The sequence below is a fragment of the Juglans regia genome, chromosome 11 (assembly GCF_001411555.2).
Source record: "Juglans regia cultivar Chandler chromosome 11, Walnut 2.0, whole genome shotgun sequence".
Classification (NCBI taxonomy): domain Eukaryota; kingdom Viridiplantae; phylum Streptophyta; class Magnoliopsida; order Fagales; family Juglandaceae; genus Juglans; species Juglans regia.
In genome coordinates this window covers 7311901-7382941 of record NC_049911.1, presented here as the reverse complement: position 1 = coordinate 7382941, position 71041 = coordinate 7311901, and the positions used below count along the sequence as shown (strand labels likewise).

The window sequence follows — 71041 nt, the reverse complement described above, 5'->3', positions numbered from 1 at the left end:
CAGACCGGACTGGTTCAAAATTGGTAAAAACGGTCTGGTTCGGTCCGGACCAATTTTCCGATTTTTCGATTTGAGTTTACACTCCTACTAGTGATGGACTAGGGGTAAAGAGAATTATGTCTAAACTCGAAAATCTGATCCGAAAATTTCAGTCTGGATCAGACTGAATCCTCTCCCGGTTGGTTTCAGTCTCAGATCTTGTGGATTAAATAAATTTGGTCCAGTCTTGAAATCTATAAATTCTGAACCGGATCGGACTAAATCCATTTATATATATATATATATATAGATATATTACTAATGAATCTAATGATAATATAAAGCATTTTTTGTATGTCCCACCATTAACTAATTAGTAACTAACATCTACATACATGATCTAATTAAACTTATTAGATAAATTTTTTATAAAATACCTAAGTTGCATGTAAAGTATAAAGGATGTATGGTCAACGGCAAATTGACAATTATTTACTAATCATATACAAATTGAAAATTATTTATTAATAGTTTTCGTATAATCTATTATCACTGATCATATAAAATATTAAATAGTATACACTATAAATTTTTGTATCTTTTTCTAGTTTTTTTCTATTCTTTTTTATGTTAATAATAATGTAGGTTGATAATAATCTCAAAATCATGACTTGGATCAAAACTTGACTAGTAAAGTTAGTTGGGCCGAAACTTACACTACAAACAAAAAGAATATAACGGATTATTTGCGACGAGAATTACTATTTATGATGATAGCATTCATTTTTAACAGGAAATAGTTATTTTGGCAATAAATAACTAGCTATAAATAAGCATTTTTCGTATAATTATGAAAAAGTAACCATTGGGATAAGGGTCGGACTGACCGGACTGGACCAATCCACTAAGAGTGATCGGTCCGATCAAATCTGAAAAAATGATATATCAAAAGTTTCAGTCCATCACCTTCAAACCAGATCGGACCGATTTACACCTCTATATATATAAATTATATATATAATTTATTACTATATATAATATATATATATATATATATATATATATATATATATAGAGTAAGAAACTAATTTCTTTTAATGAAAGGTAGTTTTATCTTAATTTATGTATTTTTAAATAAATTTATGACATTTTAGGATCTTAATGGCTAATTTGCATAATGAGATAATATGAGATGATTTTATATGAGTTTAATAAAATATTATTATAATATATTTTTTATTTTAAAATTTAAAAAAATTGAATTATTTATTATATTTTATATAAAAATTTAAAAAAATTATAATGATGAATTCATATCTAAATCTAAACAGTACCTAAGACGACGATTATCTTTAGTAAAAGCTCAACCTCCTGCGGTGTCTCTGTTTCCTGTCTCAACCATCCTCTTCTATTTTGTCGTCTATCGGTCCTCTCTCCCTCCCTCCCTCCCTCCCCCCTTGCCTCCTAACAGCCCATGTATCTGACCTCTCTTTGTTTGAGTTGTATCTTGATTTGTTTTTTATTTTTCAATTGATTAGAAGTCGGGTGTTTTGAGAGGTGGACAGACGTCCATGGGGCCAATCTGCCACCCGGAATGGGACTAACTTTTATATCCAGATATATAATTGAAACTGGATTTGAACGTCTTTGGATCTGCTCATAGTACTCTCATTAGAATAGTTAAATTAAAATATATTTTTGATAAATATAAGATGAATTTAACTTTTAACTATTCTATTTATATAAATCTTCACATTGGAATAGTCATTTTTTCATTATATGACAATAAAATAATATAAGATGAATTTAATTTTGACTATTCACATCAAATCTCCAAATTGAATTATCCATTTATTCATTATATAGTAATGAGTAATTAATAATTTTGAAAATTTTTTAATTTTTTTAATTATGAATTTATTTTATTTTATCATATTTTACTATTTATAATATTATATATTAATTTGTAATTGTATTCTAATTATATTTTTTCAATTGTCATTTAAAATGGAGGGAGAAATAATTAATATTAAAAGAAGAGAGAAAGAAATAATATAAAAATGATTTGATGAATGAATAGTGTGTTTCAAATTTAGAAATTAGTTTGGATATTACTGTAGCTATATTCCAAATATTTGGAATATAGCTAATTCAATGTGAACAATTTATTGACCTAATAGCTAAATTCTCATTAGATTTAACTTTTAGCTAATCCAATGAGAATGCTCTTAGAGAGCCGGCTTTCACTCCACTTTCACTTTCATATCAATAGCGGAATATATATGATCTCCCCCATACATACGTAAAGCTTTATCTAGTACATGAAAGTGTATACCATGATTCTGCTGTCTATCAAGAACTGCAGGACGACGGATGTGAAGAACATGATATATCAAGAATTACAGTACCGTAGTGTTCATACGAACCTGATCATCAACCACTAAACTAAAAGGCTAGGTAAAATAAAAATGAAAAATAAGAACATGATACATTAATTATTTAATTAATTAACCAGAAACTTCAACAATATAACACTATCTAGCACCCAACAAAAAGCAAATAATAAAATACAAGATTGAACCGCGCGCATACGCTTATACATCCACCACCCCGGCCATGACCACTTATTAAACGCCTTATAGCAGGATCGAGTTCGTAACCAAAACCCTTATGAACCCCTACCTAAACCCTGTAACACCGTCATGCATTTAAGCTACAAACAAGCATTAATAATTTTACATATAGCTCTCGCACACAAGATCTAGTACTGGTGCTCAGAAGTATGGTGGCCACCTGGAAGCTTCTCTTTGATCTTTTCCATCACCCCCTTCCTCTCGTGAGGGTATTGAGCCTGCGTCTCTATATTACCCGCTGTTGTTGTTGCAGATGTCGCACTTCTGTCCTCCTTGTGCCCAAGGCCTGGTATCTTCTCCTTTATCTTCTCCTTCAGCCCCTTCTTCCTTCTCCCGCCTTGCCCGTCGTCCTCAGACTATATTATATACACATTTCGTCGACAAAGAAAAGATTACAACAACAAAGACGATTAACCATCAAATATTTTGAAAAAACAAAGTTAAAAGGAGGACTTACGGAGCTAGAGCTAGAGCTTCCAGAGCGATGAAGCTTGCCAGTACGGTCCCCGCCTTGGAGAGTGGTGGTATCCAACCCATGACCCGCTTCGTACGTGCCTGCAGTGGTGCCGCTGTGGCGTATCGGGTTGCCATATTCATCGGTTCGAATCACGGTGCCGTATTCATCTGTGCGTATCACGTTGCCATATTCGTCTGTGCGAATCACGTTGCCGTACGCATCTCTACGGATTACGTTTCCGTATTCATCGGTACTAAGAACGTTGCCGTACTCGTCAGTTTGGGATGCACCGTATGGGCTTTGGAAGTGTGCCATTATCAAGGAAATAAGCTACAAGAAGATCAAAAGGGAGTACGACTGAATGAAGTAGGTTATGGATATGGATGACAGGATTCAAAGATGGATTATAGTTTATATAGGCGGGCACAACCGTGTAACCGGGCGCCGTTGAAGACGTGGCACAAGCTGTCGTGCCCCTGCCACGTTACTACTCATGGCTACGTGGCGGTTTCAGAAAGCAGACAAATGTCTGACTGTGGTGACTTGAGGCAGGAATTGGTGGTGACACGTTGCCGCGCGCGCGCCCATGAATCAAACAGCCATAATCCAAGCTAGAGACGGTTGGAAATTCAGTTTAGCACACAGTTTGAATTAAGAAATTCTCTCAATTCATCTTATCTCATTTTATTTAATTATTATAATTTTTTTAAATTTTATATAAAATATAATACATAATTTAATTTTTTTAAATCTCAAAATAATAATAATGTTAAAAAATAATATTTTATTTAACTCATCTAAAATTATCTCATCTCATCTCACTATTCAAACGAGTCTTGAATCTAGCATTCAAACATCCAATTCTTAAATCACTAAACTTATCTCAACTGATCCAAACTTTTTATACATAGGACCCACAACTTTTTTCAACTTAACACCTCTTTATACGTCAGACCAACAACATTTTTCAACTTTCCATAAATATATATAAATTCATCTTAACATCCAAATATACTTAAAATCATCTTAGATGGGCTCCATAAAACTCACTATATCATCTCAATTCATTACTATTTATAAAGAATTCAACTCATCTCAACTCAACTCAACTTAACATCCAAACAGAACCTTAATATTGAATGGCGGAGTGGTGGTCCCGTGAATAGATCATAGATCTTATAGGATTCCACGTGTACAATTTTATTTGGAAAATGATAATATGATTATCAAATGAGTTCGACTTCATACAGATACTTTTACGTATTTTTTGTGTATTTTATTGATGCGATTAGTCAAAATAGTTATTTTATATTAAAAAAGTGAAGCAACCAATCACATTAGTAGAATGCACAAAAAGTACGTAAAAGTGATTATATATAGAATTTTTGTTCTCAAATATGCCTATCAAATATGTCTATTCATATATTTTTATTTATTTCTTTTTTTAATGATTAAAGAAGTGACTATTAGTGAATTTAATGTTTAAAAAATATTTAAAAAAAGAAAAAAATAATAAAAAAAACTCATTTTCACTAGTGTACATTTGATATTCACTCTAGTATTGTCCATTTTCTTTTGTATTTTTATAGCTTTTATCCTTGCCCTCATTAATTTATAAAAAAAGTTATTCTAACCTCTTTCATCATAAAATTAAATTCTGATTTATAAGTTTTAAATTTTAATTTTTTTTTAAATAAAATTAGGTGATACAAATATTTTATTAAATATGTTATCTACGCCAATTTATAAATAGAATCTTTTATTTATAAAAAAATAAATAAAAAAATAAATAATGGAGCTTAAACTTTAGTCTGCTATATATGTCGCCATAAAAATTGATTTTTTCTTATATAATTTTAAAAAGTATTAAAGTGTTATGGTTATAGAGAAATTTTATAAAGGAAAGTTAATTACCAACTTTCTAATGTGTTAGATTATAAAACTCTTTTTATTTTACAATAGATCATTTAACGTATCGCATTATTTAGACGTTACGTACGTACATTAATTTGTAAATTTTTTTTTATAAGATTTATTTCTCTTGAGAATATACCGCATGACTTGAAAGCCACCTTTTTTTTTTCTTTTAATAAGAAATGGAAACAAAGGCTAAGGTTCTAAGGGGGTCATAGCTAGCAGGCGTGGACGTATAGAAACATGAAAGGCATGGGATAGGAATTTTTCTTGTGAGATTTTAAGAAGCAGCTCTACTGACTATCTAGATTGTGCGCTAAAAAGTTGGTACTTGTATGAACTTTTTGAATAGATTATGAGGAAATCTTGTTTAGAGAGATAGGTCAGATATATATTCTTTGATAATTTAAGTTGTTGTTTTGAGCTTAAGTTTTTTTAACCGCGAGTAATTAAGGTACTTTAATCTTGCTTTCATCCACTATAAGAAAAATGAGTTTTTGTGACTAATTTATTACAATTAAAAAATTATTTGTAACTAATTTTAGTTACAAATAGTCATTTTTATTGGAATTAACTGGTCACAAATAAATAATTTTCTTGTAATGACCTACTGAAGGCTCATTTGGATCATATTTGGCTGTCCATGCATAGAAATATGATGATGTTACTTCTAATGGTTGCAACAAGTACTAAAGTTCTATTGAATTTGATTATCTTAAAGCATTTGAGGTAGCTTTTCATGCATTCATCCATCTTATATCCTCGAGAAAGGAAGCATGATCATGTGTCTTCTTCAGAGAAAATAGATGGCAAAGATCAACCATCTCTCAAAGAGAGAAAGACGCAAGGTGTACGTGTCGCGCTACATGTGATGGAGTAAGTGGCGAAACTAGCAATTGTGTCGAGGAGACCTAAATTTTCTACTGTATGACATATTTATGTAAATTGTAATGTTAGATATAATCGTAGTATATGCAAGTTCTACACACTTCCTTTAAAAAAAATTAGGTCCCCTATTAAAAAATATATAACTTTTTTCATTTGGATCATATTTCTTAAATTTACTTACTTTTTTCAAAGGGATTGGGCGAGACTTACACATTCTAAGACTGTCAACATCATTTCTCTTATGTAAATTAAAAAAAAAAAGATTGAAAAATCATAAAAGCATAACTGCTAATAAAATTATATTCCGGTAATTTGCTACATACACGTTGAAATAAAATTCTAAAAACACAACTTAATATATATTTTAGATTCTGACGATAATCTTTCATAGAATAATATTCATCTATTATTATTTTTGTAATGAAATATTTAAAATTTATTTTCTTCATATAAACTATCAAGGGATATTTTAGATTAATGCCCTCTTTTATTCTAGTATGTAAGCTACTTTATCAGATTTTATGCAAAATCTAGATATTTTCATATCACATTAAACATATAATACTATAATTGAGAGTTTAAATAAATTTTTTTCTTACTCAATGAAGTCTAGAGAATAAAATCTCTCAACTATTTTTCATATAAATCATCGACCTTAAATATTTTTTTTTGATATTTTCAGTTTGGATTGTATATAATTAAGAAGCTCAATATTGTATAACAAGAAACTTTGAGATCTATATTAATAAGCTTATTATTTCTCTTAAACGTAGTTTTAATTTTAATTTTGGAGAGACCACATCCTTGAAATTAAATAATATATAGAAAGTAAACAAAATTTTGGGACTATAAAAAAAAACTGGTGAGAGGCATTTATACATATATTAGAATTTTAAAAAATTTTAAGGAGCATATGGAGATTATAATTTTTTTTTTTTGGGTATTTTCTATATTTATATAATTATGTATAAAATCCAGGAGGTATTTAATGTTTTCAAAAAGTTTTGGGGGCTCCTCAAGTCCAACTTGGTTCCGCCGATGGAGTGACTTTTTGCAAGGTGAGATGCTGGATTTATGGTTTAAAAAGATTACTGGTATGAAATATTGATAAATACAATTATGAATTATAAATGACATGCATTTTTTTCTTTAGAAGAATAGAATTTATTATTAAAAAATTAATTTTTATGTGGATCTCATATTTACCTATTTTTTAAAAAATAATATATAATATTTATAATTTTTATAACTGTAAATATCATTTATTATTAGCACGATAAATCGCATTTGATGAGATAAGAACAACACATCGCAGTTGATAATGAACGGCCAACTCAAAGTTTGTACTCCTTACCAAAAGGGGGGAAAAAAAAATTGGAATGAGGTCAAGAAAGAAAAATATTTTTCTTAAAAAGATAAAAGTTTAGGGGCGCGACTACTATACCGTCCCATCTTGATGGTATGCTCAGCGTAAAAAAATTTTTTATTTTTATTTTTATTTTTTTCATATTTTTTTAATATATTTAAATATATTTTAAAAATAAAAAATATACATCAATATATTTAAAATTAATTTTTTAATTAATAAGTAAGAAAATTTTTTTTTTTGACTAACAGTCAAATGGAACTGTAAAAAAGAGTGATATATATAATAGTATTTTTCAAAAAGAATTGTTCGCATCAACTCGTAGCCGCAGCACACCTCACATGATTTTTTTTTTTTTTTAACTCAATACATTGAATGTGCTGCAGATACAGACTGATACAAATAATTTTTCTTTTTCAAAAGTTTATTCAACATTGACACTGCTATTTGTTCGTACTGAGATAACAATGGGAAAATATAGCACACGACATTGATTTTTTATTTAAAAAAAAAAAAAAGATTTATTGTCCATGAACGAAGGGAAACCTTGGCTCAATTGAAGTAGGAGTAGGATAATAACCTAACCGGTGCTCGAATACCCTTAGCCCGTGTCCCCGATTACAAGAAACGCACTACCAAACAAGTTACAGTGTTCCCCTAAAACCCCATTCACAAAAACCGTTTCCCACCGAATGTAAAGAGAAGCAGCGGAGGACAGCACCGCCTCTGGCTGCTATTAGCTATACCTCTTAACTTTCTCGTCGCATATAGAGATACCAATATAATCGTATATCGAATAGGACAGCAATGATATCTTCCATTGCTTGGTTACCCAGGGGCGCCGCGAATCCTGTGCCCAGCGTGGCCGATCCTCCTTCCAAAGAAGAAATCGAAGAGATGATTAAGTCCGGCGCTTTGGAACCAAGGTCAGTTATTTTAATGGCAACGAACTGGATTTTTCTCTATTTTAATCCTTGGTTTTACTTCCAAGCCTTGCGTGAAATGAAGTTCAACGGCTACATTTTCGCTTCGTGAAATTACACATTCGTTTGTTTTAGTTCGTTGTATAGGTAGATGGAATAGGGAGAAGGCACGAAGTAGCAAAACATTTTATGTAAATTGATCAAGTTTATCTTTTTAGACAATAGCTAAGGTAGAAAACACGGCTAGGTGGCGATAATTGTTTTGTAGTAATGTAGAAGTTGCATTGCAGTAGAGTTAACTTGTTTTTGAATTTGGGTTTTTAGTTTTTTTTTTATAAGTAATTTGGGTTTTTAATTGGAGCCCTGTGTTGTTTAATACAATCAAATCAGCAAGAAAGAAGGAAATGTGTGCATTTTTTGGAGCTAGCGTGGACCTGCTTACTGCCATGCACAAGTGGTAATTAAAAGAGAGCTTTTATTGATTGATTTCAAACTAGTGTTGCACAACAACTTATTCTCCCATTCGGCTAAATAGTTCATATAATAATGTAAAAAACCCAACCTCCCAAACACCCGTAATGGTTGGCTCAAGTGGTAAGGGCCTTGGTTTTGGTGGCATGCTCCTTCCATCTCTAAGCTTCGAACTCTTGGGTACAAACATATTCTAAGGGCCTTGGTCTCCATTGCATGTTTATGCTTTTTTCTGTTTATTGATTGGTCAATAACTATTAAGGTGATGTGTGGCAATAGTATCACCTTTAGACTGGAGCAATGTTGGTAAAATTGCTACGTGCATTTAAGTGCAAACGCTGTCTAGAGCCTAGTATAAAGCACAAGCGCTCGCCTAATTGAAGTAAAGCGCACACTTTAAAAAATGATGCATAGATGGACTTACTTTTGATGCTCAACTCACAAGAAGTAGGATGACTCGTTCTACCAAGCCATGAATACGCATAATGTAAGTCCATTCCCATGGAAGAGTATTTGGAAGACAAAGGCACCTCTAAAGGCAATCTTCTTTGTATGGATGGCTTTCTTGGAGAAGTCTTCACACTAGACAACTTAAGGAAACACTAAAACATTTTCATGGATCGGTGTTGTATGTGCAAAAAGAGTGGAGAGTTCATTGATAATCTACTACTTCATTGTGAGATTGTTATGACCTTGTGGAATGAATTCTTTGCTCGAGTGGGATTATCTTGATTGATGATGAGAAAGGTGATCGATCTCCTAGTTTCTTGGATAGGCCTTCAGGTCAATTCTCAAATTGCAGCAATATGGAAGATGGTCCCGATGGTCTATGGTGGTATATTTGGAGGGAGAGGAACGAAAGAAGCTTCAAAGATTGAGACCGGTTAATTGATTAACTTGGAAATATAATAGTCAATACTTTGATCTATTGGTTGTTGTAATTGATTTAATGGCATAAACTTTCATGAATTTCTTGTACCACTAAACTAGCTCGCATGGGTTATTCTCTTGTACATGTCCCGCATACTTGGGCTCTTGCTTATTCCTATGATCAATTAAATTTTGTTTATTGAAAAAGAATTATGCGTAATAAAAAGATGTTCATAAAATAAATTTAAAAAAAGTTTTTAACAACAAGATGGTAATATATTTAGCCTATTAGCTCAATTTATCAGATCTTCTGTATCAACTAAATACTTAGAATGATATTTTTATTTTTGTAAAAACAATTACAAAAGTGTGCTTTACTGCACTTTAAGCTCACACAAAACCATAAAAAAGTGCTGCTTTGTGGCTTTGGCGCTTTGTGCTTAAGCGCGCTTTTACAAACATTGGATTGGAGAAATAATATGGTTAGGAAATGGCATGCTTTTCTGATTTTTTTCCCCATATTTTAGAGACCTTCAATTTCAAATTTTCAGAAAATTTATTGTATGTTGTCATCGATTTTGTTTTTTTAAACGATGATGCTGATGCACTTTGGCATAATTTAATCCAGAAAGAAAAATTAATATAGATTATCAAACTTTTCTTGAAATTTGGATATATTTGGAGAAATATTTTTATTTCCTAGAGACAAAAGAAAAGGTTGATCTCGATCTTGTTCTATGTGTTAGTCAAGTTCTACCTATAAAAAAAATGTGTTAGCCAAATTCCGGGCTTTGTATACTGATGAGGCTCTTTGGTAATGTAGTGGAGATGGTGACAGCGAGGAAGATGATGAAGATATGAATGTTGATGCTGCCAAGGAAGCTGATGAAGCTGCCCATGCATTGGAGGTGGCGGATGCACTTGGAAGAACTTCCAATAACACAAATTCAGGGACCGGTTTTGATGATGTAACCAACAGTTTGAGGGAACTTGACATGGAACATTATGATGAGGAGGATGATGGTATCCTTCCTGCTTTAGTTCTCGGATTTCCTTTCTTTGGTGGGGGGGGGGGGGGGGGGGGGGGTTGGAGTTTGCTTTTATCAGCATTGGCCTTGAAGGATATTTACATGAATGAAATTGGGGCATTTGTACCTGATTTTACCAATGACATTATTTTTGTGCTTGTTCCTTGAAACAAATTTCATATTATATGTGATTGGTCCCAAAAACTAAAACAAAAGGCTATGTTGGATGTATAACAAGCATTTTCTCATGGCTTACCTCAGGCATTGAGTTATTTAGCACAGGTCTAGGGGACGTCTACTACCCAAGTAATGACATGGATCCATATATAAAAGATAAGGATGTAAGTTTGATTCCTTAAGGTCTCTCCTTTTGTTACTTTTTACCCTTCTGATTCTAGAACGTCACTTTTTTTCTGGTCTTTCCAGGATGAGGACTCTGAAGAGGTCGAGGACATGACTATTAATCCAATGGATGCTGTCATTGTATGTGCACGCAGTAACCAGGATGATGTCAGTCATCTCGAGGCATGTAATATCTTGAAAAAATTCTCTCTCTCTCTCTCTCTCTCACACACACACACACACACACACACACATGCCCCGTGCGCGTGCCAGCCACCCAAGGGAATCCCACCCCTCCAAAGCAAAGAAAAAAAAAGAATAACTTTCTTCAGGCACTCACAAGTGATCCCCTTGATGTGCTTCCAGGTTTGGATATATGAAGAATCTGATGATGGTGATGCAAACATGTATGTTCACCATGATATCATCATTTCAGCAGATCCACTTTGTACTGCATGGCTTGATTGTCCACTTAAAGGTGGAGAAAAAGGTGGGGCATACTGATTTTGGTTTAATTTTGGAGTTTATCCAATAGCAAATGCGCTTCTTTTTACATAATGTTTCTTCTTTCCCATTGAAATGAAGAGATGGATGTTAAAGGGTTGGCCAGGATTCAGATCTTATTTAATTTTGATCTTCCATCATATGAAATGGCTTGAATTTGAATCTGACGGATAGTCATGAATGATTATAATTGGTATTTGGACTTGGGTAGATCCACTCAGACTAAGATCTGAATCCCATAAAATAATATAAGTACAAGTATGTTCATGGTTTAATTGCTTGAAATCAAAGTGAATTTCAATGTTCGTCTCTTTTGTAATTATTAATTTTTTATCTGAACTTGGTTGTCTTCAAAGTGAAGATTTGAATCCAGAGTTTTATTTAATCAGTTTTTGACTGGAAGCCAATTAAAACTGTCTTGACAGCACTTTCTTAAAAATGTTTCCCAATACTTGTATTGAAATTATAACCATTTTAACTGTTTAAGTCCAATCAAGTTTTCCACTCCGAGGTAAAATCAGAGTGGCCATTAAATTTCAGCACCACATAAGAACAATCCTTCTAGAGTAGCTGTTGATATGAAAACTGAACCTGTGTTATAACCAATTTTGTTGAAGTGAATTTTTTACATCATAAAGGATTGTGGTTATTGCTAGTATTTTGCATTTAAAGTTGGTTTGTTTTGTTATTTATTCATTTATTTTATATTTAAAAGCTTTCTTGTGTTGCCAGGGAATTTTATAGCCATTGGCTCCATGGAACCTTCTATTGAGATATGGGACCTTGACATTGTATGTGGACTATTGATATTGATCTAATTAGACTAATGGTTTTGTGATGTTCTTCCAAACCCTAATGTTTTTTTCTCTCTCTCTCTTGTTTTTAGATTGATGAAGTACAACCATGTGTAGTATTAGGTGGCATTGCTGAGAAGAAGGGGAAAGGAAAGAAGGTTTGTCACTGAATTCCTTCCAAGATGATGCCAGTATAGTGTTCCCATGTAAATGATATTTCCTCTGATGTTGCTTAATACTTGTAGGCTTATTGCATTTATGGTATCATGCGGTTGTAAACTTCACCCAACTTCTACCCTTAATTTTGTCCATGTTGTAGAGATGGAAATGTTTCAAAGGCTAAAAAAATTGAAAAATTGCACCTGTGAACGTGCAAACCTAGTGGTCAAACTGAGGGCCTGAGATGATCTGTAGACTCAGACATCTTGAGTTTGGTTCTGTACTTGGTGTTCTTCTAGATTACTTGATACACTGTTATAACAGGTAGGGTGGTGTATCCGGGGTTTACTCCCTAGTGGTACGGTCCAAACGGTCTTACCTTAGTGAGGTTCCATGTCATAAAAAAGGAAAAATAATCTCCTCCCATATATTCTATCAAGAGCTAATTTAAACTGAAAATTTTATCATAACAATTCAAGAGATCTCAATCGCTGGGAGAATCCAGAAAGTATTTGTCAAAAATTTTGAAAGCATCTATCTTTGTACGAAATGGGATATCAACTGTCTGATGGTGTTTCTTTTAAGCCTTTTTTAAGTCATGTTGGTTGTAAAAATGGGCATGTCTACCTACTTATAAAAAAAAAGGGGGCATGTCTACCTATTGACTCCAACGTGCCTCACAAGCCTCTCTAATTTTGAATAAATATTCTTATGCACCAATAGATGTTAAAGTTTGATTTTATGAGACTGGTTCGGTTTTATCTAATAAAGAGACGAGTATTAGAGTAAAGAAAAGCTACATCAACTCATTATAGAAAGCATACCTAGAAAACAAACCTTCATTTTTTTTTTCTACCGATAGAGGAAAATGAAGGTTTGTTTTCTAGGTATGCTTTCCATCTCAATATAATATATTTTAATATACCTGCTAAATATACTTGCACCCCTGGTATTAGTCGAGACTTCGTTCTCGGACACCCGCTGCCAATAAAAATATATATATACCTGCTAAATATATACTTTATTTTTGAACTTCTGTTTACTAACTATATTACATGCTTTTTGTTAGACATCAATCAAGTACAAAAAAGACAGTCACAAAGGTCCAGTGCTTGGTCTTGCTTGGAACAAGGAGTACAGGTTACCCCTCTGCTACTGTTTGGTCTTTAGTTGCTTCATTGGGCGTATGTGTGAATATTGGATAAATTCTCTGTTTTTCTTAAAAATCAGGAATATACTAGCTAGTGCAAGTGGTGACAAACGAGTTAAGATTTGGGATGTGGCTGCTGGAAAATGTAATATTACTATGGAGCATCATACCGATAAGGTGAGAATTATAACTTAATTGTGTATATTTTCTACTCATGATGTAATTGGATGACATTTGGTGTTATCCACCATAGCAGTAGTATAGCTATTATCATAGAAGCTCCTCTTTGTAGTGGATTGAGGTGATGAGGTTAGACAATAATGTATGCCCAAGGTGTTGGATTCATCCACCATAAGTGAGTGTATATTGATGAAATTAGGGTACCGTCCTTTTTTTGTTTTCAAAAAAATGAAAAAAAAAGGCTAGACAATTATTGGATAAATTTAAGTGATAATCTTGGGTTCTTGAAGCCAAATCCTCCTTAATTGTAGCTAGGTTAAAGATCTAAATCAGTAGGGTTGCAGGTTAGTAAACTAGTTCAAACTAGACAACCTTCACTCCGTACAGATCTTGATTGAATATGCAATGTTAGAAAGTTTTTTTAATGCTACCCTTGTAGGACTAATTAATTCAAAAAATGAAATCAATCAGCAATTAGTAAGATACAAACTGGCGCCTGAAATACAAATAAAACATAATTGACAAAATAATTATAAAACCATTCTAATTTGGGACTTAAAGGGCTCGGGGATGACTGGAAGAGGTACTATCATCGAGATGCTAGAAGCCCTCATGCATTATGGTCACCCATTTTCATTCTCATTCCAAAGTGTGGCACATCAATACATGCAGAATTCAAGTTCTAATATGCGTGTTTGGTTGCAAGTGGTTATAGGATTTCCATATGGTTTAAAATATATAAAGCTCTGTCTGAACCCCTAGGGGTTGCTCTAGTGGTAAATGCCTTGGTCTTGGTGGTATGCTCCCTCCATGTCTAAGATTCAAATCCTTTTGGGTACAAACAATTTTTAGGAACCATCGGACCGGGGAACTTCCTCTTGAATTACCCGAGATGCACTTGCAGGAAACTCCTTGCCGAGGGCCTGTGTAACTCTGGGATTAGTCGGGACTTTGTTCTCGGACACCTAGTGCCAATAATATCTATATATATATATATAAAGCTCTGTCTGTCAAATTTTTGCACTCAAAATATGGTCAGGGAAAAGCTAAACGTAAACAAATTAGTATATTTATGAATCTGCTTGTATGAACAAACGCAAGCTACTTGCCCCTAATTGAGTGGTATTCTGCATTGTTGCAATGTTAAAGTGTTAGCATAAACTGGAATGCTAGGCTTTTTTGAACCACATCAGACACTATCAATACTACCAAACGAAATTCTTGATGATCTCCACACAGATGAGTCTACTGAGTTTATATGTTTACCTTCTTCCTCCTATCCTTTGCAGGTTCAAGCAGTTGCATGGAATAATCATGCAGCACAAGTTATTCTTACTGGATCTTTTGATCGTTCGGTGGTCATGGTAATGAAGCTTTTACTTGAAATTATTTTTTATATTATCTTTAACACTAGCCATAGCTATTTCCATTGAACATGTGTGCATCTACATAGCCTCTAATGGAGGACTTGCGTGCTTGAAACGAGTGACTCAAGCTTTGACTTGGACTATTTTTTTTTCCAGTTCTTGTTGCTTTGATGATAAAATGACCTGATGTGTATTTCATATTTTTGTATTGCAGAAGGATGGGAGAATACCAGCACATTCTGGTTATAAATGGTCGGTCACAGCTGATGTAGAAAGCTTGGCATGGGATCCACACACCGAGCACTCATTTGTGGTGAGTGCTTCAGCCTATCTGTAACCACCTTCCCATTGGCGATTTCATTTTTTTTTTTTTTTTTCCCTTTTGGAGAAGGGAAATTCATCTTTGTGTGTGGACACTGTTATTGTTTCTAGAGAATTTTAGGCATATCTTAGTTTTGGTTAGAGAGGTCGTATAACAAGATCAATTAAATAATCATTCAAAGATCCTCTCAGGTGAGTCTTGAAGATGGTACTGTCAAAGGTTTTGATATCAGGGCTGCCACGTCTGATGCTGCTTCTGAGTCAATTCCAAGTTTTACTCTCCATGCGCACGACAAAGCTGTTTGCACAGTCTCTTATAATCCTTCAGCACCTAATGTACCTACCTACTTTTTCTTTTTCTGCCTCACATAGTCATATCTTTTACTTTATTAACTTCCTCTGTGCAACTTTTCCTACAGCTTCTTGCAACTGGATCTGAGGATAAAATGGTAGTTTTATAATTGTTATTGTTGTGAGATAATTTATTATTTCACACGGGCACTTTCTAAACCCTGCAGATTGTTAATGTTTTCTGCTTTTCCATTGCATGCAGGTGAAGCTTTGGGATCTGTCAAACAATCAACCTTCTTGTGTTGCATCCCAGAATCCTAAAGCGGTAAGCGATGATCCTAATTTTCATAAATCTTATGTCTTGAGGTAAATAAGCCTCTGGTAGACTTTGTTTTACCGTTATTACTCTAGATAGATTCTCATGCTTTGTTCTGGGTAATGTCAGGGAGCTGTCTTTTCCATTTTCTTCTCAGAGGAAAGCCCCTTTTTGCTGGCAATAGGAGGTTCCAAGGGAAAACTGGAAGTGAGTGTAAAACAATTCTTGGCAATTCGTTGTAAAGTTGGTTTACCCACTCCAATATATTTTTGTGAAAGTTGTGTAACTGATAATCAATGGTCATTGGAAATCTTCAGGTATGGGACACGTTATCTGATGCTGGGGTCGCTAGAAGATTTGGGAATTATGGAAAGCAGAAGATATCTCAATCCAGGTCTTGATGTTATTATATTGGAAGATGAAAGTGGTTTTCAAATTTTTCCCAGTTAAGCAAAGAGGTTGTCACTGGTGTAATTTTTATTTGTTACTTTTATTTTTCTGAAGGAGGGCATCGCTACGCGTAATGTTCTCAATTTTGAGATCTGTATGGCGCAGATTATCTCTTGATCTCTTCTAACCTCCCAGTCTCCTTCCCTTTCTATCTCTTTCTTATTGGGAGATGTATTTAGTAAGTATAAGCATAGGGATTTTTCAATTTTGGTATTGTATCTATGTTTGAGAATTTAAAAAAAAAAAAAAATTAATGTTGGTATTATGACTTATAGATTATATATGAATCATCAAAAGGGACGGAGAATGGTTCTTGACTTTGTTTGTGAGGAGAGCTTGTTACAAGCCTAGCATGAGAAAGGGAATTTGACTCACTTCGAGGGTGAGGGCCTCCGGAAGAAAAAAATTGAGAAGAAAGAAAGAAGAAATTTATAGTTTGTATTCTTATTTCGCATGAGGAGGGGTTTCCTCTACAGTGGAAAGCTTTATGCTTCTCGTTGTAACCACATTTGAGTAAAAAACAGAGCTACAGTGATCCATACGATAAACAAATAACAAACACGATGACGGGCCTAATGGACCCACCTCAACTAGATATACTATTAGTGTGCAGAGCCCGTACGTAAGCTGCTAGTGGGCAGAGCCCAACTCACTTCTACTCTTTATTGTACTTTTAACTAGGGGTGTAAATTTAAACCGGGAAACCGGAAAACCGGACCGGACCGGACCGAACCGGACCGGTTGGTCCGGTTTTGAACCGGTCCGGTCCGGAACCGGTTCCTATTTTATGAAAACCAGCCGGTTCCGGTCCGGTTCCGGTTCCGTAGTTTTTGGGACCGGACCGGACCGAACCGGACCGGTTGGAAAAAAAAAATATAAAAATTAATTTATATATTATACAAAATATTTATATATATGATATATAATTATATATATATAATTATATATCATATATGAAAAAATTTTATATTATAATTTATAAATAATAACATAAAATGTTAATCTTAAATATGAACATTTGTAATTTATTTGATCATATGTTATTAATATAATTATATATAAGATAATGTTGTTATAATTTATAAAATAAAAGTTTAATCTTAAAGATAAAAATTTAATTGATCATATGCTTTAAGCATAATATATATATTAAATTTTTAATAATATTTTATAATAAGAATTAACACTTTATTATATGTTTTTTACATTTAAAAAAAACCGGAAAACTGGACCGGACCGGACCGGAAACCGGTAAAACCGGAAGTACCGGTTTAGGAGGGTAATCGGGGCGTAATCGGTTTTGAAAAATACAAAACCGGTACATACCGGTTCGGTCCTAGATTTTGTCCAAAACCGGACCGGACCGGACCGGTTACACCCCTACTTTTAACTCAACCCTTAGGCAACTACTTAATAAGTATTTAAGACCAGCTTTTGTTGGTGCCTTGGTCCCCTTCAGTAGTGGAGGTTTCACTATTTAACAGTGCCCCTCCCTAAAAATACCATGTGGGTAGGGTGTGGGAAGGTCCTCTTCAGCTTATAAAATTTTTTCCAAGTCGCTTCATTTCTTCATTGTCCCTGCCAACGTATCAACAGTTCCACCACAACTAATTGTTGATAGAGCTCACATGGCGTTCTAACACCTCTTCTGGCGGTTGACCCACGTCATGGTTGTTCACAAGAGGAAGCACCGTCGTAGCGACCACACAATCTCCCAAATGCTTCTTGAGTTCAGAGATAGGAAAGATTGAGTGAATCTGAGTCATGGTGGGAAGCTTTAATCGATATGCCACCTCCCCTACCTTGCTATCAATCTGGAAAGGCCAAAAGAATTGGGGAGCAAGCTTCTGATTCCGCTATTGTGCCACTAAAGATTAACAATATGGCTGGAGCCTCAAATAGATATAGTCACCCACAGTAAAGCTATGTTCTTTCCTTCGCATATTAGCATACTTCACCATTCTTTCTTGAGCCAGGCGTAAATTGTGTCAAAGTAGTTGTATCATTGAGTCTCGGGTTCATAGTTTGATTTCAACTTCCTTAGATCTAACTGTGCCTGGTATATATGAAGTTAGTTTAGGGGGGTGGCTACCCATAAAAAGCCTCAAAAGGGGTCAGTTTCGAGGAAGTATGATGGGTGGTGTTATACCACCACTCCGCCCGGGCTAATCACTTCACCCAATCCTTTGGTCGATCCCCCATAAAACACCTCAAATAGGTCTCTAGGCACTTGTTCACAGCTTCAAACTGACCATCAGTCAGTGGATGGTAAACCGAACTAAACTCCAGTTGAACTCCTTGGGCTTTGAACAATTCTCTCCAAAATACATTGGTGAAGATACTGTCATGGTTTGAAACAATGGACTATTGCATGCCATGTAACTTAAACGCGTGTTTCACAAATAGTTGAGCCACTGCCTTGGCTGTATAAGGATGTCCCAGTGGCACAAAGTGATTGTACTTGGTCAAACAATCAACAACTACCCAAAATGTGCTAAAACCATTGGAACTAGGTAACCCCTCTATAAAATCCATAGTGATGTGAGTCCATGGTTGAGTGGGAATTGGAAGGGGCTGAAGTAATCCTTGAGGAAATGTATGATTTGTTTTTTTTGCTGTTGACAAACCTCACACATCTTTATAAATGCTCTAACTTCAGACTTCAAACTCTTAGGGGTAGGGTCAAGTGGTAAAGGCCTTGGACTTGGGGGTATGCTCCCTCCAGGTCTAAGGTTCAAATCCCTTTGGGTACAAACAATCTCTAGGAGCCATCGGGCTGTGAGATTTTTTCATTGAATTACCCTAGGTGCAGTTGCGGAAAACTCCTTGCTGAGGGCCTATGCACCCCCGGGATTAGACAGGATGCTATTCCTGGACACCGGGTGCCAATAAAAAAAAAAACTTTAGACTTCATCCCTGGCTAGTAAAACTCCTTCCTAACTCTTTGAATGCTTTTATCCATTCTAGAGTATCCACCCCAAGTGAGTACTCCCAAGCACAAACTGTAGGAGCTTGCTTTTAAGCCTAGGGCTGGTTGCAATGTACATCATGTTCTTATAAAACAACAAACCTCTCTCTTAAATAATAATGACTTGACAGTTTGCCTTCTTGACACTTAGATACCAGCTCCTGCAACTCAGTGTCTTCCTCATACCTGTGTTTGATCTCATCCAACCACTCTAATGATGGAACTTATAAGAGTACAAGTTCTGCCTCTCCCTCTTCTATCCCCCTCGACAAGGCATCTGCCACTTTATTTTCAGATCCTCTTTTGTACTCCTCAACAAAGTCATATTCCAATATCTTGCTAAGCCATTTTTGTTGCGTAGGGGTACCGATCTTTTGATCTAGGAGGTATTTTAGATTAGTAGTCCATCTTCACAACAAAGGACCTACCTAAGAGGTAAGGTCTCAATTTTTGAATTGCTGCTACTAAGGCATACAACTCCTTCTCGTATGTGGACAACAAGAGGGTCTTGCCCTTAAGGGCCTAACTGTAAATGGAAATGGGCCTTCCTTGCTGCATCAACACGGCCCCAACTCCCTTTCCTGAAGCATCGCATTCAATCACAAAGGCCTTAAAAAGAAATCGGGAGAGCTAGTACTAGTGGGCTTGTCAAAGCCTCTTTGAGCTTCTTAAAAGATTTATCTGCCACTTCATACCAATGAAAATTGTTCTTTCTCAACTGTGCTATAAGACTAGTAGCCATAGATCTATAATTTCTTATGAACCTCCTGTAATATCCTGTGAGGCCTAGGAAGCCCCACAAGGATTTAAGTGTTCTAGGCTTGGGCCACTCAGTCATGGCTCATAGCTTTTCTGGATCAGCTCTGACCCCCTCTCTTGAAATTAGGTGGCCCAAGTAGCCCACCTCACGACACACAAACCTGCACTTAGACTGCTTGGCTAATAGTTGATGCCTTCTCAACATCTCCAAGGTCAGTTTCAGATGTTGTAGGTGCTCCTCTTCATCTACTATAGATTAGAATATCGTAAAAAAAAATTAAAAAAAATAAAAAATAAATAAAATAAATAAATAAAACAAACTTCCTTAAGGAAGGCGGAAAACCTCATTCATTAAGTTCTGAAACGTGGAAGGTGCATTAGTTAGCCTAAAAAGCATGACTAAAAACTCGTAGTGGCCTTCATTAGTGTGGAAGGTTGTTTTGTTCAGTCCTCGGGTCTGACCATTATTTGGTGGTATCCCGATCTAAGGTCCAGCTTTGAGAAAAACTTTGACCCACTCAGTTCATCCAACAGCTCTTCACCATTGGAATTGGGAATTTGTCCTTTACCGTCACTTGATTTAGGGCCCGGCACATATTCTCTATGTTCCGTCGATCTTCCTCACCAAAAATATGGGAGAGGAATATGGGCTTTGACTGGGTTGAATCACCCTGGAACTCGACAACTCTTTAATAAACTTCTCAATTTCATCATTTTGAAGGAAATGATACCTGTAGGGCCTTACTAAGACTGGTTTGGACCAGGGCAATAGGTTAATGGAGTGATCTTGGGCTCTAAAGGGGGGAAGCCCCTTGGGTTCTTGGAAAACATCTTTGTACGGGTCCACCATTCCTCTTATAGACTCAGGATAAGATTGTTTGCTGCTCAATCCATCTTCATTAATTAACTGCAACACCACTTTTTTTTTTCAAAATTGCCAATGTGGTTGCAGGGACTCTCCTCCAGCCATTGAGTTGTCACCATACCCTGCAATTTAATACATCGTTCCTGCACTGAGAACTGCAAGGTAAGATCTTTAAAATTCCAAGCAATTGTGCCCAATGTTTGTAACCACTACACTCCTAAAACCATTCCACATCCCACTAACTCCAGTATGAAAAGATTTAAGGTGAAACAATTGCATTGGATATTCACCTTAACCCCTTACTCTTGCCTTCACTGCACAATTGTTCTCCATTGGCCACTCTAATCTTCACTTTTTCATTCTCCAAGATAAGGACCCAAGACTTTCTAGCTACTATAGCATCCAAAAAATCATGAGTGTTGCCTGAGTCAATTAATATGACCACCCATTACCCAGCCACCTTCCTCATCACCCGTATGGTTTTAGGATTAGAAGGCCCTATTAAGGCGTGGGGGAATATTTCTGGACCTGAATCCACCTCAGGGAACTCTACAATCCCCTTTCCAACTGGTGTTACTTGGTTGTCCCCCTCAACTTCATTCCCTTCTTCATTATCTATCTCTTCAATTAAAATTAGCTTAGGATTTTTACATTTGTGCCCCAGATTTCATTTGGAATCACAGTAATAATATAGCCCTTTGTCTCTTCATTCTTTCATTTGAGTAGCATTAACTTTTTGCACTGGTACTACAACCTTGTTCAAGTTTTGTCCCCCCAAACTACCATTCCTCTTCCCATGTCCAGACTCAATGTGACCAAAGGGAAAATGTTTAAACTGTTTTCTACCAACCCTTACGTTTTCCTCCTGAATTGTAGCCAAGCTAAAGCTGTTAATAGGTCTGGTGGGTTAAACATTCAGACAGGAAGTCTAATCTCATCTTTTAACCCAATCAAAAAACAACTTAGTTTGTGGTTATCAGACAGTTTATGTAATCTGTTGGACAATGTTTCAAACTCCACCTTATACGCCTCAATAGTCCTCGTTTGCCTTAGGGCTCGTTTGTTTTCGGAGATGAGATGAGCTGAGTTGAGATTAAAGTTAAAAAGTTGAATAAACTATTGTTAAAATATATTTTTTAATATTATTTTTGTTTTGAGATTTGAAAAAGTTGAATTTTTTATTTTATTTTGTATTGAAAGTTGGAAAAGTTGTAATAATTAGATGAGATGAGATGAGAGGTTTTATGAAAACAAACGAGGCCTTAACCTTGTAAGGGCCTCCATGGGATCATCGTAGAAACATGGCCAAAATCTAATCAAGAAAATCTTAACAAAACCTTCCCAGTCTGTGATGGTTCCAGATTCCTCCAAATCCTGGAACCAAACCATGGTCCTACCTTTTATATGGAAGGAGGCCAACCTTAGGTTTTGATGAGGCAATGTGTTATAAAACAAAAATAATTGATTGGCCTTATATAACCAACCCAGTAGATCATCTCCTTGAAATGAGGGAAAGTCAAGCCTCACTTACCTGGGGATAACCTCTCCATGGACCCCTCCATACCCTTCTACTCTATGATGTCCTCTTGAGGAAGATTCACCATTCAGATGACTTGAGGTTTTTTCAAGTTTTTTTTTTTTTTTTGGTTTTTTTTGGTAGTTCTAACATCAACATAGCCAGCTACCAAACCACTCCATCAAACTGCCTCTTAAGGACCGAAATTTCAATCTCCAGAGTCTTCAGTTGAGATTTCGAAGCCTTTTTCAATCTGTTCAATCCATCTTGAAGCTGGTTAATCCTAGTGCCTTCAACCATGGTGGAAATAAGTTGCCAAGGAAAGCCGGCTTTGATGCCAATATGTTACAAGCCCAACACAAGAAAGGGAAATTTGACTCACTTCGAGGGTGGGGCACCCAAAAGAAGAAAATTGAGAAGAAAGATAGAGAGAAGAAATTAATAGTTTGTATTATGTGTTCACAAAAGGAGAGATTCCCTCTACACTGGAAAGCTTTATGCTTCTCATTGTAACCACCTCTGAGTAAAAGAAAGAGCTACAGTGCTCCATACAAAGAAAAATAACAGACACGACATATGGGCCTAATGGACCGAACTCAACTAGATACTATTAGTGGGCAGAGCCCATACATTAGCTACTAGTGGGTAAAGCCCAACTCACCTCTACTCTTTATTGGACTCTTAACTCAACCCTTACGCAACTACTTAATAAAGTATTTAAGACCAACCACACCTGGGTCCAAGGCCCACAACCCATTACCACAGATGTCCTAATTCAATCAACCCATACATCCTTCTCATCAGATCGCATTCCCCTTCCCCAAGCCTTTCTTCACTTCAACTGCTGTTGTTTCTTGGTCCCCTTGAACAGTGGAGGTTCCATCATATAATAGAGCTTTTTTGAATCCTTAAAAAAACCAGCAAAGGGTTTTTTCTTTCTTTAATATTGCAGCAACCGTCATTCATAACCATGAGGAAGAACTCCCAAAGGCATGGACATAGAAAATTTCTTGTGTCGAACCAAGATCTAATAAGCTTAGCTAGCAAAAGTTACTTTTTTGTCCCTTAGTTATGTTAAGTTAGTTAGCTTATAACTATTTTGGACATGTATATAAGTCAGCTTCTCATTGTAATTATGTACTATTCATTCTCCTTGTGAAATAGGAGTTTACAAACAAGAGAAACATTTTCCCAAACACTCTTCCTATTCTAGGGTTTCTACATGGTATTAGGAGAAAACATCTCTTTTGCTTGCCTTCGCACTCTGATTTCTTCTTGATCTTATAGTATGTCGAGTTCATCTTCTTTGTCAAGTACAGTTGATAGTCAATTTGTGAATTACTCAAGCAGATGTTTCCAATACTGCAATCGTCTCTCCAAGCTTAACTGCAAGAATTATTATTCTTGGAGTCGTGCTATGCTTATGGCGATTGGCTCTCGGAACAAGATCGGATTCATTGACGGCAATCTTCTACCTCCAAAAACAAATAACCTAACTGCAATACTTGGTTTCGTTGCAATCTCATGGTTACTTCTTGGATCTGTGCCTCAATGACTCCAAAAATTGCACAGGTAATTTTATAAATCGAAACTGCTGAGAAAATATGGAATTTGTTGAAACATCGATTTCAACAGAGTAACAAAGCTCGAATTTTCAAAATACAACAAGCTCTTAACAACATCACTTAGGATCAATCATCTGTGAGTGATTATTTCACTCGTCTTAAATCTTTGTGGAATGAATGACATCAATTTTCGCCTATTCCTATATGTACATGTGGAAAGTGTGTTGCCTGCACTTGTAAAGTTCTTGATTTCATCACAGCTCATGAAGAGAAAAACCTTACAATGCTTTTTCTCATGGGACTGAATGAGAATTATCTCACTACCAGAGGTAACATTCTCCTTATGAAGCCATTCCCTTCGTTGGATGAAATTTACTCCTTAATCATTCAAGAAGAGCGACAATGTGGATTCTCTTGCACTTTTTCTCTGAATCAAGACAATATTGCAATGTTAACCTCTCAAATTCACAAGTCTTCTGAGTCGATTGTTGCTGCTGTACCAAGGAAGAATTTTAATTCTACTAGTCAGAAGGAACCTCCTCATTGCACACATTGTAACCGCAAAGGTCACATTCGAGTCAGGTGTTTTGAACTTCATGGTTATCCCCCATGCTGGCTGGCAAAGAAGAAGAATCCTAGTGATTCTAAATCTGGTTTTTACCAATACTCTGCTAATCAAGTGTCTAATTCCCTAGAGGCAAATACAATTTTGAATTCTAATCAAGTTTTTTCTCAAGAGCAACTTCAACAGCTTCTCAATATTCTCCAACTTCAAATTAAATCAGATTCACCTCTAGGCATTTCTCCACAACCTGATCCCTCACAACCTACCAGTTATGTCAACATGGCAGGTATTTCCTCTCATTTTTGTTCTGTTAGTTCGGCTACAATGCATTGTCTTAGTTCCCTTTCCTCACAAAATTGGATTGTTGACAGTGGAGCTACAGACCATAAGGTCTGTTCTCTGTCTCTTTTTACTTCTCCTCCTACACTTATTAATGCCACTGTGAGCCTACCAAATGGTCACTCTGTCTTTGTGTCTCATATAGGCTTAATTATGCTTTCGGCAAGATTAACCTTACATCATGTTCTATATGTTCCTTCATTCACTTTCAATTTGATTTCAGTGTACAAACTTACCTCAACTTCAAATCTTGCCATGATATTTTTTACTGACAAATGCTTAATTCAGGACTTGGTTGCCTGGAAAACGATTGGAGTGGCTGATCAAAAGAATGGATTATATTTGCTGAACTCCAGTTCTTTTTCAGGTTCTGTTTCTCAATCTTTACCTTCTTTGTCTTTCAATTCCATTCCATCTTCAATTTCTGCAAATAAACTTGTCTTGTGGCATGGTAGATTAGGACATATGTCTTTGTCCCAAATCCATTTGTTACATGATGTAATTCCTGATGTAAATTCTCATCATAATAATGATCAATGCCAAATCTGTCCATTAGCTAAACAACATAGACATTTTTTTCTTATTAGCTCAATTAAATCCACTATTCCTTTTAAGCTTATCCATTGTAATCTTTGGAGAGACCATTTGTTGTTCCTACTAATAATGGTCATCACTATTTTTTAACAATAGTTGATGATTTCCCTCGTTGTACTTGGATTTATTTGTTAAAATTCAAGTCTCAAACTGGCAGCACAATTGAGTCTTTCTTGACTATGGTTGAAACACAATTTGCATCCAAAGTCAAGACTCTTCGTTCTGATAGTGGAATAGAATTCAATTTGGCCACTCTTTTGTCTTCCAAAGGCATTATACATCAACATAGTTTTCCATAAACTCCACAACAAAATAGGGTCTCCGAAAGGAAACAGCAGCACTTATTAAATGTTGCTAGGGCCCTTAAATTTCAATCCAACATTCCTCTATCCTATTGGGGTGATTGTATCATGACAGCTACATACTTAATCAATAGATCTCCTACTCCTTTGTTAAACAATAAGTCTCCTTATGAGCTTTTGTTTTCAAATAAACCTTCTTATTCTCATTTGAAGGTATTCGGTTGCTTATATTTTGCTACTAATGTTTCTCCTTATAAAGCCAAATTTGATACTCGAGCTAAGAAATGTGTATTTCTTGGTTATCCATATGGTACAAGGGGTTATAAACTCTTAGATCTTGATACTAAATCCATTTTTGTTTCTTGTAATGTTATTTTTCATGAGAATTCATTTCCTTTCAAAAATCAAAATCATACTTGTGATCCGTAATCTAATATTGTCCTTTTTGTCTATGTTAATGACATTAATTCCTCTCTATTAGTTGATATTCCTCCTTCCAATGACATTAGTCCAGACCATCATGATCTAGTTGATGTTATTCCTAGGAGACATTCTCGGATCAAACAATCACCATCTTATTTGCAGGAGTATCGTTGCAAAATGGTTCAAACTTTTGATCAATCTTCACTCCCTTCGAGTTCCACACAACAGGCTTCAAATAAAGCTTTTGACATTTCAAGGTATCTTTCCTATTCTCGTTTTTCTCCTGCTCATAAAGCTTGTAGCCTTTCTATTTCAATTCATCCTGAACCCAAAACTTACAAACAAGATGCCAAAGATCCTAATTGGCAGGAAACTATGAATGCCGAAATCTTAACTCTTGAAAATAAAAAAATCTGGATAGTTACTGACTTGCCTCTTGGTGAGAAAGCAATTGGTTGCAAGTGGGTATATAGGGTGAAATATAAGGCTGATGGTAGTGTTGAAAGATATAAAGCACACCTTGTGGCGAAAGGTTTCATACAAAAGGAGGGAATTGACTATGTTGAAACATTATCTCCTGTTGCCAAAATGACAACAATTTGTTGTTTTTTGGCCTTGGCTGCAAGTCAAAACTAGTTTCTAGAACAACTTGACGTGAATAATGCTTTTTTGCATGGGGATTTAGACGAGGAAGTCTATATGATGGTACCGCCAAGTTTTGCACAAGAAGGGGAGCACAAAGTATGTCGATTAATGAAATCTTTATATGGATTGAAGCAGGACGACCGCCAATGGTTTCAGAAATTGACTACTGCTCTATTATCTTTGGGTTATGAACAATCTAAAGTTGATTATAGCTTGTTCACAAAGGTACAAGGTTCTTCTTTTATAGCACTTCTGATTTACGTTGACGATGTCATAATTGCTTCCAATCATGTCATGTGTTACTCAAGTGTAGTCTTATCTTCATGATAAATTCAAGATCAAGGACTTGGGTCAACTTAAGTATTTCTTGGGTTTAGAAATAGCTCGCAATACTACTAGAATTTCTGTTTCTCAACGTAAATATGCTCTTGAAGTTTTGGAAGACAGTGGTTATCTTGGTTGTAAACCTGCTCTATTTCCTATGGATTCCAAACTTAAATTGACAAAATCAGATGTCAATCTTTTAGAAGATCCATCTCAGTATCGAAGGCTCATTGGTCGATTATTGTATCTCACCATAACCCGGCCAAACTTGTCATATTCAGTTCATTTCCTAGCACAATTCATGGACAAGCCTTGCAAATCACATTTAGATTCTACCTCCGAGTCTTTAGATATGGCAAAGGGACTCCTACTCAAGGGTTATATTTTCTTGCTTCATCTTTTACACAAATTAGAGGTTTTTCTGACTCTGATTCGGCTGCATGTGTTGATAGCAGGAGATCTATTACTGGGTTTTGTCTTTTTCTTGGTGACTCATTGGTTTCTTGGGGATCTAAGAAACAAACTACAATGTCCAGAAGTTTAGCTAAGGTAGATTATCGTGCCTTAGCATCAACTAGTTGTGAAGTAATTTGGATATTACAAATTCTTCATGACTTTCACATTCCTCATCTCTCACCTGTAGCTTTATATTGTGACAGTAAATATGTTTTATCCCTAGTAGCCAATCCAATTCATCATGCTCACACAAAGCATGTTGAAATCGATTGCCACGTCATACGGGAACAAGCAGCTTAGCTGGCAAAAGTTACTTTTTTGTCCCTTAGTTATGTTAAGTTAGTTAGCTTATAACTATTTTGGACATGTATATAAGTCAGCTTCTCATTATAATTATGTACTATTCATTCTCCTTGTGAAAAAATAAGAGTTTACGAACAAGAGGAACATTTTCCCAAATACTCTTCCTATTCTAGGGTTTCTACAACCGTTAATGATGGGAGGTGGAAGCTGCTATCCTGGGTTGAACTGCTGAAGACAATTCTCTCTTTAAGGATAATCCAAGCGAAAGGTGCAAACTGCTTTCAAACTTTTCCCAAATGTGAATTTGTACAAATTCTCCTACCGCAAATGTGTGCCCGCACAACCCAGTCTTAAGTGGGCTGCAAAAACTTTCAAATGTGGACAGCATTTTGAAACAGAACTTTTGGGTTCTTTCTTAGAACCACGTGAAAGCCTGTCTGTTCTGGATTGGAGTATTTATTATGCTTTCTTTCTTAAATCATATAAGGAAAGACCAAAAACAAACCGAAGAAAGTTTTGTTCACCTGTGGAAATTTGGATTCAAATCCCTTATAAAAAGTCTCTTTAAGAATCCCAATTCACCCCTTCTGCCTCGAGTCTTTCTGCTCTGCCTGTTGATAAAGAGAGAGACAAAAGATGGCACCTTTGTTGAAGAACAATATCTAATAATATTGACTTGCAAATATAAAGTCCAACGGAATTCCGTGAGATGTTCTGGCCAGAACCAGCAACCACGCTCCTTTCTTTTTATTGAAGACAGATTGATATAGAAAGGTGTCACAAACTCGCATAATCCAGTCAAGAACCTAGCCTGACTGAACTAAATTACTAATGCTTTCTTTCACTCCATTTTTTTTAGCGGTTTTTAACTTAACTATATTCTGCGAAAAGATCTTACAAGTTGTGAAATAACTCCATTCACAAGTACGTTTTTAACGGACTGAACTCAAACGAATTATGTACCTGCAATCCTGGTGGATAAACACACCACTTATCCTCCATCGAGCTTGCTCAATTCATTGACGGCATTTGGTTGAGCCGAGAGAAGAGAAAATCATTATATTCACAACAAATTTCAAGGAAAATTTGAAAATAGCTTTAGAAGGCGATACCAAAAAGAACAAAGAAGAGGCCAGAGAAGAAATCCTCGAGATGATAAAGCAATGTGATAATTTTATGGATTTTCATTGCAGTTCTTTTTCATTTTTGTTTTCTTTTTTATTCCTAAGAGAGCGCTCCACCAAATAGATCCGGAAAAATGATTTTGCTACTCTTTCATTGATAACATGAATGTCTGATCTTTCAAGAAAATCGTGATAAAAGGGGTAGACATAACTTTTTCTCGGTCTTCATATACAGTTACAACAGAAATGGGTACTGTTACCTCTGCATATATGACAAAGATAACCTTTAAGGCAAGAAAATGAGGTAAGTTTCTCCTTTCTCGAAACCAGGGATTTGATTAATTCTTTCATTTAACGTGTCAACACGAAAACTTCATCAGCTAAATTCTGTTTCCCAGTCTTCTATCTTCATATACGGTTAGAACAGAAATGGGTACTTTACCTCAGCATAGATGACAAAGATAAACCTTGAAGGCAAGAAAATGAGGGTGGAAGTATATCCTTTCTTGAAACCAGGGATTTAATCAATTCTTTTATTTGACGTGTCAACATGAAAACTTCATCAGCTAAATTCTTTGTTTCCCAGTCTTCTATCATCCTGCATAAACTTGGTTACATAAATAAGTAGAGAAGACTTAGTTGGGGGGGAGGGGCAGGGAATAGAATTTAGATAAACCATAATACACCAAGCTGAAGCAAAACGTGGCACATAATGACTACTTGACAGGATAAAGCGGAATGCACGTTTTGTTGAATATCTAAATAATGCAGATTAAACTCGAGTGCTTCATAAGGACAAACAGACATCTCCACATAAAAGTGCTTGCTGCTTTGTCTGTGCCAACAATGTCAGAGTGAGCATAAAATGTAGCAACACTTTCTGTTCTATTATTAACTCAAGAATGGAAGATATAGGCTTTCAATTGAACCCCCTGCCTTTCCCGTGTTATTCAGTAATGGTTAAGGAGTGAAGAAAGCAGATACCAAAAAAGTAAAATGAATTATCCAACCTCAATTTGGATTCTGAACTGTTGTTGCAGTCAGAAAATAGCACTTTGATAACAGGCTGCAGATTTATATTCAAAACTGATCCGGTGTTCTCGTCTGCGCCCAAACAGTAACCAGTAAAGCACCAAGAATTTGGATTCAGAAGAACGATTTGCAGCAAGGGGGATTTTGTTTTCACATCCCTGACCACAGTCCGATATGATGATTCATCCTTCGCACTTTCCAGTAGTTGATTTGTAAACATTCTTTCCAAGGTATACTTCCTGTCAAAAGAACAAAAAAATTTATGTGCTGAAATTTTGTTACTGTAGCAATAGTCAAGACGATTATAAATCCAATTCTTCCTTCTCTGGTAATTTTTTCCTAAAAAAGAAAAGTAATCCTACTCATGGTATAGCTACTGATTAGTTCAAGCATAATTGAAAATAATAGCCCAAAATTGCAGTGTGTGTGTGCGTGAGAGAGAGAGAGAGAGAGAGAGAGAGGGGGAATCATGAGCATGTTGCATAAAAGGAATTTGTCTAAAGATGCATCCAGCACCATGAGAACTTATCCTTCTTCTCACAATGATATCTTGCGATCAATGCTTTGTAGGAAATTTGTCTTATTTGAAGGTTAGAGTGTCAGAAACGTACATAATAAATGATGTTACTCTCAGATTCAAATGTATCCATGCAGTTACAAAAAGAGCTCAAGTCTTTATGGATTCTAAAATTAGTTTTCCTTGAGGTACAATCTTATTGCTACTTGGCATCATTTGCACTCTAGCCTACCGCCTATGGCTCCATATCATGCTCATCTTCCTAGGTTTCAGTCCTAACTTTAGAACTTTAATAATCACTTGACACCTCAAAGAATACTTCCCAATTGAAGAGTACAAAGTTTTGCAGAACCTTTTCTGATCAAGGAGTAAAGATGAATAGCTAACTAATTAGATGATCTTTATAATTAAACCACCACCACTTTACCTATATAAAAAAATATAAATCTCCACTGAATCATATAGATATACATAGCTGTCTAATAACTTAATCATACTAAAACATACTAGCACATTACTTATTAAAAAACATATTAGAACTTGAATTGTAGATCAATACATGGATACCTGAATGAATCTCCCGATCCCCCAACTGGCAAACAAGTGGAAATGTAACATTTAAATAACCGAACTCCAAGATCTATAGGCCCAAAGCCATTTCCACAAGGGTAAGCTCCAAGAAGAGATGAACAATGAGGGCAAACATATTCAATCCACTCAATATCAGCCGACTGATTGAAGGATCTAACCATGAATATATTCCCAAGAAAGCCATTGAGCAAACATTTCTGATTTTCACTGATCTCCTTAGTCTCAAACACATGAGGTGTGCAACCTTCATCTATATGATTCAGAGCTTGGCTTTTAATATGACCACAACAACCAGGTGCTGATGCCACATCTTTAGAGAGATTTGGTTCTGGCAACAATAAAAAGGAAGCATCATCATTAGTTTCTTCCTCATTAACTCCACATTTGAATTTTGAAGCAACATTTTCATTCTCATAATGCATGAACCTTGGTTTTCCTTTAGAAGCACACATTTCCTCACTGGAATCATCACAGGTTTTGATTCCTGCACACTTACTTCCAGAATCTAGAATAGCTTCACTGAATCCATCGTCATGTTTGAAATCTGGTCCAGAAGAATTACGCTGGCATCCAACCCAATCAGGGAATTTCCATTCCACAAGATCATTCTTGGAAATGGTAATGGTTGTTGAATTCAATTGGCAAGTACCCTCAACACATGTGTAGGCATTTGCATACCTAGTCACCAACTTCTCACTTACACCTCCAAAGGAACAACAGCAAGTCCCAAACCAGTTATCAGCCACCTCTCTCCAATCGACTGACGGCATTTCAACAAAATTTCTACACAAGGATTAACATCTTTTTTAAATAAAAAATAAAAGTCAGGAGGAATTGAATTGTTTGAATGAAGGTTATTAACTCCAGGTAGCACATATAAGAACTTTTTACTTCTAGGACAAACAATAAGTAAGGTGTAATGAAAGCCAATAAAGTTAGGTGTTCTCTTGTATACTTCTAGTGTACACGGGCTTTGCTTATTTCATTCATATCAATAAAATTTACCTCTTACTTATAAAAAAAAAAATGAAAGCCAATAAACTGGCATGGCCAATTGCAATGAATTTATTTTCTTATCAACTTGAGATTTTATGTAACTAGAAAAAAATTATCAACTGCCACCAGCCAAGACTGAACATATTATTCTTCAATCTCCCTTTTATACTAAATATCTGCAGCTTCTCACCAAAAAAGAGAAAAACAAAGGAACCATCGGATGCTTATCTGTTTGTTCTCTTTAAGGAAGTTCAGAGGCATGGAACATGCAGCGCAATGCAGGTTCAAAACACAAATTGGTGCCAAATAGAAATAATTAAGTTGGTAGTGTGTAGTGGGATGGTGTAGATAGGGTGGTACGAACAGATTATTGGGATGGTGTAGATAGGGTGGTATGGTGTCTCTCTCATAAATAAATAGTAGTGACAAGTGAAAATAGTGATAAAAATATGCAATCAAATGTAGTAAACAAAAGTCACCTGAAATGATTTTTTGTCAGCTTAAACGAGCAACTTCTACAGTAAAAATGAACTCCTCCACCAGAACACAGAATCTTCAGATCTGAACCACAAAACCATAACACCAAGAATAGGCATTTCAGTAGGACGATGAAGTATACGACGGTCAAGTTAAGAAGAAGAACTACAAATATGGGCAAAGCAAAAGGTCCATTCTTTTTACATTCCTCGAAACCCAAAAATGAAAAAGCCACGCTGAATAAATATACAACAATTTCCAAATGGCGATTCATATATCATGATTTTTCTTTCCCAAATTACTAAAGTTTCCAGCGACCAAACGCATCCTAATTTCACAAACATTGGATGTATTAAGTAGATGCAGAATATAAAGCTCACCAGAGTCCATTTCTAGCTGCGTCGATGCATCATAGAACGAGATTTCGTTGCCTTGGGACAAATTGAACACAGAGTCGAAGCTCGTAACGATTGGATGATCCACTGGAAGAAGTAGGACAAGCTTGACCTCAATGTGATCATCTAAGGCTCGGAAACTCACCGGAGATTCGGAGTCGATCAAAACCCTAGGAGTCGGAACCCTAAGCGAGACTTCAAGGTCTTCGAAGAAGCTGACGAGTACCAGAGATTTAGAGAGATTTAGATGGACCTTGAGATTATGGCACTGAGTTGAAGGATTAGTGTACGAATCGAAGATGAATAACCGAAGGATTGGGACGTGAGATTGAGCTTCCCATGTGAACCGCCATTTCGTAGGGTTCTGGGCCGACATAGTTCTTCCACTCTGCTCCTCGCTGTTCCAGTACGAGTTCTTCTACTGTTACCGTTGGCTGTTCCTAGGGTGTAGAAAAGGATACGGATCCGGATAACCCGTATCCGAATTTTAAAAATTAGGCGATTATCAATTTAGATAAATCCTGAAAAAATCTAGACAGCAACCGGATGTAAATCTGAATATCCGAATTATATCAAGTTTTTAAAGACATTTTAACGTTTTTAAAAATACTTTTATAATATTTTTAAAAAAAAAAATTCGTATATCATGTTTAATATTTAATTTAAAAAAAATATTTAAACACTTTTTAAAAGGTTTCATTTAGATAATCTTTTTAACAATTCAAAAGGTTTTTTTTATAGGCCTTTATGTTTATTATTTTTTATGTCTATTATTTTTTTATGTAAAATAAATAATAATACATTAACACACATTACATACATACTACATATTCCATTGTTATTTACATCATAATGCAAAACATCAATTTGTTTTCACTCATTGCACAACTCTTCTGACTTCACAAACTCCACTCATGAAAGAAATTCATACTTCAGCAAAAGTGCTAAAGTTCATTCTTGTCAAAACAGACAGAATAATTAAGGTTTGGAAGTAAGCCCAGTTTTAACAGCCAAGTTCTAAGCATCTCAAACTATCTGACTCATAACAAACCCACCATTACATAACTATAGCAGGAGTTTTCTTAAACATGATTTGAGGACATTAAATTCTAAGGCCATTGGGAGATTCAGGAAGTGATAACATGAGGAAAAATTGAACCAAAGGTGGGATCCCAGCTACCCCAAGCATCCAGCGCCAAGTTCTAGGTAACTGATGATCAAAAATCAAAGGTTTCATGAAATACAATCATTTTAAGAAAACTGAAGTATGGGTGGGCAGCGGGGCGGGAGCAGGATGGGGTGCACCCCCGCCCCACAAATACCCTACTCCGCCCCGCCTTTTATTATATATACCTAGTTTCCCAAATCTGCGATTTCCTTCTTCTCTCTCGATCTCTCTCCCCCCTTCGGCTTTCTTCTCTCTCGATCTCTCTCCTAGTCCCTTTGCTCCTAAGCTTGAGCCTTGGTCCGTGGAGTCTCGACTCTCCATCACCTATCATGGTTCTCGCCGAAGGTAAGTTTTTCGATTGGGCTTTCTCATTTTCTTTTGCTGAAAGTTTATTTTTTTATTATTATTTTTTTATGCAATGGAGGATGGGATTAAAATTTAAATAGAGGATGAGATTGTGAATTGTGTGCTGTGGAGGATGAATGTGCATATGAATTGTTTGAACTTTGATTGAAGTTTTCCTATTTACTCTGCTATATATTCAAGTCCAGGCCATTGCTGCTAACAATACAAATCAGTTCGTATTCTAAAAAAAAATCTTATTTTTCCAAAACAAAAACTCCATTTAATTGGGAAATCAAAATTTTCTATTGAGAGGTAAGCTTTTTTCTAATATTCTTTATTTTCATCCTGTTTTCATGTTCGTCTTCTACTTTATACATGGTATAATGTATTGATCGTAATCTATTTCTGGATGAAGATGTTCCCTTCCTCAATGATCTTGATTTGTTTTGTTCTTATTGATCATGATCGATGGGTCGGATATGATACTTTGCCAATCACATTTTTCAAAAGCATTTGCCTAATTTTTAAACTCTGATAAACAAATTATAACTATAGTGTTTATTGCATAACTCAATCTTAATCACTATCTCTGCTATAAATTAAGGACACGCCAGTAATAATATATGTTAATGGGTTGGGAAAGATCTAGATCATGATCATGATCATGTGTGAAATGACATTTTGAAATAATTCCCATAGACCACAATTTTTTTAACCTTGGATTCGTTCTTCTTTTGGATTATATATTTTAATTAAGCAGAAAACTTTACACCAAACTGATGGGAATTTGTAGAAAACTTACCAATATTGCTAGTGTCATTTTTGCTAATACTTGGATGTTAATTGTAGAAAATTATAAAATTTTGTCAAATCACTGATCACAAGGGTGAGACGATTGAGAGGGTCTTGAAGACAACAATAAATGAGTGAGGGTTGACAGGAGTTGTTATAGTCACAGTTAATAATATCTCGTCTAACGATGTCGCATTGAGACATCTTAAAACCTATCTTAGAGAGTCAAATAAGATAATCATGGGTGATGAGTGTTTGCATATGAGATGTGCGACACATATTCTAAATCTTATTGTCACTGATGGTTTGAGAAATCTCCATGACTCGATTGCTTGGGTTATGACTGCTATGAGATGGGTGAGATCTTTTCTTTCTAGATTGGAGAAATTTAAGGTTGCTGTGAGGCATGAGGGCCTAACATCCAAGAAGGACCTTTGTACTGATATGCCTACATGATGGAACTCAACATTTTTTATATTGGAGGTGGCCCAAGAATATAAGTTGACATTTGCATTATTGGGTGATGAAAACATCCAATATGTAAAGTATTTTAATGACCACGGGGGATTGGGGAAACCTATGGATGATGATTGGGAAATTGTATCTATTTTCCTAGATTTTTTTAGGCTTTTCTACGAGGTCACTACAACACTATCTGGAACTTTGTACCCTACATCTCATCATTTATGTCAGCAAATATGTAGAGTAAAAGAAGAATTAGATTATATGATCGCGGGTAATCACATTAGGCTGCGGGAGATGATATTGATTATGAGGACGAAGTACGACAAATATTGGAGAGATTTCACTAGGATTAATATTTTGTTATATGTAGTTATTGTTGTTGATCCTCGATCTAAGGTGGATGTCATGGTATATGGATTGAGAATTGCGTACGGGCAAGCGGCAGAGCATGGGCAGAGCATATTGCATCAAGGGTTAGGGAATTCATTGGTAGATTATTTGATGAGTTTACCGTCTTGTGAGATGATAATATTATGGCACCTACACCTATCTCCCACCAGTTCTAGAAGCCGGGGTTGGGAAAAGACGTAGATTGGACTGGGGTGAGAGGTTGAAGTAGAACTCCTTAGTCCAAAATTCTACAGAGGCTCAGTCAGAGATAGATAGATACTCGGCAGCGGAGCTTCAACCATTTGCATGAGATTTTGATATATTAAGTTAGTGGAAGGTGAATGTCGTGAAGTATCATGTCTTTGCAGAGACAACCCGCAGTATTTTGGTCATCTCTATTAGCACCGTAGCCTCAGAGTCGGCCTTTAGCACCAGAGGGTGCGTATTGGATTCATTCCGGTATTCATGAGCTCCTATCACTGTGGAGACTTTGATTTGCATGCAGAATTGGATCACAGGGATTCCAATTCATATTCCGAATGTTCTTAACTATGAGGAGGCCGACATTGAGGAGAAAAGTGGTGATCAGCCTGGATCTGGTAATCGTGGGGCTTGAATTTCATTTTCTTAATGTAATTTATTTATTTTCATTTAATCGGTATTAATTTCAAATTTAATTGTTATAGTGATACATGAGACAGCGTCTACGGCTACCTCTATTGCAGTATGACTTTGTGTGTATTGGGCCCACCATTGCCAATTTGCCATGGTTTGCACAACATGCATGTATTTTGAATTTTTGTTTCATGTTTATAACTTTATAATTCTAATTTCTTTTATTTTTAACTTATTAATATTGTGACACTCCGTATTTTAGTGTATTTTAACTGAATGATTATTTTAATTAATTTAAATATTAGTTCTCTTGTTTTAAAATTTATTAGATTTCTTGTTGGTTTATTTTATGATTTTTTTTTAAGTTGTGAAAATTATTTTATTATGCTTTATTAATATTAATTATTGTTTTGCATTTAAATTTCTCTTAATTTAAATTAGTTGTTTGAGGGTTTTAAAATTTTTGTGTTGTTGGATTTAATTGTTTTTATTTTACTTAGTCACTGTGTTTAAATTAATTTTATTTAAACTGTTATTTTGAAATAATTTTTTTTGGATCAATTTTGTGACCCAAGTTATGACGATTGAACCTCATTTTTTTCCCTCCATTTTTTCTTTTTCCTCTTTCTTTTTCTCCTTCCTCTTTTTCTTCTTTCTTTTTCTTTCTTTTTCTTCTGGACCCCTTCCTCCCGCACGCACGAGCCTCTCTCTCCCTCATCCCGTGCGTTTTTCTTCTCCTCCCCAGCCCGCCGCCGTGCACCTCCGTCCGGCGACACCGCCTAGCCCACAACCTTCCCCACCCTCCGGCGACCTCCCCCTCCAGTTTTCAGCTCCTCACTCGCCGGCGTTCTCCTCCACGCACGGCTTGAAGCCGCAGCGTTCTCTTCGCTCCAACGCCGCCGTCGCGCCACCTCCGGCCACCATTTCTTCACCACTTCATCCTCGACCTCTTATCAACCTAATGCACCCATCCTCAGCCCCGACTGCCACCAGTGAAGCATATTCATCAACATTTCTGTTTTGGACATTTTAGTCTTCAACCACCCTTTACGCCACCACCCACGGCCAACCACCACCATCATTGGCTTCACCGACATCCCTAAGCTCTTCCTTATCAATCTTGGGTCTTGGTTTGTCCCCGTTCAAAAGTGAGTTTTTGAGACCCACGGCCACAGTGCATTTTGCATTATTCAGTGGCTGTGCCGCCACTTCTAGCACCTCCGTGATCTTTCAAAAATTATATTACATCATTATAAGTATTTTTCCCAAAGAACTTTTGAGATATAAATGTATTTTTGTGCTAACTCATATTTACTGTGAATTGGTTGGTTGTGCTGGACTGAGTCCAAGGAGTAAGGGGGTCGGTTGGATTGGATTATGGAGTTGTATGTGTGATTGGTTTATGATGTGAGATTTGTTGGTTGTTTCGGGTTTAAATATTGGTGTTTTGAGTTTGACGTTGGTTATGGTAGATATTGATGATTTTAGAAAGTGATGATATATTTTGGAATTATGAGGGTTTTAAGTTTTGAGGAATTAAAATAGGTTATTTTAGAAACTTAGGTTTAAATATCGAAATACGTGATTGATTAGAAACTTACAAAAATTACGTGATTATTTTTATAGGTGACGATTTATAGTCGACTCGACATTTTTTTGAGGAAAATTCTGAAAAGCTAAGTCGTCCAAGTAAGTGGGATTCCTATACTAGATTTGCATAAAAATGAATTGGGCTGAGGTTTTTTTTGAAAATATGCATGTTTTGTTATGAAAAGAGATTTAAACTATCTCAGTTCTTTGTTCTGCATTACTTATGAGATTCTGTTTAAGAATAAAGTATTTTCTAGTATGACTGGTGTAGACATGAGCTATTTTGCATATTGCTTCTAAACTGTGTAAAAGATAGCGAATATGAAAGTTTGTGCATAAAATTATGTTTTGTGATTTCTGAAAACTCTGTTCTGTTCTGAAGATGTTCTGTACTCTGATATGATGTGATTTCTAAAAACTTTGTTCTATTCTGAAGATGTTCTGTACTTTGATATGATGTAATTTCTGAAAACTTTTGGCATGACATTCTGAATCGGGATGTGGTTTGCGGATTGTGACCTATTTGACCTACCACGGGTGCTAATAGTGACTTCTGTTTGGGTTGATACCAACTGTTCTATTTCTGGTGCACCCACTTTGGAAACAAAATGATTTTTTTCGTGGTCTTTCCTGTATGCACACTCGGGGCTCCGAGAATAAATAAGGGGAAGATTCACATTTGTTTCTACTCGGTTAGCTATCGGGATTTGCACAACTCTACCACGGGAGTTAAACATGGCCTCTGATGTGATATGATGCTCTTGTATGATGGTGGTCAATTATGCTATGCCAAAAGAATTTGAATAAGAATATTTTTGAACTTTCGCTCTGATATTTTTGATAATATGTTCTTATTCTGCATTCCGAAAATAAAATGTTTTGTTCTGCATTCTGAAATCTGTAAATGCTCATGTTTGCATACTAGTATATATTCTCTGCTTACTGAGTTGTTGATAATTCACTCCCCTCTTATCTCCAATATTTTCAGATGATTTTTGGATATTTCAGTTGAGGATCATGACTATGAAGAATTGGGTGAGATGCCTTAAGAATAATGGATTAAGAATAGAAAGTTTTCGATGAGTATTGGTGATTTTTGATAATTATATTGTTGAAATGTGAGTTTAAGTGACATGTAGAGAAGTTGGTAATTTTTAGGGTTACTGTATTGAGGATTTTATATACGAATATGTGTGGTTAATTAAATTTGAAATGTTTACGTTTGATTTGAAACTCTTGGAAGAGTATTAGCAATGTTGGAGTTGATTATCAGGTAATATGAATTAACTCTCCGGACCCTCGGGGACGGGGCGTTACAAATATTATAGGTTTTTATGATCTCGATTCACACAGTCTCATAGCAGTCGATACAACTCAATGAACTCATTGCCACCCCAAATTGATCAAATTTGAAATGTTATGATTTTGTTAATTTACAATTAATTGTAATGTTGCTACAATAGTTAGTAATACAATTTGTAACATTTACTATTTTTAGATGAGTTTGTAATATTGTAATAGTTTATTAGTTCTCTTAATTTGTATAATTGTAATAGCTTAATACCTTAGTGATGATTATTAGTTAATACTTAATAGTATTAGTTGAAACTTAGTATATACTTATTAGTTAATAGTTTCTATCCATATAATTTATTTTTAGTTTTTAGTTTTGCAACCTATTTATTTTTGTAGTTAAATTCTGGGCCCAAAATGGCCCAAAAACAGGTTTGAATGTGTTTCTGGGCCATTTTAGGCCTAATGGTGGGGCGGGGGGAGATGGATGGAGGTCCACCCCCGCACCCCATGCAGTGGACGGGATACCCCGCCCTGCATGGATGGGGACGGAGTGCGGGGAAAAAATTTCCACCCCAGCCCATGCGGGGGCGGGGGTCAGGAAAGGGGTGGCCCCTCCCCGTAGGGGGCAGGTAGCACCCCTAAACTTAAGGGATTAATATTTGACACCTTCACAAAAATGAAATTAATACATGAATTAAATCAAGCAAATTATTCAGAAGATGAGATAATATATTATATGTACGTACGTACTTGAGTAAAGCCAAGAAATATATTATATATCATTTCTTGGAGCCATGTTTTCTTGCTCACAGAGTCAAAGTCTTCAAGAATATACAGCAATGCACCCGATATCACACCTTCATATATCCCAAAAATCATTACAGAAATAAAAATCAGATAATCTGAAAAGGAGAAACCAAGAGAAACAAACATGTTATTTGCATCAATATAGTCATTCTGATAGAGGTCATCACGGAGCAGATATCGATAAATTCTTCTCTCTATCTTTTCTCTCGGGGAGGGGTGTGAGGTGAAGTGGGGTCCACGAATATTCTAACAGAATTAGGAGGTGGCAGAGGGGTACGGAGTGTGTGTGAAGCGGCATTGAGGGGTGGCAGTAAGGTGGTGGAAGGACTGGTTTTAGTCTGCTATACGGAGCTGAGTGGTGGCAGAGAGGTGGTAGAAAGGTGGTAGAAGATCTTCCTTACGCTACAGAGTGGTATCAGGAAGGGGGTGGTTTAGAAACGATGAATGATCTTGCAAAAAGATGGGAATGTTTGAAGCTGACGGAGAAAGAATCTCAGCTAGTAGACCTGGATGATGAGATATCGGAGGAGTTGAAAAATAAGGGGGAATGCAGTCTGGTGGGAAAGATATGGATGGAAAGAAACATTAGTAAGGGAGTTATTGAAACTACGATGGCTAAAGTGTGGAGGATAAGCAGGAAGGCTCTGTTTCAAGAGGTGGGTACAAACAAGTTTGTAATCACCTTTGCAAACCAAGCTGATAAACAGAGGATCCTGGATGGGAGACCATGGTTATTTGACAACCAGTTGTTCGTAATATTGCCCTTAGATGGATTCATACCACCACAGCAGATGGACTTCAGTAGGGAGAGGTTCTGGGTTCAGTTTCATGACTTACCAATAGCATGTATGAATAAGGCAGGAGGAGAAAAACTAGGTGAGACTGTGGGTAGAGTACTGGAAGTAGAGTTACAGGAGGACGGGAGTGGGTGGGGTTCTTTTCTGAGGATTTTAATAGAAATAGAGATTGAGAAACCATTGGCTAGGGGAAGGACTATCGCTATTAAGGGGAGAACTTACTGGATTCCTCTGAAATTTGAAAAATTACCACATTTCTGCTTTAGATGTGGTAGTATTATTCATGGAGAAGGAGGAGGAAGAGATTCAGTTTGGCACATGGATGAGGGCAGGGATGAGAGCAAAATTTAAGCAGAAAGAGGAGGGTAGAAATGAGAGATGGGAACAAAAAATGTAATTGGAGTAGAGGATGAGGAAGAGAATAATAGTGGGAAGGATAAAGAAGGACAACAGAAACAAGATGTAACTCAGAGTGATGCAGAACTTAATACAGGAAGCGAGAAAGTGATGAGTAAAAGTCAAAGTTTCCAAGAAGATGAAAGGGGAAATGCAAAAATGGTTAGCACTGAAATATGGCAGGAATCTACAACAGAAAATCAAGAGAAAAAGAGTGTGGAATCAAGGGAGGAGAGGAGTGAAGTGGGAGAAAGAACTGATACAAGTGATTGTGTAATGAAGGCAAAAGGAAGAACTATGGGGGCTTGGAAGAGGAAAGCAAGGGAAAAAAACAATTCTATGGTGTCTAATAGGGCTTCTTGTTTATCAAAAAGGCTATTTAGACAAGATGGGGAAGGAGAGGTGGTGGAAAGAGAGAGGAAAAAAGCAAAAGGTGGTAATAGTGAGGAGAAAGAGACACAAATTGTTTTGGTGGAGGCTGGAGGACAGCCCCACCAATCATTATGAAAACACTAAGTTGGAACTGCCGAGGGCTTGGCAACCCTCGAACAGTTCAAGACCTTTGCCATTTGATAAAGGAGAAGAGGCCAAATGTGATCTTTTTGATGGAAACAAAATTGAGGAGTGAAAAGTGTGATAGTATAAAAAGAAAGGTTAGAAGTGAAGGGTGTTTTGTAGTAGATCCAGAAGGAAGAAGAGGGGGTCTTATGCTTCTATGGGACCAATATGTGGAGGTAGAGATACTGAATTATTCAAATAGACACATTAATGCTTGGGTCATGAATGAGGATGGGAAAGAGAGATGGTTGTTAACTGGTTTTTATGGGCAACCAGAAACCAGTCTAAGGGAAGAAGCATGGAATTTGTTGGCTTCTCTAAAGCCCAATGATGGGGTGGGTTGGTGTGTGGTGGAGGATTTTATCGAAATTTTAACACATGATGAGAAAGTGGGAGGAAAACAAAGGCATGAGAAGCAAATGAATAATTTCAAAAATGTGCTAGAAAGGGGAGGTCTTTTTGACCTGGGTTGGAGAGGAGATAAATTTACGTGGAGTAACAAGCATGACAAGGAGACATTCACTAAGGAAAGGCTTGATAGGGCAGTAGCAAATTCAAGATGGAAGGAGACTTATAAAGAAGGGTGGGTAGAGGTGTTAACAGCAAGATGTTCAGACCATAGACCCCTCTTACTGAGTATGAACCAGGCTCTTTCAATAGTAGGGAGGAGGAGGAGGATGTTTAGATACGAGGCTAGATGGTCTCTTGAGGAAGGTTGCGAGGATGTCATAAAAAATGCTTGGACCATGAGGCAAGTAGGGGGAGATATAGCTAAGACTCTTTAGAATTTGCTGGAAGACAGCAAAGGAGCACTTGTCAAATGGAACAAGCACTTAGAGAATGACAAGTGCAAAATATTGAAAGAAAAAACAGTATTGTTGGAGAACTTACAGAATAATGAAGGGAGTCATAATATGGTGGAGATCAAGATAGAGGTGATCACCAGACAGTATCAATATATGCTTTATACTCTTTTTCTTTGCATCCTGCACAATCAAACAAAAGCCAAAAGAGTATTATTATGGGGGTTTAATGTTGAGCATTAAACAAAAGTGATCTTTGTGTCAAATCACTCATGATAGTAGCTTACAAGTATATTTCTCCCACCCGATCATAAAAAAAAAAAAAAAAAAAAAAAAAGGCACCTTATCAAACTCCCAAATGAAACCTTTGAGCGGTTCTTCAATATCTTCAAGTGGAATATGCTTAAGTTGCTAAAGTTGAAGGAGGAGGGTTACTTTAAGAAGGAAAAAAAATATAGAGGTTAAGTTAAATAGATAAATTAGTAATAAAAAATCAAAATTAATGAATAAAGTATTTACCTTCGATGTCAACACCTTCTACATGCTCATCTACCTCCCAAGAATTAATTAGTTTACAACCGAACCAATTTTGCTTAAATATTAATGCTTGGACAATCTTTGACGCTAATGAGCATCAATATGGGTCCAATACACGTCCACTAGTGCTAAATGCGGACTAGGATGAGATGGTGGAAATAGGGATGGCCAATACATCACGTGCGATTTTCGCAAGGATGAGATATCTAAATGAGCTCCTATTCCACCAAGTTAAAATCTCAAACTCGGATGTTTTTAGTTCAATCACATCCGACAAATACCTATTCACGTCCGAGCTATATACCAAACTGTTTTGCTCCTCAAGATATTGTTCTAGGGATGATTTCACCACAAAGACAATGGAAGTGCTACTAATAAAGGTAAATGCTTTTGTCTGGCATGTTTTGCTTTTTTAGTGCATGACAAGAGTCTCAACAATCGTTATTACAGGTATTATTAGTGAGAAGAAAGAACATGAAGATGCAGAAGACGATGTAAATGATGAAAATATGCTCAAGGCAGTGAGATTCTCAATGAATCCTAATTCTGATTCTAGCTGAAATGGAAGAATTGCACTTATTCTACATGGATTATCACTTATAATTCACTAATAATTAATTTGGTGGAGGGGAGGGTTCTTTTTTTTTTTTTTTTGAATTAAAACATGTATGTTGTATTCATGTATCAATTGATTTACACAATTTATCAAAGTTTACAAAATTTTGAATCTCTTGAGGATAGCATTTACAAGTAAAACAAGTTTTGCAAGATTGTGCAACACAATTACAAATTCTGTCTACATGCAAAACTTTCCAATGCCTTCTATTCCTCAAGACATCCTTCAAATCCTCAATCAATTGACCATGCCACTCCTAACACACTTATGCACTATTAACAGCTTTAATCACAGATAAGGCATCACCCTCCAGTTACACCTTACTGAAATTCAATTCATCACACAGGTTCATGGCCCTCCATAGAGCATAAACTTCAGCTAATACAGGATTAGAAACATTTGGTCTAGGACAGCACAATGAGACTAAGACTTCACCACAACTGTCTCTGATCACCACCCCAATCCCACCTTTGTTATCATTAATCTTCAAAGTTGCATCACAATTGACTTTAACAATCTCCCCAATAGGTGGTCTCCAATGGATTACCCTATTGCATTGGACAATATTCATCTGACCACTTCCTTGCTTAGTCTGTGCCTGTTGAAACTCTGTCAAGCAGTCAGCAGCTTGGTTAAAAAATGCAATAGGTCCCTCGAACCTATTATAAGAAACCAAAACATTTCTCCTCAACCACACTCTTCTCAGCACCATAGCCATTATCTCCACCTGATCTTGAGAGCTTTGAAGACCACTCTGACCAAAGTTAAAAAATATCCCTTTCACTGCTTGACCACTTCTGCACTAGACTTCTTTCACAAGCCCACACATCACTTGCCCCATTGCAACTCCACAAAGCATGAAAAACTGATTCATCAACTCTCTTACTGACTAGACATGAAGCTTCTTTTAAAACTTTCCTCTCATCAATTTTTTTTTTTTGTTGGGAGACAATTAGTGATAGCCTTCCAAACAAAAACCTTCACAACCCTTGGAATATTCAATTTCCACAGTTTCCTCCATGCCTCATCTGATCTACCTGATGCCTCCCCACTCTCCCTTTTTATCCTGTTTACTTCGACATGATAAGCACTTCTCACACTATACATACCATTTTTTTAGAAAGCCCAAATTTGTTTATCAGGAAGTCCAAAAAGACTGACAAGTAACTTGCACACTACAACATCTTCATCTTTATTAAACACTTGCTTGACTAGATCCACATTTCATCCTCTACACTCATCTGCAAGCAATTCATCGACCTTTGCCTCAGCATGTAAAATGTTCACAAGAGATTGAATTTTAAATGTTATAGCCATTGGAACCCACCTATCCTCTCAAATCTTTATGTTCTTACCATTCCTTACTCTCCACACCAACCCTTCCTTCAACAGATCCAAGGAGTCCCACAAACTTCTCCAAATAGCCGAGGGTTTAAACTCTAAAGAAGCATGCAAGATATCAAAGTGTCTGAAATATTTCTCCTTTAGTATCACTGTAGCCATAGAATGAGGGTTCATCATCACCCTCCAACACTGTTTTGCAAGGAGAGCTTGATTAAATGCTTCTAACTCTCTGAATCCCAGACCCCCATCAGCTTTTGAAAGTCCCATTTTAGATCAACTCCTCCACTAAATTTTGTTGTCCCTCTACTTGAAACCCCACTAAAACTTTGTTATTTGAGATGCTAAATCATGACACAACTTTTTAGGTAGCTTAAAAACACTCATAATAAGTGGGAATGACTTGGATAACTGCCTTTAAAAGCACCTCTTTTCCTGAGGATGATAAAAACTAATTTTTCCAGTTACTCAGCTTTTTCCAAACTCGATCTTTGACATTGCTAAATGATTGATATCTGGACCTGCCAACCATAATTGGCAGACCTAGATACTTCTCATAGTTGTTCTGCACTCTAGCCCCACAATCCTTCACAATACCATCCCTCACTTCTGCACCAACTATAAGGCTAAACAGAACTGTTTTCTTAAGCTTATTCAAACTCTGGCCAGATGCCTTCTCATAAACCTCCAATATCCCACTAATTTTCTTCCATTCTTTCCAATTAGCTTTCCCAAAAATTAAGCAGCCATCTGCAAATAAAAGGTGGGTCAGTTTCATCCCCCCGGCAGAGCCACTGAAACACCTTTAACTCACCTTTTTCTTTAGCCTGCTCAAGCAAATAACTTAATCCCCTGCACATAAGAGGAAAAGATAAGGAGACAGTGGGTCTCCTTGTACTGTCTCCTTGTCTTAAACCTCTTGTGGGAACAATAAAATCACCTGGCATACCATTAGCAAGAATAATATAAGACACTGATGAGATGCATTTCATGATCATACCTGTCCATCTAACCCCAAAACCCACTTCCTCATGACTGCCTCCAGGTATCCCCATTCCACCTTGTCATAGGCCTTAGAAATGTCCAGCTTCACTGCCATACTTCTCACTCTATTCCTATGCCTGCACTTCATCGAATGCAACATCTCATAGGCTTCTATAACATTGTCTGAGATCAGTCTCCCAGGAATAAATGCACTATGGCATCTTGAAATAAAATCATCCATCACCCTTTTAAGCCTATTAGCAAGAGTCTTTGCAATGATTTTATTAAAAACATTGCAAAGACTTATAGGCCTAAATTCAGTCACACTTCTTGGATCACTTCCTTAGGAATCAGTGCTATAAAAGTCTAATTGATACAGTCTTGCAAACTGCCACCATTTCAAAAATCCCAACACAACTTTACTCACGTTATCACCCACCACATGCCAAAAAGACTGGAAAAAGCATGCCCCAAAACCATCAGGTCCTAGGGCCTTCAAAGCTCCCATCATTCTCAAAGCCTCTTCAACTTCCTCCCTTGTAAACTCATTTTCAAGAAAATCATTCATAGAGGCTAACACCTAGGCTCCAAAGCCTTAACACACTCATGAATATCTTCTACAGATGTCTTCGCACTGGTGTAGATCTAGAGAAATGATCCCTAAAAGCTGCAGCAATACCTTCCTTATTCTCCCTTAAAACTGACTGACCATCCAGTATAGACACAATATTGTTCCTTCTTTTTCTCTGATTAGCACACTCATGGAAGAATCTAGTATTCTTGTCTCCCATGTTATACCAATTCATTTTTACATGCTGCTTTCACTTCACATCTTCATGTTCTAGTAACAAACTCACCCTATCTTGCAAAGTCTTCAACTCCTCCATAATATTCTGACATAAATCCCCTTGTATTTCCTTAATCTTCTTTGAAAGCTGCTCAATCACCATCCCTCTCCCCTTATCTCTCCCTTTGAAACATGATAACAAAGAGCCATTGCAAAACTGTAACCTAGTCTGGACTCTCTGAAGAGGTTCTACAATTGAATGTCCCTTCTCCCATCCCCTCCAAATCACTTGCTCACACTCCTCCTACTTTATCCAGCAGGCCTCAAATCTGAAGGGGAAATGTTGTCTCCTCCTACTTTGCCCACCCTTAACAATGGAAAGTAAAATAGGAAGGTGATTGAACACCTCCTTGTCAAAGCCTCTAGCCTCATCTCCTTGTAAAGAGACCTCCATTTATCATTCATTATAAACCTGTCCAGCCTCTCTTTTGTGAAAGACTGATCAGAGTGCTTATTGGATCAGGTAAAACCACTCCCTCGACAACCAATATCACCTAAACCACAGTCCTCCAATACTTCTTTGAACATTTTAATTTGACTTCCAGCTCTCCTCTTACCTCCCGCCTTCTCTTCTTGCCACATGATCCCATTGAAATCTCCCCTTACACACCAAGCTGCTGCATTAGTAGGCATCAACTTCCTTAACAGATCCTAAGAGAACCTATTTTTCCTATCTCAGGTTGGCCATAGAAGCCTATAAAGTTCCAATCCCTGCCATCCCTCTCCCCTTTAGCAAGTACATTAACATGCAAATTTGAGTAGTTAATCACTTAACACCTTTCTCATTTTTCCAAAACAACACAAGACCACCTTTCCTCCTAACATAATCCACAACAAGGCATCCTTCCATGCCTCTCTGCAATCCAGCTATTTTGCATGATCTGGCTTTGGTTTCACATACAAAAACTAGAGTGCGCCTCTTTTCCTCAACAATAAGGCTGAGGTCCTGAACTGTCCGAGGGTTCCCAAGCCCTCGGTAGTTCCAACATAGGATATTCATAATGTCAGGTGGTGCTGCTCAGTAGCCACCACACCTAGTCTATCATCAACACAGACAAAATCATCATTGCCTTTCATCCTCTTTCCTTCCACCATTAGTTCACAGTCATCCTCAACAGATTCAAAGTTTCTTTTCAACAAAGAGTGTGAACTAGAAAGCTTACCTGACTCAGGCCTAGCTCTAGCTCTTCTCTTCCATCTTGATGATCTCTTGCTATCTTGAATCTGTTCCACAGCATTGGAACTCATCCTCTCTATTAGCATCTTGCTTTCATACACAATATTCTGAACATCAGGCAAACTCACACAGGTACCTGGCCTTTCCTCATTCACCTCTTGCAACTGCACTGGAAACTGCAAAACCAACTCCTAAGACTCCAACAGATTAGAGTTCTCAACATTCATCTCCACCCCCTCCTTAACTATCTCCTTCTCCAACCCTCACCCTTGAAACTCCCCTCTCTTTTCCACTTCATCAAAATTTTGCCCTGAATGTTCCCCCCTCTCCTCATTTTGTTCTTTCATTTTCTGTTCCCCACCCTTAACAACACCTTTTTTGGTTTAAGGCAAAGCTCTAAGCCAGATACCATAGTAACCAGAATTTCACACCATACTGATCAGAATTCTGAGAGGGGAGGGTTCTAAACGCGTTCTTGTGTTGTTAAATTCACTTATAATTAATTTGGATTTATCACAATGGCTTTGTTTTTGGATTTTGATTACTAAATACTAACTTGGGGAATTTTTATCTGAGGGCGGAGTGTTTATAGGACACCAAGGATTCATGGAAGTAATCGATGGTTACAAAAAGGTTTAGGTCTCACTTGGTTATACAGATTAGATGAGATAAAAGTTGAAAGTTAAATAAAATATTGTTAGAATATAATTTTTTAATATTATTTTCATTTTAGAATTTGAAATAATTATATTATTGTATATAGTATGAGAGTTTGAAAAAATTAAAATAATTATATGAGATTAGATGGTTTGTGTAATCAAACAATGCCTAATCTTAAACGTAGGAAGTTAGGCTTGGCCATGTAGATATGTAATACTGGCTCAAGAGATAATAACTCATTTCTAGCATGACATCGATGAAGTAATAACTCCACTTGTCCGACTTTTGGGAAGAAGTAAAAAATTTGGTAAGTGAGATTAATGCTCGATTTTGTCATATTTATAGAGAAGCTAACATGGTTGCAAACTACTTGGCAAAAAAGGGGACTCAAGGGATAATTTCAGATTTTTATGATACCTCTTCCATTCAAGGCCATATTCAGGGATTGATTCATTTAGGAAAAATTGCTATGCCTTCTATTAGACGGTGATGATTGGTGGGTAGAGTGGTTTTTATTTGGATTATTTGTTTGGCTTTTGCCACCTGAGTTTGGTCGTTTGTATAATGTTTTGATATCTTTTCAAGGTTCCTAGAATTGTTACTACGGTATTCCTCCACCATAAATGAGAGTTTTTTTAATAAACTTAGGATCGGGTGACTCATGGACATGTGACTTGGATCTATTTAAAAAAAAACTCCACATGGCCTGAATGATCTTATTACTGGCCTTGTTTTTACTTAATTATCTCTCTTCATTTTTGTCCATGTATTAGCCTTGTTGCCTATCCGGAATTCTCGACCTTCTAATACTCAAATAGTTACGAGACACGTATCTGCAATGCATTTACCTGTTGGCCTTCTGTTTACGTTTGCCTACCATCTCATTAGCAATGCGTGAGATTGTCTAAAGTTCAAAAATTCTGATATAAAAGATAAAAAGAACTATTACAGACACAAATAGATTACACAAAAGTAAACTCACAAACTGATGTGATTTCCTGTAATGCGTTAGATCTACTATACATAAAAAATAATTTTACAATCTGACGTACTGCATCAAGTCACATCAGTTTATAGATTTCATTTTGTGTAATTCCTTTATGGCTAAAGTATTTTTTGCCATATAAATACCATGTCACTTCAATTGTAGGAATAAAATGGAATTATGGAAAGACATCTCATTAATAATACACATTAAGTATCAAAGCTTCTTTGCCAAGGTAAGAGAGTTACTAATTTAGGGTAGCACAGTGAACACTTCCACATCATCCATTTCTTGGCTTCTCACCGAGTATTGAAATGTCCATCCATGGCAAGCACCAGCATGCTTCCCATTCTTATTAATCGCAAAAACAGCTCCCACAAAATCAGGAAATTTTCGTGCTATTCTTGATATTGCATCCTTTGCAGCAAGCTTGGGTTCCATTCCTAATCTCATACTCTCCACTACTTGATAACTGTAATCAAAAGAGAGGATTTCTTAAGACTAAAAAACAGACCAGAAAATAGAACATTATAGTTTTTTTACTCTACAGCACTACACCACACCTGCTGAGGGAAAAAATAAATAAAAAGATAAAAAATAAAAGCAGGTGTGTGGTGTAAGGCTGTTGAATAGATTTTTTCTTATATTAATGGTGCAGCAGCTGTGGACAAAATAGGGACTGATTCAAACCAAAAGTTAATATACAAAATGCACCAGGGAGAATATTTGGCAGTATATATTCCAGTGCTTTCCAGATTTTCAAAGAACTTTTGGAATTCAGATTGTGAATGATTAAAAACTAGTGCCATGAATGATCCCAAACTGAAAGAAACTTGAAGTTATGTACGTCACCATGGAAGGAAGCGCATCATAATGTCACCATCTCCAGTTGCCCCACATGCACCAATTTCGTCATCAGCATATGCTGAAGATCCTGCAATGGGTCCATCACCTACCCTGCAGGACGGAAGAGTTTTCATCAGTTATCTCCAAAAGCCTATAAAATGTACCGTCAATTCTCATTGCATCTGATTCATTGCTATGAGAAACATCAAGATTTTCAACTTTATAACCTTAAATTGCCGTTGATTTCAAAAGTTTAAAAGAAAACGTAGTGCAATAATTTGTTAATTTACATCAATAAATTACCTGCATCCCTTAAAGGAAAAACTTTTCAAGATAGTCTATTAAGTTGTTCATGTTCTATAAAATTGCTCTTGCTGTTTGCTGCATCAGATTTATCTTATTTCCTACATCCCCGCACTCTATCTTTCAAACCATCACACTTTTGTTTGATAAGAGGCCAAGTAAGGGTATGCATTTCAAGCAACCTTGAAAAAAATTACAGAGACACGTTAAACTCCCAACCAACAACCAACTCCTATTTGTACCTTTTTAGCTTTCAACCTCAACCTACACCATGAAACATGATTCGTTGCATAAAATATGGGATGGTCGGAGTCAAGCCATGCTCAAGTCTGCTTCTAGCATCTGACAGCTAGTTATTTATCATTACTCTGGAAAAAATGGTTATCTAAAGGGATTAATGAAAGGTTGATTTGTTGCAATCACAATGGCATATAAGATCTTGCATGCTGCAATCACACTGGCACGTAGGCCCTTGCAACGCAAGACCTAGTACCAAAGAATATTTGTTTCACTAGAGCACCTTATATACCATATACATTAATATTTACTTCCTTTCTGAATAAAATTAATTTTTTAACAAACTCATTTTCACTAGGCATATCGTCAATTTTTCAGTTAGCATGGCACGTGGTTAAGAAAGATTATTCCCAATCAGAACTGAAAGAGCCACTTGGCATTGTCACATGACAAAATGTTAAGTGTTCAAGAATGAGTTCAGACTCCACAACGACCTAAAAATGATGAATTGCCAAAGAATGACTGAAAAGAACATTAACATAGAACCCCTAGGGGCTGGCTCAAGCGGCAAGAGCCTTGTTCTTGGTGGTATGCTCCCTCTAGGTCTAAGATTCGAACCCTTAAGTGCAAATAATTTTTAGAGGCCATTGGACTGGGGGAGTTTCTTCTTGGATTACCTGAGGTGCACTTGCTAAAAACTTCTTGCCAAGGGCCTTTGCACCTCCTCGACATATTAATGTTTAGAATTGTGTTTTACCAATTAATCACAACAGCATCAACAAGATCACTGGTTTAATATGGTTCCATTGTATAATCAGATCAACTCCAATGGTTGTAAGGCCTCATGTCAAACTTACCTGCCAGGGATCTTATATGTTGCTCCATTAGTCGATGTACCAACGGCAAGGTGCCCCATCTATGCAAGAAACAAGAATTTCACTTAAATTTAATGAATATAATTAATGGAACAATGCTTTCATCAACAACTTACTCTGTCAATGACAGCCATTGCTATAGTGTCATGGTTGTGAAGACCAATGAGGGATGATCTTGATTCGATAGTTTCCATAAGCTTGGCTTTGGAACATGCCCCTTTAGTTAGGTCAAGAGAATCCCTTGGATGATATGGACCACAACTATTGATAGGTACAACATTTTGCCAAAAATTAGGTTGGCAGCGATTTTCCTTCCATTTACTCCACTTCCCCAAAGACTCGGATGAACTAAGGTTTGTGGATCCCGGGAGACCCATTGATAAAGCAAATGCAGAGGCTTGCTCTCCAACAAGCAAAGTGTGTTTAGTATGCTGCATTACTAATCTAGCAGCTCTGATGCCGTCCTTCATGTACCTCATAGCAGCGACAGCTCCAACCTCCATTGTCACCTATGTGTGTCCTTAGCAGACACATGATAGATGGTCATTTCTATTGTGCACCGAGAAACATGCTACAATAGAGAGAACAATAATGGATGGCAAAAACATCAAACATGAAAATGGTGGTTACCCCATCCATGACCAGAGCATCAATCGTAGTTTCTCCGTTCTCATCTGGACTTCCACCTGGCCCAACTGTTCGGAGTAAAATAAAAACAGTCCAAAGGATAGTTAAGCTTATTAACCATTCTGTGCTCCACAATGATAACTAAAAGCCAGAAGTAATACTCCATTTGTTAGAATATGAGTGCATTGGAAGTTCTTGGAGACTAGATAAAAAGATGATAAATCATACACTCAGCCGAGAAAATATCAATAAATTTCTGTTATGTTTTTCTTCTGTAGCATGAAAATTAGACTTAAGAAAATATCAATTTATAACGGCACTGCCTGCTATTAATATAAAATCAAGATACAAGTTCCCACCTGTTCCATCACATTGCAGTTCCTCGCAGGCGGAGCAACCCTCCACAACAGCGTCAACTGCTGAAAACCCACTATCAACAGCTCTCCAAGCAGCTCTAACAGCATCTAGGAAGGGCCATGTGCTCACAACCAAAGGGTATGGGCCTGAATTCAAAGCTTCATGTACAACAACCTGGTAGGCAGTAAATGTATAGAAGTTAGTTTGGAGTGACTCGATGTAAACATGGGTCTCATAATAAAAATGAGAATAAGAATCGTCGATTGCTGAAAAAACGTAGGAGAAGGAAAGAAATCAAACAAATTTAGATACCCATTCAGAAGAGTTCTACCCTCAACTAATTGGCCATTTTGTTCGTTTTCTTAAAAACAAAAGAAAGGGGCAACACACGATAAAAATAGTCGCTTTTATTTACCTTCTTCCACTTTCTCAGCAACGAAACAGCGAGAAAAGGGAAAAGGATACTAAGAAAGCAGGAACATCAAAAAGAAACCATCGATTGGTTTGGCCGCCGAAGAACCCTAGAAAAGAGGCCAGATGGAGAATCGGGCTTTGGTTAAAAGATACTGGAAAAGCATGCTCCGATACTTACGGCATTAATTTTTGGCTACTCTAATTCGGTTAAACTGGGTTAAGATCTAAACAAAACAACCCAAAATTTCTTTCATTCTCTCCACATAATTCTCTCATAAACCAAACATAAAGCAATAGCAACAGGCAGCGAAAGACCATACTTCGTAGTCGTCTTAGTTACCAGATGAAGTAACGTAAGGAGCAATGTATAAGACAAGAACAGGTTCTTCGTAGCCATGGAGAGGAAGTGGTAGGAGCTGCTTCTTTCAACTTGAGTTTAACGTTTTGGTGTTTTTGACTTCCTTCTTCTTATTTTTTATTTATTAATTGTATAAATATGATATTTTCTGCTTTTCCTTTTTATATATAAAGAAAAAAAAACATAAAACGAAATGGATGTTGGCAAGCAATTTTCTTGATTTCCTCTCAAAATTCTCTACATTTCAATGGAAACAAAACCAATATGCATTACAACAGAGTGATTGTGTTGATATCGTGTTTTGTACATCGGTCTCGACCACGGCTTCCTGTAGTCTAGACCTGCAACACATGAAGGAAAACGGAGGGGCTTGGGGGTATGAGGTGCTTCCGAAGCTTAAGTCAGTAACTTTGTGGTATACAGGGAGAGAGAATGAGAGATTCTGAAAGTATATATGGTGTGTAAAAGAGTTTTCCTCCCAAGGGAAGGATATTTATACCTGAGGGTGTGGTCCCAGGCGTGCTTGTCAATAATTACGTGTTGGGTCGCCAGGTACGGTCTTGGCAATGGGCGCTCCTTACCCTGCAGGACATTTAATGCGGTGTGGCCTTGCGCAGTGTGCTCTGCCCTATCCATCCTACCACATTTAATGTGGCGTGGCCTATGTCGTGTGCTTTGCCTTTCCATTATGCCACATTTAATGCGGCGTGGCCAGTGTGGTGTGCTCTACCCTGTCCATCTTGCCACCAGACACTCCCGGGGGTAGGGGATGTCCTTGGCATGGTGTGTTGGACTCGTTGGTTATTTAATGTAGTCGTCGTTAAAGAGTGCACATCCCACATCCCGTTCTTCTACCTCTAGGCCTCTCAAGCCAGACCCTGCCTTCACCTCGGCTCTATTCCCCCTTGGCCCGACTGAGGCCCCCGAGACCTATGGCGAGATGATTGGGCCCATCTGTGGGCCTGCTCTTCCTTGGGCTCGCTGGGGTGGGGGCAACCTCCTTCATGATATCCCGTGAATTCCAACCATGCACATGTGGTGAGAATTCAAACCACTCTCCAACCGATGCCTTCTCGCTCACCTCGATTTCACTCCCTCATGACGGTTCACAGGAATACCGGGATCTACTCCGTCAGTTCGTATCTCCCCCAGGCATGCTTGATTGCATGTTGGCTCGTATCTCCCAGGCACTGGTCCAATGCTGATGCATGCTTTCTGCTACGGTTGGGGTTCTCGCGATAGTACATGGCATGTATTTCGCCACTTGAACTCAAGTATTTGAGTCTAGCTAGACTTGATAACCCAAAAAGCTCAACTTGGCTTTGATCGATTACAGCCCTATTCGCCGCACTCCTACGAGACAAATCAGGTTTGTAAAGCTCATACTTGTGATTGGAGATTATCCACTCTAACCAGCATGGCTTATGTAAAATGGTCAAGCGCCTCAACGACCCCACCTCTTCACATTCACGAGGGGCCAACGAGGCGAGTCCAGGTTGACGTCCTGCTCAACCTCCATCTAGATTCAAAAATCCAGAGCGAGTTTAGGTAGACATCCTGCTCGACCCCACCTCCTCGCCATCCGCTAGGGACCAATGAGGCGAGTTCAGGTTGACGTCCTACTTGGCCTCCATCCAGACTCAAAGATCGGGACGAGTTCAGGCTGATGTCTTGCTCAACCCCACCTCCTCACCATCCGCGAGGGGTCAACAAGGCGAGTCTAGGCCGACGTCCTGCTCAACCTACATCTAGACTCGAAGACCAGGGCAAGTTCAGGTTGACATCCTACACGACCTCTATCCAGACTCAAAGAACTGGGCGAATTCAGGCTGAAGTTCTGCTTGACCCCACCTCCTCGCCATCTGCGAGGGGCCAACAAGGCAAGTCCAGGCTGACGTCCTACTCAACCTCAATCCAAACTCGAAGACCGGGGCGAGTTCAAGCTGACGTCCTGCATAGTCCCCTCCTCACATCGACGAAAGGTCAACGAGGCGAGTCTAGGCTGACGTCCTGCTCGACCTCCATCCAAACTGAAAGACCGAGGCGAGTTCAGGTTGACGTCCTACTTGACCTCCATCTAGTCAATGGAACGAGCCTTCGGAGTTAACGTGCCTCCAAGCTCCCCAACTACTTCGCCCGAGTTATCTTCGAGAATGAGTCTACGCACTTCCTAACCACTTCGGGTGGGTTACCACAAGCAAACTCTAGCACTAAAGGCAAATGGAAACGTTAACAACAATTCGCATCGGAAAAGAAAGATCCACCAACGCCATCAAAAATGAGAACATCAGATGAATATGTGCTTTTCAATAATGACAGACATTCGTACATAAAAAATAAAAGCCGGATACTTACCTTTCCCGCAAGCATGAACAGGTGAGTCTAGTCTTAAGAACTACTCGACCTCCACTGCAGTGAAGTGCGAGTCCAGTCTTACGAATTGCTCGACCTCTACCACGGTGAAGTACGAGTTCAGTCTTACAAACTGCTCGACCTCCATCACGCCAAAGAGGCGGGTCTAGTATTTCAGCTGCCAAGCTTATCACAATTTTCATAATGAGTCAAAAGGCAGGAAAAATTGCTCGGCCTCCCAGGCATCTGAATAAGCGAGCAAGTCACTTAACTACCCGACCACCCTCGCACACATAAAAGTTGAGCTCCGCGCTTGCACATAACGTAGTAGAGTATATCTCTTGACCTCCCAAGAGCCCAAATAGGCGAGCAAGTCACTTGACTGCCTAAGTACCCTTGCGCTCAGGAAGGCTGAGGTTCGCGCTCGCACCTTATACAACCAAGCCTACCTCCCGCATATTCGCATGTTTGGAGATCTTTATCACCTAATGCAAGTGGAACAGATGACCAGGGACACGCTCCCAGAGCTTATTTTCCTACTATAGACTATTTTTATCACATATCTTATCTTGAAGATTCTCAAGACCTTCTTTTAGAATGAATTAACCTTAAAAATTATGGGCAACTCGAGGGGAAAAAATATCCTAGGCCTAGATAAAAAGCTCAGCCCATCAAAGGGTCCCCACATAGAGAGAGAGAAAAGAGACAAAAATGAGACAAAGGTTGAGAAAGAAAAAGGTGTCAAGAGGAAAATTGAAAATGTGATATAAAGGAGGGAAGATGTAAAGAAGGCAAGGGATCGAGGATAAAGGGGGTGACCAAGCCATTTCAAAGGGGACCTCTCCTTCAGCTTCTTCAACCTCACAATGCTCAAACGACAGGTTCTCCATCAGAAAATAGAACTTTCATTATAGTAAGGAAGGGACTATGAGATATTGTAAAGCAATCATATTATAATGGATTCTCCCCTCCTCAAACTCCTGTGGAACCACGTAAATATGCGTGTCTCCGTTTTGTTATTTTTCCTATATTTTTTTACTGTTAGCTGCCATAGATGAATGCACAGACACTGTATGGTTGCACCCGATAACTGTCGGGGGCTCCACACAACACCTATCGAGGCCCGAGTAGTGTTAGAGGGTCGGAAATGACTCTTTCTTCCTTTCCGGCTTGTTGCGCTATTTTTAGCCGTTAACAAGCTTGTTAATGAAATTGAAATAATGATAGATTATTAAACGATATAACTCACATAAAACTCAAATCGACTCGATTAATGATCCTAACAAACTTGTATAAAACTTGACTCGGCTCTTACGCTCGCTAGTGTGTATTCATATTGATAAAAAAAAAAATATGTTATAGAAGTGTAGGAATCATACATATATAGTAGATTATATATTGTGTACATACGTGTAGATATCCATATATTATGTATAATTATGATATCCATATACAAATTGTGATATTGTATTGAGTAATGCTAGGCTGTTGCCCAACAGTCACTGCTGGGCGTGCAACCTAGGTAAAACTCAACTTTTTTATTTTTTTATTTTTCTTCTTCACATTTTTTTAACATCATTAAACATTTTTAAAAAATAAAAAATATATCAATACACTAATAGTCACTTCCTTAATCAGTAAGTAAAAAAAAATTAAATACATAAGCGATCAAAATGAGGGAGCAAATTGAGAGGGCATACTAGCATTATTCCATTGTATTAGTATAATGTTGACACTTGACTAAAATGTAAAATTACAAATTTGATTCATTTCATCTCTTATCTCATTTGTTTATTATATATATATACAAATCAAAAAATAAGAAACTTAAAAAGAAAATTATATAATCTAGTTGAGCTAAGCTCAATTAAATACCTGCCTTGATTATAATTCAAGTTTCATGTTAAACTTGAGCTGAATTTTAAAGTTCGACACTTATAGGAGCTGAACTCTAACTAGATTTTGAGATATCCAAGACGGGCTCATAAAGCCTCAACTCACTCCAACTTGGCTCGAATATAGTCCTATATAAGTCCGCTATCTTTATAACTCATTTCTCCAGCTGAGTATAAAACTAGTTTTAGGATTACTTTGTAGGTTACTATTGGGCACAAGAATAAGGTCTAGGAATTACTATCTAGATGCAGATCATCCTTGAGTAGATGGTGTAGGAACTCTGTAATGGTAAGGGGGGGCAATAAAAGAGAAGTTTGAGAAGTTGAAATGTTTGCAAGATATGGAGGGGTCTAGAAACATAAGAGAGATTAAGAAGCCAAAGGGAGAATTATGTTCCTTATTGGAGTAGGAAAATTTGAGGTGGAAACAAAGGGCCAGGAGACATTGGCTGAAAGATGGTGATAGAAATATGAAGTTCTTTCATGCATGTGCAAATCAGAAGAGGAAGAAAAATGCTATTAGAACAATCTCGGATTCACAAGGCAGACAAGTAAGTGAGGAATTGGAGATTGAGGATGCCTTTTGGAAATACTTCTCTTAGATCTACTCATCTTCACAGCCTACAAGAGCAGATTTTGCAAGGGGTGTGGAGTCAATTGTTCCTAGGATAACAGAGAGTATAGTGAGGGGTTTGGAAAGGGAGTTCACAGCAGTAAAGGTGGTGATGGCCCTAAACAAATGTTAGCTTTTAAGTCTCCTAGCTCTAATGGGTTTGGAGCTGGTTTTTACCAAAACCATTGACAAATTGTAGGGGAGGAAACTCGTAAGATGTACTGGAATTCTCAAATGGAGGCAACATGAGTATGGGTTTAAATCACTTTTATAGCTCTCATTCCCATGGTGAAGAATCCTACAACTGTTAAGGAATTTAGGCCAATTAGTTTATATAACATATTGTATAAACTAATATCTAAGGTTCTAGCCAACAGAATCAAAAAAGTTTTACCTAAGATCATATTCTCAAATCAAAGTGCATTTATCCCCGGCAGATTAATTTCAAATAACATAATGGTTGCTTGAGATGCTACACTCCATGAAGACAAAGCATACTAGAAGAGTTGGGAGTATCACTATCAAGTTAGATATGTGAAAGCCCTATGATAGAGTAGAATGGTCTTTCTTAGAAGCTATGCTAAAACGGCTTGGATTTGGTGAGAAGATAAGTAAACTGATAATAAGTGATTCTCTTCAGTAAGCTACTCAGTTTTGTTTAATTGCAAGCTTAGAAAGAATATTTTTCCTTAAAGAGGATTAAGGCAAGGGGATCCATTATCCCCTTACCTTTTTATTATATGTGTTGAGGGACTAAGTCAGTTGCTGTTAAAAGTTTAAATGAAGGGTGATATAAGAGGGACTGTGGCGAGTAGAGGGGGAACTAGGATAAACCACCTTTTATTTGCTGATGATTGTGTACTTTTTTGCAGAGCTAAGAAGGAAGAATGGAAAAACATCCATTCAATCCTTGGGATCTATGTGAAAGCTTCGAGGTAGGTATTAAATAAACAAAAGACACCAATCTTTTTCAATCCCAATACAGCAAAGGCTATGAGAAAGCTGATTTTTGAAGAAATTGGGGCAGTAGCATGTGACAGCTATGAGAAGTACTTGGGCCTCCTTGATGTAGTTGGAAGATCAAAATATAATGCTTTTCAAAGTATTAAGGAGAGGATATGGATGAAAATGCAAAATTGGAAGAATAAGTTACTGTCAAAGGTTGGGAGGGAAGTGTTGATAAAGGCAGTACTATAAGCAATTCCCACGTACACAATGAGTGTTTTTCAACTGCCAAAGAAGCTGTGTAGAGAGATTGAGGCAATGTGGGCAAGGTTCTGGTGGGATAGCATGGGAAGGGCAAAGGTGAAGGGTGGGATGGGATGGGCTTTAGAGATCTGGAAATATTTAACAGGGCCATGTTGGCAAAACAAGGGTGAATGATGCTAAAAGACCCACAGTCATTAGCTGGCACAATTTTTAAGGAAAAATACTTCAAAAAGTCATAGATCTTGGAGGCTACATTGGGGAAATATCATTCTCTAATACGGAGAAATATTTGGTCAAGATTGGATTTGGTGACGGATGGTGTTTTGTGGAGAGTAGGGAATGGTAAGTCTATAAATATTTGGGGTCAAAAGTGGTTGCCAATACATACCACTCACTGTGTTCAATCCCCCAATCGAATCCTTAATGCTAATTTAAAAGTTAATGAACTTATTGACGGAGAAAAGGGGATATGAAGATAGGAGCAAGTGACAACAATTTTTGCTAAGGAGGAGGCTAAGGTGATCTGCTCTTTTCCCATCAGGCGTATAGGGTTGCAGATATGCAAATTTGGGCCCCCTAAAAGAATGGAAAGTTCTCCGTGAAAAGTGCTTACCATGTGGTGCAACAAAGAAAAAAGGTAGGTGAGGGTGGTCCATCTACAAAGGGGGAGGAAGTTGATGAATGGAAGAAACTGTGGTCACTTGAAATACCTGGAGCAGCTAAGCATTTTTTGTGGAGGGCCATCAACAACATCTTGCCTTCAAAAGAAAATCTGTGGAAGAAGAAGATCACTACAAATCCAAAATGCCCTATATGCCAACTGAAAGTTGAATCTATTATACATGCACTGTGGAGTCGCCCAGCAGTATATGATGTGTGGGGTGACAAAAGTTGCCCTGTAAACAAATAACAATCGTATGGTAGGGATTTTGAAAAGTTGTGGATAGATATGTGTAGAAAGTTGCAAAAAAAAGAATTGGAAAGAGTGGCAGTTATAATGAAGAATATATGGATAAGAAGAAATGAGTATGTTCTTGAAAATAAATTTACTGGCCCTAGTATGGTTGTATAGATAGCAGTTACGGGGCTTGAAGGCTTTTATACAGTGAGTAAGGAAAAGGTGGGTAGAAAGAAATATGGTGAAGATACTAGAAGAAGGGTGGTGTGGGAAAGACCTGATGGGAATAGATATAAAGTTAATTTGGATGGGGCTCTCGATTTGAAAGAACAAAGATATCCAGCTTGCTGCTTTGTGTACTACAAAAAGCTATGTAAATTCACCTTTCATGGCAGAATGCAACACTCTATGGAGATCAATGGAGATGTGTGTTGAATTGAGTGTGATACCTCATATTTTAGTGTATTTTAACTGAATGATTATTTTAATTAATTTAAATATTAGTTCTATTGTTTTAAAATTTATTAGATTTCTCGTTGGTTTATTTTATGATTTTTTTTAAGTTGTGAAAATTATTTTGTTATGCTTTATTAATATTAATTATTGTTTTGAATTTAAATTTCTCTTAATTTAAATTAGTTTGTGGGTTTTAAAATTATTGTATTGTTGGATTTAATTATTTTTTTTTACTTAGTCACTGTGTTTAAATTTATTTTATTTAAACTGTTGTTTTGAAATAATTTTCGTTGGAATTTTGTGACCCAAGTTGTGAGGATTAGACCTCATTCATTTTCCTCCATTTTTTCTTTTTCCTCTTTCTTCTTTTTTTTTTTTTTTTGGAACTGCTGCTTCCTCCCGGTTGCGACGTCCCTCTCTCCCTCTCCCCGTGCATTTTCCTTCCTCTCCCAGCCCACCGCCGTGCGCCTTCGTCCGGTGACACCGCCCAACCCACGACCTTCCCCACCTTCCGGCGACCACCTCCCTCCAATCTCAACCCCTCTCGCGTCGTTGTTTGCCCCCACGCGCAACACTATGCCGTGGCGTTCCTTGTGCTCGCGCGCCGCTGTTGCGCCACCACCGGCCACCATTTCTTCACCACTTCATCATTGACCTCTTAGCAACCCAATGCACTCAACCCCAACTCCGATCTGCCACCAGTGAAGCCCCACCATCAACATTTCCGTTTTGAACATTTTTTACCTTAAACCGCCCTTTACGCCGCCACCCACGGCCAACCACCACCACCACCACTAGCTTCACCGACATCTCTAAGCCATTCCCTATCAATCTTAGGTCTTAGTTTGTCCCCATTCAAAAGTGAGTTTTTGAGCCCCACGGCCACAGTGCATTTTGTACTATTCAGTTGCTATGCCGCCACTTCTAGCACCTCTGTGATCTTTCAAAAATTATAGTATAACATTTTAAGTATTTTCCTAAAGAATTTTTGAGATTTGAATGTATTTCTGCTCTAACTCATATTTACTGTTAATTGGTTGGTTGTGCCGGACTGAATCCTAGGAGTAAGGGGGTCGGTTGGATTGGATGATGGAGTTGTTTATGTGATTGGTTTATGCTATGAAATTTGTTGGCTGTTTCAAGTTTAAATATTGGTGTTTTGAGTTTGACGTTGGTCATGGTGGATATTGGTGATGTTTAGGAAGTGATAATATATTTTGGGATTACGAGGGTTTTAAGTTTTGAGAAATTAAAATAGGTTATTTTAGAAGTTTAGGCTTAAATATTGAAATCCGTGATTGATTGAAAACTTACGGAAATTATATGATTATTTTTATAGGTGACGATTTATAGTCGACTCGACATTTTTTAGGAAAATTTTGAAAAGCTAAGTTGTCCAGGTAAGCGGGATTCATATACTAGTTTTGCATAAAAGAAATAAAATGAGGTTGATTTTGAAAATATGCATGTTCGTTTGAAAAGAAATATGAAACGACCTCAAATGTTTGTTCTACATATACATAAACTCTATATAAGAGAAAGTATTTTCTATCATGACTGGTGTAGACATGAGCTAGTTTTGCGCATTCTGTTTCTGAACTATGCAAAATGAGCGAATATGAAAATCTAAAAGTTTTTGCTATGAATAAATGAAGATGTTTTGGATTCTATTTATTTCGATCATGTGAAATGATCTGAAGCTATTCAGTATTTTGTTTTGATATGATGTGTAATCTGAAAACCTTGGCACAAAGTTCTGATTCTGTATTTGAATGTGATCTGGTTCCGATGATGTTCCGTTCTATTTCTGTTAAGGCCCAGCCACGGGTATAATGGTGGTTTATAACCCTACCACGGGGGTGAAATATGGAATACGGCCTAGCCACGGGTATAATGGTAGTTTATAACCCTACCACGGGGTTGAAACATGGAATAAAGTCTAGCCACGGGTATAATTGTGGTTTATAATCCTACTACGGGGGTGAAACATGGTATATGACCCAGCCATGGGTATAATGGTGGTTTATAATTCTACCACGGGGGTTAAACATGGTATTTGTCCCGATGTGATGCTATGAGATGATATGAATATAATGTTTCAGTTTGGATATGCCAAAAGACTTTCTTTTTGGGAACAAGTTTGTTTTTCTGAAAATTTCACTTTGATGTTTTGTAACAAGTTTTGTTTATACATTCTGAAAGAAAATATATTGTTTCTGCATTATGAAAGTAAATGTCTTGTTCTGCATACCGAACTTTATAAATGCTCATGTTTACATGCTAGTATATGCTCTCTGCTTACTGAGTTGTTGATAACTCACCCCTTATCTCCACAATATTTTTTCAGATATTTTGATGGTTCAGCTGAGGATCAAGATTTTGAGGCTTTGGGTGAGATGATTTAAGTATAGTGGCTTGAATCAAATTTTCTATATGATATTGGAAATTTGGAGTCTATTTTTATATTGTTGAAATGTGAGTTTAAGTGTTAGGAAATAACTCTCTAACCCGTGCAGGACCGGGACGTTACATTGAGATTCTTGGATGTAATTTTTTAGGGGGATGCAAAGGAGGTCATTGAGGCTGTGAAATCTGAAGAAGAAGATGAATCATGGAAGGGACAGATCATAGAAGATATCAAGCAAGTTTTTCAATCAAAAGAGCGATGCATGGTCAGTTGAGTTCATCCGTCGAGAAGGAAATATGGTGGCTCATCAATTAGCAAAGATGACACTGTATAGGGATGAAGAGCTATGCTGGATTGAGGAGGGTCCTGAAGAGAGAAATCATTTAATTGTAAAAGACAAAATCTGTAATGTGGTTGATGACTGAAGATAAGACAAGTTTGATTTAAAAAAAAATAAAATTACTTTGTAGTTATGACATCTAGAAAAAGAAATAGCCACTGTAATATTTGAAGAGAAAACCTACGTTTTTCTATTTAAACTAAGTTGCGTGATTTTTTTTTACCTGCATTACATCCTCTTTTTTTTTTTACTGTAAAACGTATACTTCATTTCACCATTTAACCATTACAAAGAGTGTCAAACAACAACTCCCTTCGCACTTCCTCAGGGAATTCCTCAATCCAGACTACTTCCTCTATAGAAGATAAGGCCAATCTAGCCAATTTGTGAGCTACCTTATTACCTTCCCTATGAACATGTATAATATCCCAACCCTCTCTATTAACAAAGAAAGATCTAATATCATCAATCAAGTGTCCATACCAGGAACACAAGTCTTCAGTGCTGTTTACGGCCTGTACCACAGCCAACGCGTCTCCTTCAAAGATGACATTAGTCAGATTCAACTCCACACACAACTCCACTGCCCTCCACAAAGCCAAAATCTCAGCCACAATTGGCTTAAAAAAACCCACCTTACTCATACATAAAGAAACCTGAACTTCCCCCATGGAATCTCGGATGATGATACCAGCCCCCATTCTGCTATTCTTCAAATCCACAGTAGCGTCCCAATTCAGCTTTACACTAAAATCTGTTGGTGCCTTCCATCTGACATGTTCTCTCACCGCACCTTGAGAATGAACTGCTACATTGGTCCCCTCTTGAGCCTGCTGGAACATCTCCAAACTTCTCCTTGCCCCTTGCATGAGTTGACTTGGATTCATAAATGTTTGTTCAAAGACAAACCTGTTCCTGCGCATCCATAAATCCCTCATAGTGACAGCCATCCACTCCAACTCTTCTATAGAGACTCTCTTGCATATAGACTCCCATAACACCAGGAAATCCCTCTCTAGCCCGTGTCTCTTCTGAATGGTAGCAGGAAACTCTAGCCATACATCAGCCGCAGCACAACAACCCCACAGCACATGCTCTACAGTCTCCACTTCCCTCATGCAAACAAGACAGAGCTGAGAATTACTAATCTTCCTCATGAATAAGTTTTTCCTGGTTGGGAGACATTCATTTAAAACTTTCCATAGAAAAGTCTTCACCACACCTGGAACATTCAAGCTCCAAACCTTCCTCCATACACATTTCAAGTTATTCATCTCTGAAACCTGCCCCATCTCCCTTATTTTCCTATCCATTTCTAGATGGTATGCACTCCTTACTGAAAATGTCCCATTTTTAGACTAAAACCACATTCTTCTATCGGGAAGGCAAGTTAAGCTAACTGGGATACTACACAACAAATCAGCTTCTTCTTGATTGAGAACAGCCCTTACCAACTCTACATCCCACCCTTGACCCCCTTCAATCAACAAGTCACACACTCGAGAGTTTGGACTGAGAATTTTGGCCGGGGATTGAATGCAAAAAGAAGAAGGTTTTGGAACCCATCTATCCTCCCAAATTCTCACACTCTTACCATTTCCCACCCTCCATACCATCCCATCCTTCAACAAGTCCAAAGCCCCTCTAATACTTCTCCAAATCAAAGAAGGCCTGTACCCAAGTCTAGCCTCCAACAATTCAGAATTTCTGAAATATTTCTCTTTTAGGACCTTAGCAACCAAAGAGGATGGGTTAGACAATATTCTCCAACCCTGTTTTGCTAACATAGCTTGATTGAAGCACTCCAAATTTCTGAAACCCAACCCACCTCTATCCTTAGGCAGTCCCAACTTATCCCAGCTTCTCCAGTGAATTTTCTTATAATTCTGCATGTGACCCCACCAAAACCGAGCCATCATCCCAGCCAATTCCTTGCATAACTTCACAGGTAGCTTGAAGACACTCATGTGATACGTAGGGATGGCCTGTACAATAGCTTTTAGGAGCACCTCTTTCCTAGGGAAAGATAAAAAATGATTTTTCCACCCATTTAGCTTCTGCCAAACTTTTTCTTTAATTCCTCTAACGGCTTTGTATTTAGATCTTCCCACCATTGCTGGTAAACCCAAGTATTTATCATAACTACTGCTGCTACAAGCTCCTACTTCCTTCAATAGCTGTTGCCACACCTCCAACTTCACATTTGAACTAAAGAAAATTGCAGTTTTTTCTCTATTAATGCACTGACCTGAAGCAGCTTCATAGATACCCAATAGGTTACTGAGCCTTCTCCATTCTTCTATGTTTGCTTTCCCAAAAATAAGGCAGTCATCAGCAAAAAGTAGGTGAGAGATTCTCAACCCTCCTCTAGCCACTTTGACCCATTTAAACTCTCCTCTACTTTCAGCATGTTCCAACAAAGAGCTGAAGCCTTTCCACACACAACAAGAAAAGGTAAGGGGATAGAGGATCCCCTTGCCTAAGCCCTCGAGAAGGAATGAATTTTTTTCCAAGTTCTCCATTCACCAAGATTGCATAAGAGACTGATTTAACACAGCCCATAATCAAATCAACCCATCTTCTCTCAAAACCCAACTTCAGCATCATGGTTTCCAAAAAAACCCACTCCACCCTATCGTACGCCTTAGACATATCTAGCTTGATAGCCATCTGCCCTACTTTTCTCTGCCCCCTTGCCTTCATTGTGTGCAGGACCTCATAAGCCACCATCACATTGTCAGTGATGATTCTCCCAGGAATAAAAGCACTCTGACTTCTAGAGATAATATCATCCAAGACTAGTTTAAGTCTATTAGCCAAAGTCTTTGCAATAATCTTATACAAGACATTGCAAAGACTAATAGGCCTAAAATCAGTAACAGCTTCGGGTTCTTTTTTCTTGGGAATGAGAGCTAAAAATGTACTGTTAATGGACTCTCCCATGCTACCACCCCTCAAGACTTTTAACACTGCTGCACACACTTCCTCCCCCACAATGCCCCAATAGTTATGAAAGAAAACAGCCCCAAATCCATCAGGATCTGGGGCCTTCAAAGCCCCAATCTGGTTGAGAGCCACCTCTACCTCTTCCTTGGTAAAAGCTTTCAAAAGTCTATCATTCATTACCTTTGTGACGCTTGGCTGCACAGCATGTAAACAAGCTTCAACCTCGGCTGTAGAGGATTGGTGGAGCTAAAAACATGTTTGAAATGATTTTGGAAAGCACCCACAATACCAGCTGGATCCACCCATTCCTTCAGGTCAGAATCTACCACAGACTTAATGCTATTTTTCTTCTTCCTCTGTGAGGCGCAAGCATGGAAGAATTTGGTGTTTTTGTCACCCAAATTATACCAGTTACACTTTGCCCTCTGCCTCCATTTCAAATCCTCCAACTCTAACAAAGACCCCACTTTCTTTTGTAGATGCTTTATATTTTCAGAATTATGAGGCCCCTCCACTTCTTGCAACTTCTTTAACTCACTTGACAACTCATTAATCTCCATAAATATGTTTTTTCTTCTAAAATTGGCCCAATTTGAGAGAGAACCGCTGCACCCCTTTAATAACTGTTGTACATTGTCCATTGGTTCGAAAACACCACCACCCTTTCCCCATTCTTCAGCAATCAACCTCTCACACCCCTCCTCCTTTACCCAACTAGCCTCAAACCTGAACAGTAATTGTTTTTTCCTATTCAGAGTCAGAGGTGCTTTCCAACTCAGTTGCACAGGCCTATGATCAGAACTTCTCCCAGCAAGAACCTCCACCTCAGCCCCTTTAAAGCACAAAAACCACTTGGGATTAGCTACAAACCTGTCCAGTCTTTCTTTGGTAAAGGTGTCATCAGAGCGTTTATTACTCCAAGTAAACCAGTCCCCCTTGCAACCCACATCATCCAGAGAATTTCCCATGAACACCTCCCTAAATAATTCCATCTGCCTTTCATCCCTCAGTTTACCCCCTCTCTTTTCATCTTGTGAAATGATATCGTTAAAATCTCCAAAAACACACCAAGGGGCCTGCTCACCAGGTGATAACAGATTAAGCAAACTCCAAGATCCCTGCCTCTTAGCAGTTTCGTGGTGCCCATAAAAACCCGTGAGAAAGCACCTATCAACCATCCCTTCCCCCTGAAACCAGGCACTAATGTGTCTTTGGGAGTAGTTAAAAATTTCCACCATCTCTTCTTGCTTCCATAACAAAGCCAAACCCCATTTTCTCCCCACGGCATCCACAACAAAACATCCATCAAAGCATAATTTCCTTCTAATCACCTGCAACTCAATTAATCTAAACTTGGTTTCAATGAGAAAAACCAAGTTGGGCTTCTTCTCCTCCACCAAAAGATGGAGAACTCGAACTGTCCGAGGGTTCCCAAGCCCTCTGCAGTTCCAACTAATGAGATTCATTGGACTTGGTAGGACTGGAAACCAGCCACCGCCAACTCAGTTTCAGAATCAAAGTTGCCCTCCTCCCCTTCACATTTCAACTTACAATTCCTCTCCACCACCCCATTCACCTCCTCCATCACCTTACAAGTTCTCTTCCTTCCCACTCTTGAATTCACAATCGAACTTGATGCCATTTTTTCACGAGCTCTCCTCTTCCACAAACCTCGTTTCTGAGGTTCCATTTTTTCCTTTGCTAACCTCTCCCCAGCCTGTGCCTCTTCTCCTTCAATATGCAATAACTCATCCTTCTTTGAGAAGTCACTCACAAATTGAACTCCCTCCACATCCCTTTTCCCCTTAGTGACCATAGGAAGTTGTTCTGAGATTACCTCTACATAAGACCTCCCACCTTGGACCTCCTCCCTTTGGGTTGCCTGTTCTTCTGACTCCTCCCTATCCTCCTTCTCAACCCTTACATCCCTTTCCCCTGAAGTCTCAGAGTGTTCCTGGTAACCACTATCATCTGACTCAGTCCCTTTCTTCCACCACCCTACGGATTTAAAATTTTTACTCAAACCTGCTCTCAGCCACTACCCAAACTGCCAAACATCCTTCCTCAGAGTGAAGAATCCTTCCACATTTGAAGCATATCCTTGACAGCTTCTCAGTAAGAGGCACCCACATATTCCTTCCTAGTAAGTTAACTGTACGTCCTCTAGCCAGTGCCTTTCTCAGATCACACACAACACGGACCCTCATAAATCTTCCCCATCCCAACCCATCCTCCATCACGTCTACGTCCACCACTTCCCCCACAGACCTCTCTATCAACTCCCCAATAGTCTTACTCATACAAGCAAGAGGTAGATTATGAATCTGAATCCAAAACTCCTCCTCTTCAAATTTGATTTTGTTTGGTTGAGTAAAACCATCAAACAGTTTCAAGACAAACAAGTGATTATCAAAGAGCCATGGCTTACCTCGCAAAACTTTGTTTCTATCAGCGGAATTTACAAACGTAATGATGAAGCAATTTGCTCTGAATTCATGAAACACCAGAGGTTTCCCAACGCTCCAAATTTTCTCCATAGTTCGCCGCACAACCTCCTTCCCGATCGTTCTGTCAACTATAATTTTCCCCACCAAGCTTCGTTTTGCCTTTGACAGGAATTCCTCCCCTACATTAATCGAAATCGGCACATTCTCCTCCTCGTTCAGCTTAAGACGTTCCCAGACCTCTTCCAGCTCCTCCATACCGCCTCCTCAACCTCGCTGTTAAGCAGGAATGGAGAATACACTGCTGCCCTTTCTAGATCTGGAAAACCAGAAAGATAAAACGGAATAACAAACTCCTCCTCCACCAATCGCCAGAGCGTGTAGCAGAGAGGATACCCACATGTAGTCACCTGCATTACATCCTATGACATACTGAATGAAGTCAATAAATGAACAGTAATTTTAGCCTAAGATTTATTCACTGGTCAAATCTAGCCAGTCTTTTAGACTGACTAAATATTATTTTAACCATAAACAATTCTCTTCACACTGCCTGTTGTTCCTCCCGGGCAAAAATATTGCAGAAAATATATTTGTTGTGAATATATGATAGTTAATGGAAAAATATATTAGTTGAAAGAATATAACCATTGTTAAAAAAAAAAATTGTTAGAAAAATATATCCATTAGGAATAATATGAACGTTAGAAAATTAATGTGCATAATTTTCTAACAACTAGAATATATATAATAAATTGTTTCCAATAATTTAATACCATATTATACCATTATAGCAAGATTATTGTAAAAATGATAATGAATAGCATTCCTCTGCATTAGATAGACATATATAATATAATATAGGATTTATTTGCATTAGATAGACATATAATATAGGGTAGCACTACAGCCACCGATGATGGCTTCGGAGAGACTCTCCTGATTAGTGCATTTTTTTTTTCTTCTTTTCATATATATTTTTTTAATCATTTTTAACATTTTAAAAAAATCAAAATATTATTAAAAAACACTTACTTAATCACTAAATAAACAAAAATTATAAGGACTCATTGTTGTGCATTTTCTCAAGTGCATGAAATCGTACCAAGTAATATAATGATAAGAAAGATGTTGAA

General features: G+C 37.4%; 6 protein-coding genes across 12 annotated transcripts; 2 read left to right on the top strand and 4 right to left on the bottom strand.

The window, feature by feature from the left end:
• Positions 1-2352: 2352 nt before the first annotated feature.
• On the bottom strand, positions 2353-3456 carry LOC108993526 (dehydrin Xero 1-like). Its single transcript, XM_018968473.2, has 2 exons — positions 3070-3456; positions 2353-2968 (listed from the first exon to the last, which is right to left on the bottom strand). Exons 1-2 carry the CDS (start codon positions 3382-3384, stop codon positions 2741-2743), a joined length of 543 nt encoding a protein of 180 aa, XP_018824018.1. The 5' UTR covers positions 3385-3456; the 3' UTR covers positions 2353-2740.
• A 4457-nt stretch (positions 3457-7913) lies between these two features.
• LOC108993557 (uncharacterized WD repeat-containing protein C17D11.16-like) lies at positions 7914-16720 on the top strand. The gene is made up of 16 exons (XM_018968526.2): positions 7914-8163; positions 10325-10524; positions 10791-10870; positions 10956-11054; positions 11238-11361; positions 12108-12166; positions 12262-12327; positions 13398-13468; positions 13559-13655; positions 14948-15022; positions 15240-15338; positions 15539-15682; positions 15766-15795; positions 15900-15962; positions 16083-16160; positions 16271-16720. The coding sequence occupies exons 1-16, from the start codon at positions 8045-8047 to the stop codon at positions 16352-16354; spliced, it is 1488 nt and encodes a 495-aa protein (XP_018824071.1). The 5' UTR covers positions 7914-8044; the 3' UTR covers positions 16355-16720.
• A 12552-nt stretch (positions 16721-29272) lies between these two features.
• On the bottom strand, positions 29273-33599 carry LOC108993555. Of its 3 annotated transcripts, XM_018968523.2 has the most exons (6): positions 33145-33599; positions 32767-32848; positions 31788-32074; positions 31268-31619; positions 30162-30422; positions 29273-29758 (listed from the first exon to the last, which is right to left on the bottom strand). In XM_018968523.2, exons 1-6 carry the CDS (start codon positions 33533-33535, stop codon positions 29590-29592), a joined length of 1542 nt encoding a protein of 513 aa, XP_018824068.1. In that variant the 5' UTR covers positions 33536-33599; the 3' UTR covers positions 29273-29589. The 3 variants fall into 3 exon arrangements, with proteins under 3 accessions (XP_018824068.1, XP_018824066.1, XP_018824067.1); XM_018968521.2 differs by having other exon boundaries at positions 31268-32074; XM_018968522.2 differs by having other exon boundaries at positions 29273-29749; positions 31268-32074; positions 33145-33598.
• A 7468-nt stretch (positions 33600-41067) lies between these two features.
• Positions 41068-41775, top strand: LOC108993519. Its single transcript, XM_018968468.1, has one exon. It carries the CDS (start codon positions 41068-41070, stop codon positions 41773-41775), a length of 708 nt encoding a protein of 235 aa, XP_018824013.1.
• Positions 41776-46126: 4351 nt separating this feature from the next.
• LOC108993520 lies at positions 46127-47450 on the bottom strand. Its single transcript, XM_018968469.1, has 5 exons — positions 47281-47450; positions 47087-47195; positions 46676-46927; positions 46490-46502; positions 46127-46425 (listed from the first exon to the last, which is right to left on the bottom strand). The coding sequence occupies exons 1-5, from the start codon at positions 47448-47450 to the stop codon at positions 46127-46129; spliced, it is 843 nt and encodes a 280-aa protein (XP_018824014.1).
• A 2796-nt stretch (positions 47451-50246) lies between these two features.
• LOC108993554 (probable isoaspartyl peptidase/L-asparaginase 3) lies at positions 50247-54453 on the bottom strand. Of its 5 annotated transcripts, none has more exons than XM_018968517.2 (7): positions 54328-54453; positions 53576-53747; positions 53220-53284; positions 52706-53098; positions 52572-52630; positions 51181-51285; positions 50247-50800 (listed from the first exon to the last, which is right to left on the bottom strand). In XM_018968517.2, the coding sequence occupies exons 1-7, from the start codon at positions 54382-54384 to the stop codon at positions 50581-50583; spliced, it is 1071 nt and encodes a 356-aa protein (XP_018824062.1). In that variant the 5' UTR covers positions 54385-54453; the 3' UTR covers positions 50247-50580. The 5 variants fall into 5 exon arrangements, with proteins under 5 accessions (XP_018824062.1, XP_035538921.1, XP_018824065.1 ...); XM_035683028.1 differs by having other exon boundaries at positions 50315-50800; positions 52706-53109; positions 53989-54446; XM_018968520.2 differs by having other exon boundaries at positions 50315-50800; positions 52706-53109; positions 54308-54446.
• Between the last annotated feature and the right edge of the window lie 16588 nt (positions 54454-71041).

What these genes read in the sequence shown, in the direction of transcription:
- LOC108993526 (XM_018968473.2), bottom strand. Translation starts at nt 3,384, where the DNA reads ATGGCACACTTCCAAAGCCCATACGGTGCATCCCAAACTGACGAGTAC. An exon ending in GAAGCTCTAGCTCTAGCTCC is followed by an intron (nt 2,969 to 3,069) that starts GTAAGTCCTCCT and finishes TATATAATATAG; the next exon opens with TCTGAGGACGACGGGCAAGG.
- LOC108993555 (XM_018968521.2), bottom strand. Translation starts at nt 33,535, where the DNA reads ATGTCGGCCCAGAACCCTACGAAATGGCGGTTCACATGGGAAGCTCAA. An exon ending in CTGACAAAAAATCATTTCAG is followed by an intron (nt 32,075 to 32,766) that starts GTGACTTTTGTT and finishes ATCCTTGTGTAG; the next exon opens with AAATTTTGTTGAAATGCCGT. An exon ending in GGATCGGGAGATTCATTCAG is followed by an intron (nt 30,423 to 31,267) that starts GTATCCATGTAT and finishes TTCTTTTGACAG; the next exon opens with GAAGTATACCTTGGAAAGAA.
- LOC108993519 (XM_018968468.1), top strand. Translation starts at nt 41,068, where the DNA reads ATGAATGATCTTGCAAAAAGATGGGAATGTTTGAAGCTGACGGAGAAA.
- LOC108993520 (XM_018968469.1), bottom strand. Translation starts at nt 47,450, where the DNA reads ATGGGAGACAAGAATACTAGATTCTTCCATGAGTGTGCTAATCAGAGA. An exon ending in ACACCAGTGCGAAGACATCT is followed by an intron (nt 47,196 to 47,280) that starts GTAGAAGATATT and finishes TGAGTTTACAAG; the next exon opens with GGAGGAAGTTGAAGAGGCTT. An exon ending in GGCATGTGGTGGGTGATAAC is followed by an intron (nt 46,928 to 47,086) that starts GTGAGTAAAGTT and finishes ATCATTGCAAAG; the next exon opens with ACTCTTGCTAATAGGCTTAA.
- LOC108993554 (XM_018968517.2), bottom strand. Translation starts at nt 54,384, where the DNA reads ATGGCTACGAAGAACCTGTTCTTGTCTTATACATTGCTCCTTACGTTA. An exon ending in CAATGGCTGTCATTGACAGA is followed by an intron (nt 52,631 to 52,705) that starts GTAAGTTGTTGA and finishes TTTCTTGCATAG; the next exon opens with ATGGGGCACCTTGCCGTTGG. An exon ending in ATGATGCGCTTCCTTCCATG is followed by an intron (nt 50,801 to 51,180) that starts GTGACGTACATA and finishes TTTTGATTACAG; the next exon opens with TTATCAAGTAGTGGAGAGTA.
- LOC108993557 (XM_018968526.2), top strand. Translation starts at nt 8,045, where the DNA reads ATGATATCTTCCATTGCTTGGTTACCCAGGGGCGCCGCGAATCCTGTG. An exon ending in TTATGATGAGGAGGATGATG is followed by an intron (nt 10,525 to 10,790) that starts GTATCCTTCCTG and finishes GGCTTACCTCAG; the next exon opens with GCATTGAGTTATTTAGCACA. An exon ending in AGATATGGGACCTTGACATT is followed by an intron (nt 12,167 to 12,261) that starts GTATGTGGACTA and finishes TCTTGTTTTTAG; the next exon opens with ATTGATGAAGTACAACCATG.